General features: G+C 66.0%; 1 protein-coding gene across 1 annotated transcript; it reads right to left on the minus strand.

The window, feature by feature from the left end:
- Positions 1-13,685: 13,685 nt before the first annotated feature.
- On the minus strand, positions 13,686-60,502 carry LOC123023651 (kielin cysteine rich BMP regulator). The gene is made up of 51 exons (XM_044430558.1): positions 60,385-60,502; positions 59,727-60,036; positions 58,834-58,919; positions 55,769-56,325; positions 54,588-54,660; positions 46,924-47,192; positions 46,346-46,529; positions 45,361-45,428; positions 44,465-44,561; positions 43,780-43,862; positions 43,126-43,219; positions 42,823-42,902; positions 41,733-41,826; positions 40,410-40,492; positions 38,164-38,257; positions 37,751-37,830; positions 37,546-37,645; positions 36,972-37,057; positions 36,124-36,217; positions 35,276-35,428; positions 34,393-34,499; positions 33,544-33,637; positions 33,272-33,445; positions 32,443-32,525; positions 32,270-32,363; positions 31,883-32,065; positions 31,353-31,523; positions 31,089-31,265; positions 30,478-30,563; positions 29,741-29,831; positions 28,564-28,646; positions 27,945-28,118; positions 27,521-27,628; positions 27,238-27,417; positions 26,566-26,836; positions 26,208-26,290; positions 25,452-25,545; positions 24,981-25,151; positions 23,894-23,976; positions 22,628-22,748; positions 20,948-21,030; positions 20,453-20,552; positions 19,418-19,506; positions 18,853-18,955; positions 17,473-17,615; positions 16,720-16,892; positions 16,065-16,176; positions 15,785-15,886; positions 14,749-14,913; positions 14,037-14,358; positions 13,686-13,903 (listed from the first exon to the last, which is right to left on the minus strand). The coding sequence occupies exons 1-51, from the start codon at positions 60,500-60,502 to the stop codon at positions 13,686-13,688; spliced, it is 7,041 nt and encodes a 2,346-aa protein (XP_044286493.1).
- Between the last annotated feature and the right edge of the window lie 6,919 nt (positions 60,503-67,421).

Below are 67,421 nucleotides of genomic sequence, written 5' to 3' on the forward strand. Positions count from 1 at the left end.
GGAGTTGAGACCGTGTCCCAGGATTCTGGTGGCGCCACTGCTGGACTCCAGTGTCCGGGTTCAGGAGAGACTGAGCGAGATTAAAAGCAGTCCAGCTAGAAAGGCGGCCGGGTTGGGAGGGATACCAGAGAAGCGGGGACTGGGGGAGCTGGGCCTGTTCAGCCTGCAGAGCGGGAGCCTCCGGGGATCTTCCGGCGACTCCTAGGAACGGGAGGGGCAAGGGGTGTCGCGAGCAGGAAGGCCGTGAGCTGCTCCTCGCGGCCGGGCAGGGTGGGACGCGCTCCGGTGGGGCGAAGCTCCAGGCCGGGCTTCAGGCTGGATGCCGGGAAGTGCTTCCCGACGGTGAGGGCCCCGAGGGTCTGGAACGGGCTTCCACAGGAGGGGGTTGAGGCCCCGTCGCGAGGGCATTCGAGGAAAGCTTGGGCAACCTCAAGGGGGGGATTGCATGAGTAGAGCTGGATGGAGCCAGCGGTCAGACTAGATGGCCTGGAGACCCCCCCCCCGCACTCGCTTAGTCTCCATGAGTCGCTGTTCCTTCCTTCTCCTTGCGGAGAGCGCAACCCTTGGGCTTAGCATCGTTAAGTGTCAGCAGATCGATGTACAGCATTTCAAATATTACCCCTTTTTAAAAAAAACAAACCATTTTTTTAAAGAACTTAAGAGACAACACAGACCAGCACCCACATCCTCAGATTTAGGAAACTTTCAGTAAAACAAGTTTTAAGGCATGGCCCTCAGGCGTCCTGGACGGAAGACGAGGGAGGAGTCATCGCTGGAATGGGGGTGCCCTGCGAGGGGGCCCCTGGAAGCTGCGGGCGTGTGTGGCGATGCAGCCCGTTCCCCGGGGCTGGCGGCCTTCGCCTTCTGCCCCCGTCGTCCGAGGGTCCCTGCTTCCCAAAGCAGCTCTGAAGGCGGCCCCTCGAGGACGGGGGCTTCCGAGCGGCTTGATCTCCCTGGCCGCCCCCGTGATGCAGGCCGCTTGGGGGCAGAGGGGGAGACCGTGCCGCTCAGTAAGGTCCCTTGAGGCCGACCCTCTTGTGCTGGGGGGGCATCGCGGAGCGGGCCCCCTGATTCTGGAGAGAGGAAGCATCACCAGGGCCTTCCTCGGAAGCGGCGGCTCCTGCCGCCGCCCCAAAGCCAACGCGGACGTGCCCGAGGGCAAGGAGCAGGGCCAGAGGCAGGCGGCACCGACCCGGCGGGCGTAGGGCCCCTCCCGGCGAGGCACGGGCATCACGGGCGCTGCGGGCGCTCTGCGCGCGTGCCTGCGCCTGGCCCCGAGTGCCCGCGCGGGCGCGGGCGTGTGCATGGGCCGCCCGGAGTCCTTGGCACGAGGCCGCAGCGGCTGGGGACACGTGAGGGGCCCCCAGGCGGCCGCCCCCTTTCCAGGGAACCGGCGGTGCTTGCCGCTGCGCAACTGGTTTTCGTTGGAATTCTGGCTCATCAGGCCGGGCAGAGGTGGGCGAGAGGAGCCGGGGCAGGTTGGGCAACTCCGCACGGGGTTTGGCTCGGGAGAGACGGCGCTCATGCCCCACCGGGCGGGCGGGGGGCGAGGTGAACGTCCTTTCCACAGCACCCAATGAAACCCCGGGGAGGGGCGCCCCCCTGCACAGACCGATTCTCTGTAAATATGATTTGGCCTCGAAGCTGCCTCCTGGCGAGGCTCCGAAGGGCGTTTGGTGAGCCCGGCCCCAGCCGCGTGGGCAATGGAAAGGACAGCGGGGCAGAGCCAGCCAGAGGGGCCTCGTCCGCCTCATCCTTGCGGGGGGCCCCCCTCCAACGCCCCCCTCCCGGAGCACCCTTTGCCTCCAGCCCCAGGGCCCATTCCCCGCGGAGGATCCTCGGGCGCCTCACCCCTTGAACCACCCCCTTTCGCCCCCCTGGCGGCCCTCCCCACCCTGCGAGCGAGCGGTCCTGCCAAGGCCTCCCTTTTGAGTGCCCCCCCGCAGCCCCCTGGCCCTCCAGTCCCCACTCCCTGGAGGCCTCCCCCTGTCTGGCCTGCAGTGGACCCAAGGTGCCCCCCAAAGTCCCAGCTTCTAGTCCTTGTCCTGCCCCCCCCCGATCTCGAAGCACAGATGTGCTGACCACTCGCGTCCAGGCCCCCCCCGGTGTGCCCCCCCAGCGGCAAAGGCCCACCCTGGGCACAGCTCTGGCAGGCGGACCGCGCCCTGCCGCTTGGCACAGACGCTCCCCGTCCACCTGCTCGGCGGCTCGGGGGGTCGGCGCAGTGAAGCTGTGCCCTGGCCTGGAGAGACACACGTGGGTCGCGTTCACACAACACAGCAAGGCGCTTCTGCCCCGATCTGCCTGGCAGACAAAGCGCTTCCTGCTCCGCCTCGGTCCCCATCCTCCCCCTCCACTCGCTGCTGGCACGGAGGGCTTCCCCCAGGCCTGAAAAGAGCCGCGTCCCCCCCCCCCCCGGGCGCCTGCCTCCCCCTTGCTGGTCCGCGCGGAGGCCGGAGGGCCGGGGCAGCGACTGAGGTGGGCTCCCTGCACAGGTCCCTGCGCGGCGGCACACCGGGGCTGGGAGGCCGGGGCCCCGGGTCCAGCGCTCAGGGCGGCCAGGGGGCCGGGGTCCCTGCAGAAGGGACCGTCTCAGCCGGGCCTCTGAGCACACGCCTCCCCGGCCGGCCCGGCACCACTGGGCTCAGGCGGAACCCGGCATGGCGTGTGTTGTCGGAACCCAGCCATGGTGCGCCAGAAGTGCCTCTGCTCCTCTCCTCTGGAGACGGTGCGGGAAGGAGGTCACCATGTTCATGTGCCCCCGGCTGAGCGCATGCGCTGGGGAGGGTCCGTGGGAGGGACTGTCAGCGGAAGGAGGCAGGGGGACGCAGGGGGAGTGTGGAGGCAGCCACGATCCGTGCGGGTGGCGTGTGCATTCATCCCCGTGGAAAAGCTCAGCGAGAGGATGCTGGTCCGCCCAGGCTGGCCTTGGCCCCACAGCAGGCCTGGGGGAGGAGAGGCCCCGGCTCCCCGCTGACCCGGCTGCGCCTGGGATGGCCCGGGAGGTCAACGCTCCCGGGGCCGGGCTGCCTGGCTCCTCCCTGGAATGGGGCAAGGCGCCTGGTGCTCGCAGGGTCCCTCGCCAGTCCTCCCCCGCCGGGGGGCATAAATGCCACGGAGCACGCTCGGGTCGGATAGAGGGCATCTGGGCTCACGGTGAGTTCTCAGCCTTCCCCATCCCCCTCCGTGTGAGTGGGCATCTGACCTGTAGATCCTAGAATCATAGAATAGTAGGGGTTGGAAGTGGCCATGAAGGCCATCTAGTCCACCCCCTGCTGCTGCAGGACACCAGTTCACACCACTCCACTCAGAGGGCTGCCCACTTTCTAGCTGCCTCCAGTGGGGGAGAGCCCCCTCCTCTCCGGGCAGCCGGTTCCCCTGCCGCATGGCTCTGGCAGTGAGGAAGCTTTTCCTGACGTCCAGCCTGGATCCGGGTTGCCGCAACTTGAATTGATCAGTTCCTGCTGAGGGCCCCCCGCCGACCTTGGGGCAAGGCAGGGGGCTCTGTTGACTGCCAGGCACACACATCCGGCATGTGACAGACAGAGCAGAGTGTCTTCTTCCCTCGGGGGGTCACCAGCCACTTCTGGTGATTCATGTGGGGACGAACGAAACAGCCAGGCAGGGGCTGCGCAGGATCCAGGGGGGTCTGGCAGCTCTGGGCCAGAGCTTCAGGGACTGAGAGGCCCGGGTGCCCTTTCCCCTGTCTTGCTGGCCCAGGGATCTGAGCCAGCCAGAGACAGGCGAGGTGAACGACTGGCTCAGGGTGTGGTGCCAGAAGGAACGCTCCTCAACCACAGCACCCGGCTTCTTGCCAGTGGACCTCTGGCAAGGGACGGGTTACACCTCCCGAGGATGGGGAAAAGGTCCTTTGGAGATGCTCTAGCGAGCTTTGTCCAGAAGACTTTGAGCCAGGGGGGTGTCAGACCCCCCAGAAACTTGTCTGCACTGGACAAGTGTGGGGAGAGGATCAGGGCTCTGGGACCAAGGTGTTAGAGGTACTGCAGGGACTGACAGGACTCCTACGGAGAGGGGCCAGGTACCAGGGAGGATGGGAGGAAGGAGGAGGCTGGAAACTCCAAGGAAAGGAAGCGGTGGGAAGGAGTTGAGGTGCACGTACACCAGTGCTAGGAGCATGGGTAACAAGCAGGAAGAGCTTGAAGCTCTCCTGGGAAGAGGAGGGTCTGACCTGGTGTGGATCATGGAAACTTGGTGGGCTGAACGGCAAGCCTGGAATGTGAAAACAGAGGGGTATCACCTGTTTAGAGAGGACAGGAAGGGAAGTGGGCCGGGCATCGCTTTACGTCAGGGAAGGGATCGGACGGAATAAGACCAAAGGCGGCGCAGCCGGGGATGTGGTAGAGGCAGTCTGGGTGAAACCACGGGGTTTTGACAGGGGGAGGAACCTGGCGGTGGGGGTATGTTATTGTCCTCCAGGTCAACATGAGACCCTGGATGATGTCCTGACAGGCCAGATCCTAAGGATATCTTGGGGGAGAGACACAGAAATTATGGGAGATTTCAATCTCCAGGATATTAGTTGGGAGACTCACTCAGCGGTGATGGCCAGCTCATGTCACTTCCTAGAGGCTATAGGAGGGGTTTTTTTAGGGGACCAGTGGCTGGAGAGCAACTCTTGTGAAAGGGACCTTGGGGTGCCGGTCGACTGCAGGCTGAACATGAGCTGGCAGTGTGATGCGGAGGCCAAGAGGGCGAATGCCACCCTTGGTTGCATAGCCAGAAGCGTGGCTTCTAGATCGAGAGAGGTATTACTGCCACTCTACACGACTCTGGTGTGCCCACAGCTGGAGTATTGTGCTCAGTTTTGGGCCCCTCATTACAGGAAGGATATAGCCAGGTTGGAGTCAGTGCAGCGCAGGGCCACAAGGTTGGTGGCCGGTTTGCAGGGGAAGCCGTGTGAGGCGAGGCTGAGGGAGCCGGGCCTTTCAGCCTGGAGAGGAGACTCCGAGGGGACCTGTTAGGGACACAGATGCATGTGAGGGGGTGTCACAGAGATGTGGGTTGTGACCTTTATTTCCCTGCGATGGAGGACAAGATGTGTTCCAATGGAGCCAAGCTCAGGGAACCAAGGTTCAGGGTGGATGGCAGAAGTGCTTCCTGAGGGTTAGGACCCCGAGGGTGTGGAATGGGCTTCCGTGGGAGGTGGCTGAGGCCCCACCAGTGAGGGTGTTCAAGGATAGGCTGGACATGCACATGGTGGGCATGTCATGAGTGGAGCCGGCTGGAGCAGGGGTCAGACTGGATGGCCCTTGCTCCCTTGCTATGATTCCTTGTTTCTATTCCATGGTTTGGCATCAGCAAGAAGAAATCTAGCCCTTCCGCTCTGTGGCAGCTGTTGGGGTACTTGCAGAGGGACACCTGGCGGTCTCGTCCGGCCTCAGGTATCCGGGAATCTCTGTGTGCTGCAAGCAGGCACAGAACTCGGGGGTGGGTGGGTGCAGTGAGACCCCCTGCAGGGCGCCTGGGGTGGGCGGGAGGGCAGGAGAAGTGCTGTGCGTGGCCAGCAGCGTTGCGGCTGGGCGTCCTGCCTGCGCCTGGGCTTGTGCCGGGTTTGGACCTCGCGGCGAGCCACGCTGACCCCGGAAGGGCTCGCAGCCCCCGTGGCTGATCGGGTCTTGCCCACCCTGTCCGGCCTCACCCGCCAGGAGCTGCAGGGCTCCGTTCGGCTCTGGGGCCTGGGCTGCAGGACCTCTTGCAGGCAGAGCTCTTGGGGAGACTGTCCGGAGGCAGCATTCCTGAGCCCCCGGTTTCAGTCCCCCTCGCAGCGGAGCCAGAGGCTTGAGCTCCCCTTTCTCAGGCGACCTCGGTCTGGCTGCCTTCCCTGCCTCTTCCGGGGGCCCCGGGACCCTCCGACTGCGGCTCCTTCTCCCCTCCCCAGCGCAGTGAGTGGAGCTGGACCGACGGAAGTCAGTTCCAGTGCCATAGCTGGGGCTGCGGCCAACCGGCTGCCTGTGCCGGCACCGACGCGTGCGCCCAACTGTCCCATGAGATGGGTAAGATGTTCCGGGCCTCAAACGAGGAGGCTGAGCAGGAGAGCCAAGCCACCAGCTCCAGAGGAAGTCGGCGCCCCCTCCGTCCAGGGCGCCCCCCCTGCCCAGCCGCAGCTGCAAAGAGCAGCGCCGCCTTCCGGGGGCCTTGGCCGAGCCCCTCCAGAAAGGCCCCTGGGGGCCGAGAAGCCCCTCGAGGGGTGGGAGACCGCCTCCACTGCTCAGGGCTGCCAGGTGCAGCTGCCCAGTCGGGTGGGTCTGGGGAAGCCATGGGATGCGCGGAGGGGGCTCCGGGGCATGGCCGGCCCTGGCGGGGGGCTGCATCGGTGCTTGGCTCGCGCAGGAGCCGTGGGGTGCCGCGCTGGGTCGCTCTGCGCCCCAGAGAGAACCCCGGCTGGAAGGGGCTGGGCTCTGGAGCGACACCCCGGCAGCGTCTGGAGAAGTTGTTCCTCCGGCCCAAACGTCCACTGGAGCAGAGGGAGGCCAGCCATCTCTGGGCTAGCGCTGGCCCTTCCGTGCCTTCCTGCCTCTGATGGGTGGCCCCCGAAGGACTGAAGGGCCACGTCCAAAGGCCAGGCAGGCTCCAAGGCAGGCCTGCATCTCTGCTGCTCCTGCTGGTGGTCCCAGGGGCTCATCAGGGCAGCTCAAGCCACAGGCTCTCTCTCCCCCAGCTCCTTGGCGTGGCTGAATCGCATTTTCCTTCGTCCTGCAGGCTTCACGCTGTGGAAGGACGCAGACTGCTACACCAGCACTGGTTTTATTAGTCACGTCCAGCGCTGATGCGGAAGAATCCATGAGAAACTCGCAAGCACTTCCAGATTCTTGGGGAGACAAATGCTTGTCATCCACATGGCTAGAGGAGGATCGAAGGAGGATAATTTTGCAACCCATGGTGCCCGGTCTCGGTGTATTCCCCAGAACTGAAAGGTCAAGCTGATCCCCCAAATTATCAGCTTGATTTCGGGAGCAGTCGACTTTAATTTGGTGTACAAATGGCCTGATTAATACCAGATATAATCTAATTGCGTTATTCCAGAAGTTTGAATAAAGTTGTGTATGTGATTTAAGAGCATGAAAACCCTGCTGGATCAGAGCAAAGGCCCATCTGGTCTAGCAGCCAGTTCCCATGGCTGCCCCCAGGGTCCTGCGAGCAGGGCAGGTGCCAGACCTCCTCCCGCCCAGCTCCTCAGCAACTGGCGCGTGCCTCCTCCTCCTCTCCTCCAGCCCCCTTCCACTGCCACCCAGATTGGTGGCCTTTGCCACCTCCCATGGCAGCAAATTCAGTTTTTCAACTACCTGCCTTTCCTTTATGCCCTAAGCCTTCCAGCAGTCAGCTTTACAGGATGAGCCTGGGGTCCAGTGTCACGGGACAGCTAGAAAAATATCCCCCTTCTCCACTCCATGGCATTATTTACAACGCTTTGTGAAGTTCAGCTGCCCCGAGCGGCTGGCGGGCTTTCTGTTCCTCACCCGACTTCCTGAACCCCAGACTCCTGGGCCAGGCTCTGGATTCAGTGCATGGCAACCCAAGCCTGGGGAAAAACAGGTTTATTAAAGGAGAATGGCCAGTATAGGGATGGAGGGTCTTAAAACACAACAACACACACTGCACGAGGGGAGGAGACGGGGCACTGGAGAGCAAGAGTTTAGAAACAGAGCGAGCCAGAAGGGGCCTCCCGGGCCCTCTAGTCTGACCCCGGCTCCAGCCGGCTCCACTCACGACATGCCTGCCATGTGCATGTCCAGCCTATCCTTGAACACCCGCACCGATGGGGCCTCGACCACCTTCCGTGGAAGTTTCACTGGGCTCACACTGGCCAGCTTCCCCCAAGACCCCCGGCCAGTCGGCCTCCTCGGACTAAAAACGGCACAGCTGGCTGTTCGTCCCACTGACCCGTCTGCAGCACCCAACACGGCCTTCTTCCAGCTGGGCAGAGCGGTATTTCTCGGCAGAGCCCCTGGCAGCAACAGGGAACTTGTTTGCTCCCTGCTTTTATCCTGCTAGATTAACCGGAAGACTCCTGACTGCAGCCAGGGGAAAACCATTACCCTTCTGGCCTCCCCTCTTGGGGCTCGGAGGGCTGTGAACAGCTCCGGCCTTGGGGGCAATTTCGGGCATTCGGCATCCCATCGGGATCAAGCCTCGGTGCCTGGTTTTCCTGGACCGCCACAGTCAATTGCAGAGCTGCTGCGCCGAGGCACAGCAGCCCCCTGGCCTGACCCATTCATGCGCAGGCGGAGGGCCCAGGCCAGCAACCTCTCCTGCGCTCAGGCGCTTTGCCCGGAGGCCCCTCGGCTCATCTCTCACGTTCTTTTGACAGTGTCCCCCTGATTTTGCCCTCACCTGCCCAGCTGCTGGGCACATGTGATCCAGAACCTATAAAACTCTGGACGTGCTCGAAAAGCCTGTGCTTGGCCAGGCCTCTACCCTCGGCAGAGGCTGCCCGAGGGGTCTTTCAATGCACCGCTGAGGTTCGAGTTGAAGGGGGCTTCCCCGCCACATCCGTTCCACAGTGGAGGCGCCCCGATGCGTGTAAGAAGCCCCCCACGGGAAAGTGACGCGCGAAGCCCAACGCCGCCCCTGCGCGCGCACTCCCTGGGCACGAGAGGTCCTCGAAAGCGCCATGCATGGCTGGCCAAGAGTGATGGGTGTTGAGATTTAACGCCATGGGGGGAGGGGGCTTTCCTTAGGAGCCAGTACGGGCTGGCTGGGGAGGATGGGAGGCGCCTGTGGCAGCCTCTGCCGGACAGTCTCCAGGTTTCGCTTTCCAGTGGCCACGGGCGCTCGCCCCCCTCCTGCCCCGCCTCGAGCTTCGAGTTCCCTTTCCATTTCCGAAGCGCGCCCGCCGTTCGCCATCCAGCCGAGTCTTCACTGCCACGCGTGGCGGGCGGGCGGACCCCCCGGAGGTTCTCCGGAAACACGCGGCGTATTTGGCGCAGGCTCCTCGCGGGGGCCACGCGTGGGGACGGGCCGAGGGTCCTGGCCGACGGAGAGGCGCAAGGAAGCGGTTCCTCACCTCCCAGCCATCCGCGAATTGTCCGCTTCCGGGCGCTCGCCTTTCGCCCTCGCCCTCGCCGGGCTCGCTGCCGCCTCTCCGTGAGGGCCTCGTTTGGGCTCTCCGATCGATCGGTCCGCGCCGGCTTTATCGATTAGCTACGATCTGCAACGGCTGTTTCCGCGCAAGGGTCAGCGCGGGTCGGCGCCCCCTCCCCCGGGTACGAGGAACGCGTCTCCAGCGCCCCTTCTGCGGGGAGGGTGCCGCCGAGGGGGCCCTGGGGGCGGCTCTCGCCCGCCCCCTTCGCCCCGGGGTGACGTGCTCCCCGCGCGAAGCGGGCGCCGCCTCCGCTTGGCCCCTGGGCCGTTCGCCCCGGCTGCAACGCGATCGCGGCCGGCGGCCCCTTCCCCGGGCGCCTCCCGTTGGCCTCGCCCTCAGCTGAGGCGTGCGGCTCCGGTGCGCCCCTTTCCGTGCTTTCCCCTACTGCCCCCGGCAGCCCCCCCCCCCCCCGGGCGCTCCTGCCCCGCCGCTCGCTTCCCGCGCGCCTCCCGGAGCTCGCTGCCGCCTCGGGAGGAGCAGCCGCTCTTGAGTGGCTCCTTCGGGCAGCAGGTGGCAGCACACGCCATTGCTAAACTGGCCTTCCTCAGCTCGGCGGCCTCCAGGTGTGCTGGCTTGCTGGCTGGGGACGATGGGCCTTGCGGTTGAGCACTGGAAAGTGCTGCTGGCCAAAAGAGCCCGGCTTCTTTAGGATGGATAGAAGGAAGGCCCTCTTCACACCACGTGCAGCTAAACTGTGGAACTTGCTGCCACTGGGGGTGGTGAAGGCCGCCCGTCTGGGTGGCCGTAGCCGGGGCTGGAGGAGGAAGAGGCTCCCCGTGGCTACTGGCCCCGCTGGCCACGTGCTGCGCCCACTAGGAGAGGCCGCCTGCCTGCACACGCCAGTTGCTGAGGAGCTGGGCAGGGGGAGGTCTTGCGTCTGCCCTGCTTGCGGGATCTGGGGCAGCCTGTTTGCCGCCATGTGAACTGGCTGCTAGACTGGGTGGCCTTGCTCTGATCCCGCAGGGCTGCTCCCGAGGTCTCTCCCGGTGCCCCTGGAGCCGTTCCCGAGCGAATGATCCCGTCATTCCATTGCACTCCTAGCCTGCCTTTTCCTCTTTCCCTCGCACGTTGTATCCTCACGCAGCAGCCCTGTGCGATGGGTCAGGCCGCGTGGAAGCATCCGGCCCAAAGCCCCCCCCCGGGGGGGGGGCGAGCACTCAGGCCACCCTCTCCAGCCCGCACTGCCCCGGCCCGGCAACTGCCCCTCCCCCTTGTTCCCTCTCCCTTGCAAGAGTGTGTGTGTGTGTGTGGGGGGGCTCTTGGGAAGGAGAACCCTTGTGAGTGTGTGTGTGTGTGTGGGGGCTCTTGGGAAGGAGAACCCGTGTGTGTGTGTGTGTGTGTGTGTGTGTGTGTGTGTGTGCGTGCGTGCGTGCGTGCGTGCGCGGGCTCTTGGGAAGGACAAACCGGCGTGTGGGGGCTGCTTCTGCCCATCTCCATTCCAAGCCACGTGAAGCCTGCCCCTCCGTGGTTTCCGCAGGAGCGGTTGCCTGCTGAGCAGCCCCATGTCAGTGAAGGCACAGAATGGGGCCGCCCCACGGTGGACACCAAGTCGGGGCGACTGCGTGGGCTAAGCGGGGAGCGATGCCGAGGCGGCGTGGGGCCCATCCTGTTGGGGTGGGCAGGCGCCTTTGAACTTTTGTTCCCTTAAGGAGCAACTCCCATCATTCCCAGCCAGGAGGGCCACTGGCTGGAAGCCAAGGAATGTTGGCCTGGGACCCGGAGACGGGGGTTGCAGTCCCTGCTCAGCCTCGAGACGCCCTGGGGGGCTCTGGGCCAGTCGCTTCCCTTCAGCCTGACCCACCGGGACGCACGTTAGTCCAACCCCCGGGATCCTCACAAGGGCGAAGACGGCAGGCTACACATGCAGCGGGGGGGCCCCTTCATCCCGTGGAGTCCCCCTCCTGGCCTCCTCGGAAAGTCACCCTCGCCAGGGGCGCGGGCAGCGCAGCTGGGCGGGGCGGGCACCGAGAGGCGGGGGGAGGCGCGAGGATCCAATTCGGACACGGCTCGTGATGGCGCCTGCGCTCATCGGCCGCCCGACGGCGACCCCCCCCCCCGCGACGCTGCCGCCGCCCCGCGCCAAAGGGGACCGGCGGCACCCCCCGCCGGAGTGCCGGCACCCGAGGCCTGCCGCTGCTCACGAAGGGGCGCGGCCCGCATCCGCCCCGAGGTGCGCGGCGCCGGAGGGGACGTTGCCCAAAGCAGCGGCCGGGATTCCTGTTTGGAAGGGGGAGCTGACGCGCTCCCGGGACTGGCCTTCGGGCAGGGGTCGGGGGCGCCACTTGGCGGACTGCGCCCGCGGGACCCCCGCAGGAGCGGGCAGGCGGGAAGCAGGCGAGCCGTGCGGGAGGCCCCCGGGGGCGTCACGGGCGGGGAGCAGGCTGGGCGGCCGGCGGGAGAGGCGCCCCTCCCCCTCCCTCCCGCCGGAGGGGTAGGGAGCCCGCCTGGGGAGCGCCTGCCGAGCCGGTTGGAGCGGGCGGGGAACGCTCTGCGCGGGCGCCACGGGGTCCCGACCCAGGAACGGGAGTGCGCTGGGGGCTCGTGGGCGAGGGCGCCGCTAGGAAGGCAGCGCTGCGCTCCGGCGCCCGCATCTTCCGAGGCCAGGTGAGCGGCGGGGCCAGGGCATCGGCCGGACGTTCCCCGAGGGAGGGAGCCTCTGCCGACAACGGTGTGCCCCGGAGCCCTCCCGAGTGTTTTGGGTGTCAGGCCCCGCGGTCCGCCATGGCTGCTGGCGGCCCTTCAGCTCGGGGGAGGACGCGCTTTCGGCCACGGCTTGGCGGCGCCCAGAAGCGCGGGGGCCGAGCTCGCCCTGTCCAGCTGCTGGCGAGGCGCCCGGCTGGCTCCACGGGCAACCCGCACGCCCGGCGCCGGCTCGGGGCGATCTGGATTCGGCGCCCGGCGCTGATCTTGGAGCGCCCTCCGGGGCCCCACATGGTCCCACAGCCGGCCTGGCCGCGCCGCGCCGCCTCTGTAGCTGATCGCGCCTTGCGTTTGTGCGCGTGTGCTACATGGGACTTATTTCTTCCTAAAAGGTGGTAGGAGGTTTAAAATAAAACACCTTTTGTGGTGTGACTGAAGTTGTGTCCTTCAGTACTAGAGACAAACGCCTGGAAAAGGATCAGCTGGGAATAACAAGCAAGGCGCAGCGAGAGGCTCGGTCCTCAGCGCGGCTGGCAGCGCCGCCCCACCGCCACCTGCGCGGCCGGCCGGCCCCCCGCCCCGGCCCGCAGGAGGTTCGCTGACCCGCGTGGTGGGTCAGCCGAGCTCTCGTGAAAGCGCCCTCTGGCCGCCCCGAAGCTGCCTCCCCGACCCCCCCCTCCGCCTCCCCACCACCTCAGCAGGAGACGATGCTCTTCCACGCGCCCCCGAACGCAGCACAAGCCCATGGCTACCGCTGTGCTCACGGGCAGCCACTGCCCCCGAGCACGTGTGCAGAGCTCAAGCGTTACCAAAATGCATTCACACGGAAGTCTCGGAGGTCACAGCAAGTGCACAGAGTCCCCCCCCCCCATCTGTGGAGTGCGCTGCGGGGGCTGTGCAGCAAGGGCCCGTGGGATTGGTGCCAGGAGTGGCCGGGCGACATGCGGGGCACACGCCACCGGGAGCCGCAGAGCGCCTGACATCCTGTTGCGGGTGGCGAGGGTCAGTGGCTGAACAAGGAGGCCGAGCTGGGCGCTGATTTGCAGAAGGGCCACGGGGTGATGGAGGACTGCCTGCTGGGCTGCACAAGGGGACACGGGGGGGGGGCAAATGGGAACGGCCCCAGCTGAGGGCAGGGGGCTCCTCTTTCTCCACCCGGGTGCCCTGTTGCAAGGCAGGGCATTCCTGCCCGGGTCACCCCGGCAGTGGACAGGACCGAAGCCTTCCCCATCTTCCTGATTGTGGGAAAGCTTTTAAGCTTTTTACTCACGTGCAAGCGTGGGCACCAGGCCTTCCCATGGCCAGAGCCCGAAGCAGAACCAAAGCACCCCGCAGGGGAATCGCCCCTTTCTGGCCTGCCACTTCCCCAGCCAAGAGCTGGAATGCGGCGGCGAGAGCGAGGCTCCGGCAGTCTCCCCACCCAGGCAGCGCCGAGGCAGAGGAAGCCCCCCGGGGACGCGGCGGGCCTTGGCCGAGGCTCCTCCTTCCAGATTTGGCCTCCAGGGCCTGGCCAGGAGGCTGGTCCCCCAGGGCCCCCTCTGGGTAACAGGGGGGGCTGTAGCCGGGGGGGCTACTTGGCGCAGGAGGCCGGTTGTCTGCACGGAGGCGCTGGCCGTGCATGCGGCGCGGGGCGAGCGAGCCGGCGGGAGACTTGGGCATATTCCGGACCCAAAGCAACGAGAGGATCCCCGGTCTGCGACTGGGCCGCTCACACGACGCCGCTGCCACCGTTGCTGCCTTTTGCATAATTTATTCTGGCGCCATGGTTGCAGCCGCCATGCGGTCGCGGAGGTGTCTGGGCGGGGAGGGAAGCCGCTCCTGACTCCCTCCCTCTTTCCCGAGGGCTGCGGTGGTCTCTCGGCGAAGCGCGAAGCCCCCGAGGCGCTCCGCGCGGGGAGGGGCGGCGTCCGGGCGGCGTCCTCGGCGGGCGCCCGGTGCGCGCTCAGAGGGCGCCGTGGACGATGCGCGGACAGGCCTCGGGCGGCACGCAGCGCGCCTCGTGCTCCACCAGCCCCGCGGGGCACTGGCAGCCCGGCACGCAGGGCTTGAAGCAGCGCGACTCCAGCGCCCCCAGCGGCGCGGCGTGGTCCACGCAGGTCCTGGGGCAGGGCGGCCCGCACTCGTCGAACACGTAGCCCCGCTCCTGCGGGCAGCCCACGGCTGTGGGGAGACGGCGCTGTGACGGGGCGCCGGCCGCGGGCGGGCGCGCCTTTCACCCGCGGGAGCCTCCGCGGCTGCCGGGAGCGCCCCCCGCCCGCCCCCCCCCCCGCCCGCCAGGGGCCCGGCCCCTCACCGCAGAGCGCGGGCGAGCGCCAGCGCAGCACCAGCCCGGCGTGGCGGCACTGGGCGGCGTAGGCGGCCAGCGCCTCGCAGAGGCAGTCGTCGGCGGCGGCGGCCGCGCAGGCGCACAGGTCGAACACGCAGGCGGCGAAGAAGGGCTCGGGCGGCACGGCGGCGTGGCAGCGCTCGAAGGGCGGCGCCTGCAGCGCCTTGCACCGCGCGTTGGCCTCCTTGCGCGCGCGGTAGCCTGCCTCCTTGCAGGGGTCCGCGTCCGTCCCGTCGGCGCAGCCGCCCCCCGGCGCGGGCCCGGACGCGCTGCCGTTGGCCGCGGCCACCTGCCGAGAGAGGCGTGCGTGCTCAGCGGCGGCCTCCCCGCCCCCCCCCGGCGCGCCCCGCGGCGGCTGCGGAGGGGAGGCGGCGAGCAGGCCGAGGCCCGGGCGTCCCCCCGAGAGTGGGCAGCGAGGGCAGGCGCGCGCCTGTACGGACGACAGCGCGGGGTGGGCCGCCCCTCCCTCCTGCGCCGCCTCCATGAACGCCCCTTCCTCCGTCGGCTTCCTGCAAGCTCCCTGGGGCAGGGGCTTGGCCGCTTGTTCTCGCAAGCGCCATCGTCGGCGCTGGTGCCGTGCAGACAACCGCCGTCCCGCCCCGGCCTTCCTGCCGAGGCTCCCCTGGGATTCTGTGGCCCCCCGGGGGCTAGCCCGACCCCGCCTCTGCCCTGCCTTGACCTTCCAGCTGTTGCCAAACGCCGCCTCCGACAGGGCCAGGTGTCCGGACCGCAGCCGCAGGTCGTCCTGGGGGTAGCCGTTGAAGTTGCCGCAGAGCCCGCAGGTGCGCCCCTTGTACGTGCCGGGCACGCTGACCTCCAGGTGGGAGCGGCCGTTCCAGAGCACCTGGGAGGGGTGGCAGAGAGGTGCAGGGACGGCTCGCCCGTGCCCGGCCGTCCTGCAGCCACCCGGAGAGCCCGGCCCCACCTCGGATGCGCCCCGCTGACGCGAGGCCACACAGGCCCAGCAGCCACTGGGTGCGAGGCCCGGGCGGAGGAGCCTTCCCGGCCTGGTGTCCCCGAGGCGCCCGGGCGCCACACCCGCTGGCCGTGCGGGCAGCAGTCCCAGCCGCTCTTGGGGTGTCATCCGGCACGCCTGGAGAGCTCAGGCTGCTGCGTGGCCAGATGTGGGGGAGCCAGAGCTGCCCCCCCTGTGCTCTGACACGCCTGCAGAGGGTGTGGGTCTCATGCGCCCGTTTTGGCAACAGGGCCTGGGGAAGGGGGGCTCCCCGGCGGATGCCCAGTTGCTCCGGGGAAAACACGTGCTGGGCATCCAGGGCAGGGCTGTGACGACCCCTCCCCAAGTCCAGCTCTGGTGCCCGGCAGACTTTTTCGGGTGCTCATCGCTGGCAGGGGAAGCGGGCCGAGCCGAGGTCAAGCCGGTGCACGGCGCGCATCCAAAGCTGGCAAGAGTGTGCGCAGAAAGCGGACTCTGGCGGCGCCGCGGTGCGTGGGCAGCACAAAACGCCAGACGGCTCGCCTCGCCTCACCTCCTGGCGCGTGTCCACACAAACGCTCGGCCCCCCGGAGCCCAGCCAGATCCGGGCGGATCGAAAGCCGGCCGGAGCGCGGGAGCCGAGGCCAGGGACCCGCCGGATGCCCGCCCAGGCGGACCCCGCGCCCCCCCCATGCACTGGCCGCGCACCGAACTGGCTGGAGGAGCGGCCCCTCCCCCTGCCACTCCTACGGGATGCCCCCCCAGCCTTCCCGCCCGGCACCTTGACGCCAACATGGGTGGTCAGCAGCAGGGCGTTGGCCTGCCGCTCCAGGTACAGGTGCGGCTCCTTCAGGAAGGGGAGGGCCACCGCCTGGGCATCCACCTGGGGAGGGCGGGAAGGCCGGCTCAGGCTGCGGCCGGCGGGCGCTCATGCCAGCGTACCCGGCTGCCCGGGCCCCCTGGCAGGGGGCACACAGGCAAGAGCAGGTGCCAGGTGCAGCGGTGCACCCCCCAAGCTCCTGCTCATGGGGGGGCTGCGGACCAGAGCCCCCACTCCTCACCGTGACGGCGTGGTCCTGGAGCAGCCGCACGGTGGTGCCCCCGATGAGCACAGCCACCTCCTTGGTCCAGGACACGCCCCGACGCCCACGGTCCTCGTTGGTGACGTGAATGCTGCCACGGGGGGGGGCAGGGTCAGTATGGGGGTGCCGGAGCCAGCACAGCCCCCACAGGGCTGGTGCGATGGCGCCCAGGTCCCGGCTCTGCCCCCCGGCCGCAGGCTCCAAGCAGAAGGACGCAGGCACCCCACTCCCCGTTCCTTCCCAACGGCCGCAGGGATGTGGGGCCCACGGAGAGGCTGCCCTGCCCGCGAGGGGCCTCTGTGCAGGGCGGGGCATTCCAGGGGTGGGACGCCCCAGCTCCGTCCGGGGGGGCTGGCGAGTGCCAGGACCGATGGTGCCCTTCGTTGGAGTTGGCCCCTTCCTAGGACCAGGGGCTCCCGCTGCCACAAGGGCGACAGACGCTGCAGGATCTCTCCCCGGAACCCAGCCCTGAGCCCCCCTCCCCCCCGGCCCCGAGCAGGGCTGGCCCTCGGTGCCCCACGCTGCCCCACGGCCCCCCTCCTCTGGCGCAGGAAGCAGGCTCCCCTCCCTCCCCTCCCCGGGCTGCTGCGGGCTGGGCTCCAGCGGGCACTCGCGAGTGGCAAGGGGGGCTCACCTGAAGTCCCCCCCCTCGCAGTCCTGCGCCAGGACGTAGGTGCAGCTGCCCTGGAAGTGGAGCATCTTGCCGTCGAACGTGCGGTAGTGGGGGTCCCCGAAGGCCACGCAGGTTGCCGGGTGCGGCACGCAGCGTGGGCAGCACAGCCCGGGCACCAGGGTGGGCGTCTCATCCTGCCGGCAGTGGCAGGGGCCAAGGCTCAGGGCTGCCTTCCGGCTTCCGCTCCAGCCAGCCCGACACCCCCTGCCCCGTGTCCCCCCCCGGCGGCCAGTCCGCCCCCGAGAAGAGCTGCGCTCGCCGGCCTCCTGGGGCAGCCTAGTGGCGCCAGAGCCGCCCGGGGGCAGCCCCAGAGCGGTGCTCAGAGGGGCGCTGGGGCCGCCTGCCCCCTCCTCGGACTGCTTAGCTGCAGGCCTCGTGGCGGCTGGGGAGGGGGCCGGGCCTTTTCCCAGCGCCCCTCGACCCTCCCTGTGCAGCGCGAAGGCCTTTGGGCGTCTGCTCTGGAACGGGCCCCGCTGACCCCCGTCGCTAGGCAAAGTGGCTGCTCCGGCGGTGGCGCCGCAGCGTTTCTGGCAGGCTGTGGAATCTGCCTGGGAGAAGGGAGCGGAAAGGTGGCCCGGGGGCAGAGCGGAGCCCCTGCGAGCGGGGAGGCACTGGCATCTCTGCCCCCTCCGCCAGTGGCCCCAAGAGGCAAGCCCCAGGGCCTGGGGCCCTGCGCCTGGGCGGCTCCCCTCCCCACGGCGCCCCCCAACTCACGGCCGTGCAGGCGGTGGGGGGGCAGCGCTCGCTCTGGCAGCGCACTTCTCCGGAGACGCAGGCGCAGGCCGTGCAGGCGTCCACCTGCCAGCGCTTGCCGGACGGGAAGACGCGGCCTTGGTGGGAGCAGTTGCCGCTGGCATCTGGGGGGGACCGGAAGGGGGAGCGGTGTGCTTGCGGCCTGGGGGCGTGCGCTCTCCCGGAAGCGCACCTGGGCTGCTTCCCTGCCCGCAAAGCACCTTTGATGCACTGGAAGCCCTCGGCCTGCATCCTCCGGCCGTAACCCCACACACGACCTTGTGGGGCAGGCCAGTGTCACCGGGGTCTGAAGGCGCTCTTGCGCGCTTAAGCGTGTGCACTGTTTAACTGCCACTTGGGAGCACCTGATCTGCAAGCGGCGAGTGCAGAAACAGTAATCGGTACCTCAGAGACGCTGCCCGGAGGGAAAGCCCACGGCGGCAGGTGTGTCTGCAAGATGCACCCGAAAGCCATCGCATTCCCCCTCTCCGGGCACACCTGCCGCCGGGCCACGTGCCCCGTATCCTGCCCCCAAGGCAGCGTCCTTGGCCCACGGGGCTCTCGGCCGCCACACGTGGTCCGAGGCAGGAACGGGCAGGCTCTGGCCCTCGGGAGGCACTCCCGGGACCCTGTGCCACAGGCCAGACCGGCTACAGCGGAGGGCCGGGCAGAACATCTGGGCGGCTGCAGCTGGCCCAGCCTCACTTTGCAGCAGCGCTGGGGGCAAACACGAACGGGGGCAGTCGTCCGGGGGACCTGCCGGGAAGGGGTTTGTGTTCTGTGTTGTGATCTGGAAAGCACGGGCAGCGGGCGGCTGCAGGGCAAGCCCCCACCCCAGCTTGTTTTGATGCCTGCCACTCGACCCGCGTCTTCATGCACATGCCCCCAGCAAGCCGCACAACCACCCTGTGGGGCAGGACAGTGCTGCTATCCCTCTATTGTGGGATCAGGTGGGGTAGAGGGAAGGGGCCGCCTGGGGAACTCCTGGCAGGCAGGGGGAGCTGCATCCGCTCCCAGCACTGAGGTGCCCTTAAGCAGGCGGGCAGCTATTGGTTGGGGTGCGGGGAGTGTGCCAGGGCTGGTGCCATGCCAGCTTTTGCTGCCGGGGCAGGAGATGGGCAAGTCCCGGGCGCCTGGCATTGCCGGCCCAGGTGGCTTCAGCAGCCCAGAAGAGATGCTTGCGGGAAAGCGAAGCACAGGTCACACGCCCCAGGGTGTGGCGTGGCATGTTTGTCCTTTGCTAGCAGGAGCCGGGGTGGCATTTCTTCTATCCGGCAGAGTCCCTTCGTTCTACAAGGAGGTCCCACAGAACAGGCCCTGCCCCAGGCCAGGCAGACTGGCCAGCCCAGCCGCTGGTCCTACCTTGGCACTGGGCGCAGCACTGGCCGGGCAGCCGAACCGTCGCGAGGCCCTCCTGGCACGCCGCGGGCAGGCATTCCTGGATCTGGCACTCAATGTGCCCCAGCTGAACAGCAGGCAGAGAGGCCGGCGTCAGAAGTGGGGGAGAAGGGGCACAGAGCCCCCCCCTTTCTGACCCACGGCCCACCACCGCGACCCTGAGCTCTTCTGCCCAGCCCCCCTCACTTTCACCTGCACCGTTCGCTCCAGGTCGCCTCGAGAGCCGCAGGTGGGTCTCCGGAAACGCCTGCCTCAAAGGCAGTGCCAGAGCTCCCCTCTGCCCACAAGGCTCTGCATGTCCCAGCAGATCAGAGCACTGCAAGTGGCCATTTCTCGGCCTCAGTCTCCTCCTTCGTGAAATGGGAACAGTGAGAACGCGACCACCGGCTCTGGGGCTTCGGGTGCAGGCCAGAGATACCGCCAGACGCTGGTCAGTGGCGTGTCTCCTTCCGATTGCTCAGCAACCAGAAACGCTCTGCCCCCAGAGGGGATGGGGGGGGTCCTGGCAGAGAGCCCCTCCTGGCCTTACGTTGCACGAGCAGGAGACACAGCTGTCGGCACCGTCCTTCCAGGTCTCCCCGTCGGGCACACGCCGTCCCTCGGCCTCAATCACACACTCTGCAAAAGGGAGGACGGATGCCTTGGCTGGGGGGCAGGCACAGAATCTTTTGGCCAGGGGGACCTACCTGGAAACCTGGGGCAGGCCGGGGGCCTGGGAGGAAAGAGGCGCTCAAAGGTTGAGGTTCTGGGGCCACGAGGCGGATCCAGCCCTCTGGTCCGAGCAAAGGAAACGTGGAAACGTGGCGGCTGTTCTACCCGAAGTGACTCGCGAGAAATCAAGTCAGCAGGGAGTTCTGTGACGGCTGCGTGGCACTGGGAGCCGGAGTCCGGCCATCCAGAGGGCTGGGCCGAGCTGCCGGACTGGGCCAGAGCGGGGGCTGTTTCTGAGGAAGGCTCCGGCCGGGAGGGGGCGGTCTGTTCTCTCCCTTGAAGAAATCCCCCACGGACTGCAGGGCGGCCCGGTCGTTCCAGAGCCCCAGCCGGCCATCTCACGTGGCCACCCAGCAAGCAGGCGCGCGTCCCGGGGGGAGCGGGGGCCCCACCAGGGAGTGGGCTGCTGCTTCCCGTGGGTGGCCTCGTGCGCTGGCTCCTTTGCAGGATGGGAGTGGGGGCAGCTTGCCTTGCCTGGAGGCAGTAAACTGGGTCTGGGCCAGAGGCCCTGTTTATGCTCTCAAGTTCTGCCTGTGTGTGTCTGTGTATAAAGGCCTCGTCTCCCAAGGACCCAGCTCTCTGTAAGGGGGGGGGGAGATGCCTGATTTCAGGAGAAGTTCAGCCAGAAAGATTCAAGGGTGGGGCACTGGTGGGTAAGAAGCTGGCTGATTTGGGGGAGCCGATGCAGCAGGGACCCTTCGCCGTCTCCCCCGCCCCCCCCCAGCTCAGTCCATGCCTGTGGGCCTCCTGAAGATTCAGGCTCCACATGAATGACTCAGGGCTCTAGTCCTCATGGGTCACGCCCAACACATTCAAGGGCACGTGTGGGAGCACCGGGGGGGGGGGGGCTCACCGTCGCAGACCGGGCAGCAGGCGCCAGGCGGGGTGAAGCGCTCCGCGGAGGGACAGCTCAGCGGCGGGCATTCTCGGCGCACGCAAACCCAGGTCAGGTCCTGCAAGAGATGGGCAGCCGCTGGGCCGGGGAACCGAGGCGGCTGGGGCGGCGCGGGGGCGGCTGGGAGCAGACCGGCTGCCCGCCGATCCTCCCTTCTTCACGAGGGCAGCGCAGGGACAAGGAGCGGGACCCCCACCCGGGGACGGCCCCGCCGGCGCCCCCTAGCGGTCCACCCGCGGAAAGAGGCCATCCACAGGGCAGGCTCGGCCCCTGCCACCCCCAGCACCCCAGGGGCAGAAGTCCAGGGTCGGGGGGGGCTGGTCCTGAAGGTGCAGCACCATCCCGGCCTGCAGAGGCTTCTCCGAGGCAAGGCCAGGGCGCCCCGCTCTCTGCAGCAGCTCCGAGGCGCCCCGCACGCGCTCGCCCGCATGGGTGGGCCGCGGGGGGGCTCACCTGGCATTGGCAGGTGTAGCAGGGCACGTCCGCACTGTGCACCTCGTTGCCCACCAGGCCGGCGGTGCAGTTGCCCAGGGCTTCTGCAAGGCAGGATCCGCGCAGCGGGTGAGCCGTCGGCTGGAAGCCCCTCACCAAGCCTCGCCACAGCCCTGCAAGGCGGGCCGGTGTCCCGAGAACTTCAGGTGTGGGGGGCTGCGTGGGAGACCGGGAGGGGCTTGCAGGATGAAATACACCGCCTTTGGGCGCGGCGCACAGGCCCTCAGCTTCGTGCCACCACACCTGAGCCCGGCGGTTGAACGTCTTACGGCCCAAGAGGCGCACAGAGTTTTGGAGAAGCCCTTTCAGGGGGGAGGGGGGAGATGCATTCCAGTGACGGGTGAGAGCAAATGGGGAGGGGCAAACCCAGCAGCCTGTGTTGGCTTAAAGCCCTCATGGCTTCTCTGTGGGGGGGGGCTTACTCCACCCCCCTTCTGGGCTGCGCATGGGCCCACCCTGCCAGGTCTCCACAGAGTGCCATGTGCCGCCTGCACACGTGGCAGAAACCGCCCAGACGTGTCGCCGGGGAAGCGCAGCACAGCTGCACTGGCAGGAAATCCACAGTTCAGGGGAGTGATGCCCCCCCCAATAACCCAGTGGCCGTGGGAGGCTGCAGCTGTGGGGCAGTGGGCCTTCGGGAGCACGGCCGGCCGGCCAGCCCTCGGTCTGCAATGAGGGGCGCTGCGCAAGGGCTTGGTGCGCAGGTTCTGCCTGGAAGAAGCTGCCCAGATGCCCCGGGAAAGCTGTGCGGTTGCGCCTGCCGCTTCCCCGCCCCCTCCCATGCACGCCTGCATGCGCAGCGTTGGGGAAGAGCATGCGGCAAAGTTTCCATATGGTGCCGCTGCTCTGCGGCAAGGTCCTATTCGGATGCGCCTCTACAGAAGGGGGGGCTGCTGGGAAGGGAGCATCTGTGGCTGCTGATGGTCCCCCCATCCCACAGCAAGCGAGGGCAGCCGCTCCCTGCAGGCTCCCCCACAAGCAGGTCCGCCGCCAGCGTGATGCTCTGGGGCACGAGGCACATCAGGCGCAGGGCCGCGTCCAGCCAGCGACGGCCTGTGCAAAGGGGCCTCGGAAGGGCCTGGAAGAGCCCCACGCCGGGCATTTGCGAGTGGGGGGCCGTGCGGCAAGCAGGTGGGAAAGGGCTGGGAGGCTCCACGTGGAGCGGGCCCCCCGAACGCCCCTGCCCCTCCTCCCGCCCGCCTCCCTCCTGGCTCTTCGCACCCCAGTGCCCAGCGGATCAAGGATTTCCCTTTGCCCCAGGAGTCCCGTCTGGGCTGCAAGGGAAGCAGCCGTGCAGGGCGCAATGGGGCCCAGAGCCAGCACACAGGCCCCAGCTCCAGACGCAGGTCGGCCCGGGCGTGCCACAAGCCGGGGGCCCCGAGCCCCCCTCCCACCACGGGAGGGGCAGGGGGTGTCCCACTGGGGCGAAAGTACGCCAGAGTGCGGTGGCAGGGTGCGCCTCGCGGCTGGAAACAATGGGTGCTGCTCCCTCGTTTAGAGAAATAGGGCTGAAGGGTGAGGGGCAGTCCCCGAACAGGCCCCGCGAGCCCCCCCGCGCGGAGGGCCAGTCGTGCGCAAGAAGCGCCTCGAGGAGAGGAGCCCCGAGTGCCCTGCCAGCCTGCAGGGCGTGGGGAGACTCACGCGCACAGGTGGGGCAGCAGCGCCCGGGGCCGGGGGCTTGGACCTGCTCTGGGGGGCAGTCTAGGAGGCTGGGGCAGGGCCTGCGGAAGCAGCGGATGTGTTGCTCTCCATCCGACAGCAGCTGGGAAGGGGAGGAGAGGAGACGGGGAGCACAGGTCAGGGCTCTTCCGGGAGGCTTCCTCGTGCCCGCACGGGATGGGGCATGTGCTGGCCCATGTTTCTGGCAGAGCAACATGCGCAGCCCCTCCTGTCTGGCCTGGCTAAGGGGCTTTCCTCTCTGCTTCCGGGCTCTCCCTTGCCTCCCACTCCCCCTCCTGGGCCACGGTGTGTTTCCAGCAGTGGGGTCCCAGCGGTCAGCCGATCCCCCTTGGTGCACAGCCAAGAGAGTGGGATCTGCTGAGGGTTCTGGGAGAAACGCCGGCCAGCACGGAGCGGGGGCAGGTGGGTGAGGTGCGTGTGGATTCGCAGCCCCAGCTGCTCCGGGGGGCGACACCCCTTCCGGCCAGGAGATGCGCCCAGGCTGCTTCCAGGAAGTGCAGCTCAGCTGTCGGGGAGGATGACCCCAGCAGCGGGGGGGCGTGTGGCCTGGAAGGACGGGATTTGCCCGGAAAGGCGCCTGCAGGCGGAGCGGCGGCTGCAGAGGAGTTGACCCACCAGCCTGAGGAGGCCTGACGTGACACGCCGACGGTCCCCGAGGGCCAGGCAAGAGTCCGGATCCCCGAGCAGATGGTGCTTCGTCTTCTGTCTATTTTGGGCCGCTATGAACTGAGCTGGCTTTCCCTGGAGCAAATCCCAGGGGGGAAAGTGGCGGAAGCCTATGCCACCCCCAGGGGAATTCCATGCCCCTGGACTGAGCCAGCGTGGCTGTTCCACCCCCTGACGTGGCACGGGCTTCCTGGCTGTGGCTCCCCACCTCTGGCCACGGAGGGTCACACCTGGCAGTGGTCAAGCCACATGGATCCAGGTCTGCTGCAGGGAATGCGATTAAGTTGCTTCCAATTCGGCAAGAAACTTGACCGGATGAAAAGGACAATGCGGAAAAAGCCCAGAGGTGGGATGGGGGTTGCCTGCGGCAGCCTCTCCAAAGGCTTTGGACTGGGCCCCTCGGCCCTGGCCAGGAGGGTCACTGGTCAGGGATCCTGGGAGCTGCGCTACTCTCGCAGGCCTCTGGAGGGCGCCAGGCTGGGGAAGGCTACTTCTGAGGGCTGGGCTGGATGACCTCAAGGCACACCTGGCCCCTGAGGCTTTAAGAACCTTGGTCCTCACCTCACAGGTGCAGATCTCACAGGGGTCCTCTCCCGGCTGGAAACTCTCACCTGGTGCATAAGTCTGGCCCCCGTAACTGCAGTCTGCGAGGAGAGAAGCCAAGATGGTGGCTTGGGGGGCAAAGGAAATGACGCGCCCAGCAGCTCTAGGGGGATCTGGGCCACTTTTGGGGGGGCAGTGAGTGGGCAGCAAAGGCGCCTCCTGAACCACCGTGAGGAAGAAATAGGAGGGGTGAGGAGGGAGTGCAGCTCACCCCCCCCCCCCGGGATTCCCTTCCACTCTATGAATCAGAAATGCTGAAAATACAAGGTCTGTTGGTGGGAGACAAGCCCTCCGAGTGGGGTGGGGTGAGGTGGCGTCCTGCAACAGCAGTGGGCTGGACTAGATGGCCTTCAGGACCCCTCCCCACTCTGCGATTCTATGATCCTATAATATCTGGAAGTGGCTTGAGAGAAAAATTGTTTCCCAGAGCATAAATGCATCTTTTGTTTTTCTCTCTCTGGTCCAATAGGTCTTGCAGGTTCCCAAAACAATACACAAAACCTGCTGCACCTGTTGGTGAAAGCAAACGGTCAGCACAGCCGCCAATCCTTTTCAAGCCACTTTCACATGCAGCCAAAACCACATCCTTCTCCAGTCTTGCAGCCCGTTCCCCGGAGCACGAACACCAAGCCCGGCTCCACCTCGCAGGGAGAGTCAAGGCATGCAGTAAACTTCCCCTGACATGCTCATGCATGCACACAGTGGGGTGAACATGCAGAGGCGTGGGGAGGCCATCCTCAGGTCCTCCCAGCGAGCCCAACTTGCCCAGAGGGCTTCTGGCCAGGCCGTGCGTTACAGTGACCGGAAGCCGCTCACGCCCCGCTCAGTCCACCCTGGGCTCTGGGACCACTGCGGTGGGCGCACGCAACATGCGCGCCACTGAGCCCCACCCGCGGCCCGTGGGCACCGTGGCTGGCGAGGGGCTCAACGCCGACTCTCCCTGCCGGCCTGTGCCCACTGAAGCGGGCCTGGCCCCCTCCGCGGCGCGGCTGTGGGGCGTGTGCGGCACAAGCCCTCCGGGGGTTCTCCAGCTGCAGCACCGCACCTGGGCACAGGGGGCAGCACTCCCCAGGGACGTCCACCGGGTCCGCGCAGGCGCTCACGCAGGCGATCCGGGCGCAGGTGGCCACGCCGTCCAGGCACGCGCAGGCCACGCAAGGTGCGGAGGAGAGCCAGCCGCTGCCGTCGGCACGCTCCCGGCCCTCGTGCGTGCAGCCTGCGCGAGCGGCAGGGACAGCGGTCAGACTCACGGCACCCCCACCCCCCGCCCCTGCCCGGCCACATGGCACTCCCCCCCGCTCTGTCGCCTGCCGTCCCCCTCCAAAGGCCGGAGGGCAACTTTCCAGGCGCAGCACGTGCTGCTCTGCCGAACCAGCGGCCCTTCCCGCCTTTAGCCACCAGTCTAAGCATCTGGGTGTTGGGGTGCGGTTGCTGGGCCAGCCAGGCCGGGGCAGAGGGATTGGTCGGGGAAAAGGGGGGCACGCACGCTGCTGCAGAGGGCCGAGGGCGGGGGCACCTTTGCAGCGGGGACAGCAGACCCCTGGCTCAGTCGTGGGGTCGGCGCACGGGGCCGGGGGGCAGCGGATCACCTCGCAGCGGACGTTCCCGTCCTGCAGGGAGAGAAGAGCGGGGGCCGCTTCAGGCACGCAGCCCCCGGCGGCCCCCGCCCTCGACGGAGCGGCCGCGAGACCCCTCCCGGGACGGGCGCGACCCGCGGGGCCGTGGGCTCACCTGGCAGGTGCAGCTGAGGCAGGACTCCGGCCGGAAGGCCTCCCCGTGGGCGCGGCGCTCGCCCTCGAAGAGGCAGTCGCGGCACAGGGGGCAGCACTGCCCGGGGCCCGGGGCCGGGTGGGAGCAGAGCGCCTCCTCGCAGGGCACGGCCTCGCACACGCTCTCGCCGCCCTGCAAGGGAGGCCGTGTGGGCGGGTGGGCCGGCCGCCCGGGGTGCGACCCGCTGGGGGGGTGCCTGGGGGGCGCCTCGGCAGGCCCGCGCATCGGGGGCTCTGCAGGCGCGTGGACGGTCCCGGAGGCGGAATCGTGGCTGCAGCGGCCCCCGTGCCCCCCCGCCCGAGCTGTCCCGCCATGTGGCAAGGGGCGGGGGGGCGACCCACCCAGAAGGGCCTCTTGCCTCCCCCCCAGGTCAGGCTCCCCCCACCAGCGGGTCACCACGACCCGCTGCTGGCACCCGGCTGGCCGAGCCCAGACACGCTGGCCGCCTGCAGCGGGACTGGGGGGGGCAAGAAAGGGGGGGCAGCAAGGCAAGGGGTCTCACCACACAGGAGCACTGCTGGCAGGGGTCCAGGTGCGAGAGCCACTGGGAGCCCTCGGGGTGCTCCCGGCCCCCGTGCTGGCACACTGAGGAAGCGGGGGGAGAGGGTTAGAGCGCCCCCATGCCACCCCCCCGGCCTCGGCCCACAAGTCTGCCGCCCCGGAGCCCCTCCCCACACCTCGCTTCTGCGAAGCAGGGAAGTTGGCCCCTCGCCCAGTGCTAGCCCACAGACCCGGCGGAGGGGGCAGGCCGGAGCGTGGCCGCTGCAGCCCAGCAGGCAGAGCCGCGCCTGCTCCCCCGGAGGCAACCGGGCTGCGGGGAGGGGCCCCTGCCCACAAGGCCCCGCCGGCCAGCTCCTTACCCAGGCACTGGGGGCAGCACTGCCCAGGCGCACGCCGGGGGGCCGCGCACGGCGTTGGGGGACAGGCCGCCGGGGCACAGAGCACGCTGCCGCGCAGGCAGGTGCAGCGCTGGCAGGGGTCGGAGGGCGGGACAAAGGCCTGCCGGTCGGCAAGCTCCCGGCCCTCGTGGAGGCAGCCGTCGCAGGCGGGGCAGCAGGCCGGGGCGACGGGGGGCAGCGGGTGCGAGCACTGCGTCGGGCAAGGCTTGGGCTGGCACGTCACGACTTCCGCCTGTGGGGAGGGAGAGAGAGGCGTGGGCTGTGGCGGCCCCCACACGCCCCCGCAGCCGCGCTGGATCAGAGTGCACACCCGCCCCCGTCGCCACTGGGGCCTGGTCTCACTGGGTGGCCCCTGGGGGAGGGAGCTCCCTGGAGAGGTCCCACAGCAGCGCAGGCCCGGCCGGGCCCCCTTCCCCAGCCGGCCACTGGCTGAGCTGCCGCCGGGGACCCACGGCTGGGTCTCTGGCAGAGGGGCTCCGAGGCCGCGAGGGGCGCCCTTGGGTGGGTCAGGAGGGCGCCAAGGAAGAGCGAGCCAAGTGCCTGTGTCCGGTCTCGGCAGGAGTGCGGCATCTCCCGCCTGGGCTTCCCGGGAGGGGTGCGTGGCCCGGGGCCCCGATCCAGCCCCCCACTCACCAGGCAGGTGCAGGTGCGGCAGGCGTCCTCCAGCGGGCTGAAGGCCTCCCCGCTCTGGTAGAGCCGGCCCAGGTGGAGGCAGGGCCCGGGGCACCGCGGGCAGCACTGGCCGGGTGGCGTGACGGGGCTCCGGCAGGGTGCGGGCGGGCACGGGGGGGGCGAGCAGGTCACGCTGCCGCTCTGGGGGCGGGAGGAACGAGCCCCAGTTATGTGCATCCCGGGCGCTTCCGGGCACATTCTGGCGCTCAGAGGCCCCTCTGGAGGGTTGGCTCTCCCCGCCCACTGCACCGCACTGCCTCTCAGGCAGCTCAAGAGGCGGGAGAAGGCCCTGGAAGCCCCGCGGAGGTGCTTCCATGGTGCCGTTGCCGGGCGGGTTGTTGCGGGTCGGGGCCTGTGGGGCCACAGCACCCGGACCGTTTCATTGGCAGGGAGAATGGGGGGGCAGCGCACCATGCTGGGCCCCCCGGCCCCCCAGGTCTCACGGCCCCCTTCACAGCAGCTGGTGGGGAGACGAACCCTCCCAGACGCGTGACTTGCCTCGCAGAGCAAGAACCGGATGCACACCCCGAGGCTGCAGGATCGGAGGGGAGGGCTGCCGAAGACCCCCGAGGGCAGGGGGCCGCCGTGGGCAAGCACGAGGGCCACGTCCCGGCCCAGTGGCGGCTGGGACGCTGCAGTCCCCTGCCCCCCCCCCCGTCGCTCCTTACCAGGCACTGACACTGGCTGCAGGGGTCCCGGGGGTCGGGGAAGCGCTCGCCGTCCCCGCAGTCGCGCCCGTGGAAGTGGCAGGCGTGGCAGGAGGGGCAGCCGCACGGGTCCCGGGACGGGTGAGGGCAGAGGGGCGGGGGGCACAGGCGGGGCCCACAGGAGACGTCGCCTTTCTGGGAAAGAGGGAGGAATGCTGGGCGTGTGCGTGGCCGAGCCACCGGGGCAGCCCGTGGCCTGGCGACGCTGAGGGCCGTGGCCGTGGCCGAGCCCGGAGCTGCCACGGGGGGGGGTGTGGAGCGCTGTGCCCCCTGTGGCCTGCCCCACCCTCCCAGCTGCAGTGGCAGGACCCCCCCCGCCACTGGAGTGTGCCTCGCGTGCAGAAGGCTCGGGGCTCCATCCCAGGGGGGCGCACGAAGCCCCCACCTGCATGCTGGGAGTCACGGCCTTCATGCAGATGAGGACCGCAACTCCCGCAATCCTCCGCCCGCAAGGCCACTCCAAAACATGCCTGCTGCCCCACCCAGCTCGATGCATCCCGCCCAGCCCGCCTGCGCCCAGCCGGCCCTGCCCACGGCTCTGCCCCACGGCTCTGCCCCACGGCTCTGCCCCACGGCTCACCAGGCAGCGGCACTCCTCACAGGGCTTGCTGGGGGCGGCGAAGGCTTCTCCATCCCCGTATTGGCGCCCCTGGAAGCTGCAACCTGGGGGGGGGGGGGGGGGGGCGGCAGGCGTCTTCGAACCACGGAGAAGGGCAACGCCCCCCCCCCCCGGATGGCACCGGTGGGCCCCACACACCGCGCAGGCGGCCTGCCCGCCTGTCCCTTCGTGCCGCCTCGGCATTGAAAGATGGATGCAGAAATCCCATGTTGTACAGCCCTAACTGGACCGCACCACTTCCGTGCACGGGGGTCAGATCAAATCAATCAGTCCCCACCACGTCACACACTCCCAGCAAGTGGAAAGGCGGCGCTTCCGGACGGAGGGCCGTGGCATGGCTGGCTCCAGCCTGGTGGGGGTGGGGCTGAAGCAGCCTCCTCCTCTTGGCCCCCCCTGGGCTTACCTGCCGCTGAGCCCAGCCGCCCTCTCCATTGCCCACAATGCCCTGGGGTGATGCCGGGGGGCGCCGTGCAAGCGGGGCCGGGAGGCCAAGGCGACGTGGAGAAGATTCGAGTCCTCCCTTCATTCTGGAGCTGGCGGGCCACCACTCGCTCGGGCACCTTGCCCAGGCCCGGCCCACTTGCCAGCAGGCTAAGGCTAGCGAAACCGTCCAGGGCCAGAGAAAGCATCTCTGGAGCAGGCCCTGCACCGCCTCCTTCTGGCAGCCCGGGGCCGCCCCTCGTGCGCGGAGGGTGGAGGCCCTGGCCCAGCGGGCGGACCCCGAGGATGCCGCACGGAGGGGCCCGCAGCAACTGCACCCGCACAGCTGCGCCAGTACTCGCTCGTCCAAGAGAAGAGCCAGGCTGCGCTCCAGGTGCCTCGGCAATTCCCCTGCCCTCACCCGGAGACCAAGTCCCCGCAGGGGCCCCGCAGACGCCTCCGAGCCCCAGCACATCCGCCAAACGTCCGTCTCCCCAGCCCTGCACGGGCTCGACGGCTGCTCCTCGCGTGCCCACGGCAGTGTCCCCCCACCTGCGCCCAGGCCGCCTCCTGCCTTCTTCCCCACTCTTGGACTACACCCCCCATCCTCCCCAGCCAGCACGGCGCTTTGTGCCAGGGGTGATTGCATGGCAAGACACGCGGGAGATCCCAGGCTGGGGAGGCGGCCCCGGGGACCCCTTCCCTAGGCACCACCGACCTTCACACACGGGGCAGGAACACGGACCGGGGACTGGATCGGCACAGGGGGCCGGCGGGCAGAGCTTCCTCAGGCACTGGACCGAGCCGGCCTGCAAGGAGAGAGGTTGTGGGGTTCCCTTCCTCGGATGCCCCCCGCTGACCTGCAGATCGCAAGCCGGGGCGGCCGGGAGCAGTCCTTCGGCGCTGGGCCAGGGGCTGCGCCCCCCCCCCCGACGACGCAGCGCAAGCGCCCCGGCATTACCAGGAGGCAGTGGCGGCACCGGAGCTGTGGTGCCCCAGAGCCTCAGTGAGAGCTGGGCGGGAAATGCTCTGCCCGCTGCCCCTCCGCCCTCCAGCTGTTTCCTCGCGTCAAGGCAAACCGAGTGCTTTGGAACGGCCCCAAATGAACGTGCCGCTGCTTCTCCGCGTCGGTGCAGCCGCACTGGGTTCTTTTCCGACGACGACCGACCTGCGGCCCCTTGGATTTCCGGGGAGGCCCCAGGAAGAAGCGGGCAGTGCGAGCACAGGGCTCAGCAGGGGCACATCCGGACCCCTGAACCTCCCCTGGGGACGGGGCGCTCCAGGAGGGACAGTCCTCCCCAGCGCAGCCCCTTCTGGAAAACCCTCACGAGGGAAATGGCACTTTCCAGGCGCAAGTTCCCCCCAGCGGGAGCCCGCGCGTCCAAGCAGCGGCTGCTGGGCCCCCCGTTCCCAGCCCCCCGGCTGGACGCGTGCCCCTCGGGCCGCGGCACTCACCCGGCACGTGCACTGGGCGCAGAGCGGGTCTCCGGGGTCGGCGAAGCTCTGCCCGTCGCCGACGGTGACGCCGTTATAGGAGCAGCCTGTTTGGAGACGGGGTGGGGGGTGGGGAGGGGTTACCCGGCGCCTCTTGGGACCCCCGTTTGCGCCTCTCTGCCCCCCCCTTAGGGTGCCTGGGAGTCGGACGAGGGGCTGCCGCCGTGGGGGGGGTCCCGTGCAGCTGCAGGGCTTTTAGGCCTGGGAAGGGAAGCCGAACCAGCGTGCGGAAACACGGAGGTGCCAGAAAGGGCTTCCGGCTGCCCTGACGGGGTGCCCCTAAATGCCCCCTACGCTTGGAGGTTATTTGAGTCCGGGCTTCTTACCGGGAAGCGGCCTGCACGGCCTGCCCTCAAAGCCAGAACAGATTAAGAAGAGGGTGCTCTTGAGCACGCGCAGAGCACGCTTCCTGTTTTAGGGCAGTGGCGGGCGATTGGCCTCGGAATGCCCGTCCCGCCTTTTCCTTCTGTGCTCTCTGCTCCTGCCTCGGCTCCGGCCACGCGCCGCGCCCGGTCCCGTCTCGTCCCGTGCCCCCCGCCGCCCGGGCCGGCGCCCTGGCGCTCTGCCCTCACCGTGGCACGCGGGGCAGCACTGGCCGGGCAGCCGGGCGGGGTGGCTGCAGCCGGCCTGGAAGCAGGGCCTCTTCGCGCAGGTGACGAACCCGCCCAGGCAGGAGCAGAGGCCGCACGGCTCCTGGGGGTCCGGGAACTCCTGGCCGTCCAGGTAGTGCTCAGAGAGGTACTCGCAACCTGCGGTGGAGGAAGGGAGAAGGAAGCACCGGGGGAAGCGCCCCACCGCCCCCGCCCCCGCCCCCCCGCCCCGCACAAGCCCCTCACCTTCACAGGCCTTGCAGCATGGCCCTGGGGCCGGGAAGGGGCACTCGGCCGGGGGGCAGGCCCGGGGTGAGCAGGTGACGCTCCCCTCCCAGCAGAGGCAGGTCCGGCAGGGGCCCGCGGGGTCTTCGAACGGCTCCCCGTTGGGCAGCTCCTTCCCCTGGTAGAGGCAGCCTGTGGCAGGGCAGGCGCAGGGAGGCACCGTCAGCCAGGGGACCGGGACCCCTGGCCGGGGGGGGGGGTCGCGGTAGCAAAACAGGACGCAGGAGAGATGCAGAGACCCCGCCCCACTGGGTGAAGGACTCGAGTCGCCCAGCCCAGCCCCGGCCTTGGCTCCAGCTCCAAAAGGGGGCCCATCAGCGGCCCACCTCGCCGGGCTGTTGTGAGCACGGGTGAGGGCTCCCTGCCGGGCAGGACGGGGCTGCGCCCTGCTCGCTGCTTGATAGCCGGCAGGTTGGGCCAAGAGGGCCGGGCCCCCGGGCCGGGTGCCGGGTGCGGCTGGGGGCCCACGGAGGGCCGGGGGGCGCTGTTACCATCGCAGGAGCGGCAGCAGCCCTGCTGCAGGGGGTGGGTGCACGGGGGGGGCGCACAGGGCCGGCGCTGGCACGTGACGGTCCCGTTGCTGCAGAGGCACTCGCGGCACTGGTCCGAGGGGTCGTGGAACCGCCCCGCGTGCGGGTAGGACAGGCCCAGGTAGAGGCAGCCGGCTGGGGGGGCTGAAGGGGGAGGCTGTCAGGGGCTGCTGGGGGGAGCCCCCCGGCCGGGGAGCCTCGCCCGCCACGGGCAGGCGCCCCCTGCGCTGCCCACCCTCCTTCCTTCCCCTCCAGCGCAGCCCCATTCCAGGATCGGGGCCCGTGGGCGGAGGCACGCCAGCCTGCGCCCGCCCCCCCCCCCCGAAGCGGTGGCTGGGCCGCCCGTACCTGGGCATCGCGGGCAGCACTCGCCGGGCACCACGAGCGGCTCGGGGCAGGGCAGGGGCGGGCAGCGGCGGGACAGGCACTGCGCGTTGCCGTTCTGCGCGGAGAGGGGGGCGTGAGGGGCCGAGGGCGGGACCCCGAGGAGGGAAGCCCCCCCCCGCCCGCCCGGCACTCACGATGCAGTGGCACAGCCGGCACCGGTCCGTGGGGTGGGGGAACTCGGCCCCGTTGGGGTACTCCTTCCCCGCGTAACTGCAGCCTGTGGGAGAGTGAGCGTCACTGGCCGGGCGCAGCGCGGGGGCGGCGGGAGGGGGCGGGGGGCCCTTTCTGGGGGGCGGCGCGACTCCGGGCGCGTGGTCCGCTCCTCTCAGCGGCTCTTCTGGGGGTGGAGGAGGGGGCTGAGGGCGCACGGGGGGAGTGCCAGGCGGTTGGGCTGCGGGGGGGGGGGCTGGCCGCAAGTGCACCCCCACCTTTTCGGGGGCCCCCCGCAGCTAGCAATGCAGCGCCTCGGCCTGCTGCACTGCCTTTCCACTTGCGGGGGTTCCCTTAAAGCCAGGGCAGCATTCAGAGCTGGACTTCCCCTGCCCCACAGTCTGGAGGGGGGCAGTCTTTTCCACGGGGCCAGTTCTCGCAGGTGTCCACCGGCCACAGGTGGACGTGTGGGGTGTCCCCTGCGAAAGGCCCTGCGTGCCTGAGCTGATGGTGCGGGGGGGCTCCTCCCCTGGGATTTATGTCCAGCGTGCCATTTATACCACGCTGCGGCCGCCAACAAGGGCCCTCCGGAAGGAGCCTATTCCCCCCCAGAGCAAGCGCCCCACAAATGGCTGCGGCTGCCAAGGCAGGCAGTCACAGGATGATGGGAGGCGGCATCCAAGGGGTGGCTCCTGGAACAGAGAGGCCCTGGAGGTGGGGCGGGCAGGCCTCGCTGCGGCAAGGCGGAGGAAGGCCGGGGGACGGTTGGAGGCGGCTGGGGGGGGGGGGGGGGGGGGCCCGGATGTGTCCTACCATTGCAGTTGTTCCGGCAGCAGGAGCCCGGCAGCGGGTGGGCGCACAGGGCCCCCGGGCACCGCCGCTCCGCGCAGCGCAGCTCCCCCCCAGCGCACACGCAGGCCTGGCACGGGTCCAGCGGGTTGGGGAGCTCGCTCCCGTCGGGCACCACGCGGTTCTCGTGGGCGCAGTCTGAACCGGGGGACAAGAGGCAGGCCAGGTGAGCGGCGGCAAGACCGCGGCGGGAAGGGGCCAGGTGCCGCGCGGCACTGAGCCCGCTCCCAACTCACCCGGGCACTTTGGACAGCAGGATCCAGGCCTCTTCTCCGGGTGCGGGCACGTCACCGGGGGGCAGACGGTGGGCGAGCAGCGCACGGTGCCGTCCTGTGGGGCGAGGGGGCACGCTTAGGCCCACCCGCGGCCCCACTGCGGCCCCAGCCACGCAGGTCTGCCACGGCACTCGGGGGGGGGGGGGTGGCGGGAGGCCGCGCTCTGGGGCCGGCCATGGAGGCGGCTGGCGTCTTTCCCGGTAAGCGCAAGTGTGCGGAGCACAGGACCCCGCGGGCCGCTGCTCAGCCATGTTCCCAGCTCCCAAGACGGGCCGCAAGCGAGGCCGAGGGCAAACCCTGCGCCGGAGCATCTGCCTCTTACAACGATGGCAGCGAGTTAGAACCGCTTTGGCAGGGATCTCAGCCAGGTAGCCTTCACTGGCCCTGAGCCGCTCTCCAGCCCGGAGCCAGAACTCGCAAGCCGCCCACGGAGGGACGGCGCCTTGGCAGTGGCGGCCTCGCTTTGGCGCCCCGTCCCAGGGAGCCAGGCCAGGCCCCTTCGCTGCTGGCCACGGTCCTCTGCAGAGCGCTTTCTCCCAGCCTGCCTTCGGTTAGGGGAGACACGGTCCTGGGGGAAAGCTGGCAGGCCCTGCCGAAGGAGTGCCTTTCAGGGCACGGCGGGGCCGCGTTGTTCCCACCTGTGTCAAAGCTCAACCTTGCCTCAATCATGCGGAGAGGACCAGGTGCCCCGAAAGGCAGGGCGAACCTGTGGAGGCCTGGATGAGGAGCCGGCAGAACAAGCACCCGGCCAGCTTTTGGCTGGCTGTGGTCTGGCGACCGCGCAAGCCGGCTCAGCGCCCCGGGGCTCACCGTGCAGCGGCAGCTCTGGCAGGGGCTCTCGGGGTCGGTGAACTCCTGCCCGTTGCTGTAGAGGTGCTGGCGGAAGGAGCACTCCTGGCATCGCGGGCAGCAGGCGCCTGCGGGGAGAGATGTGCCGCGCACTCCAGACACCTGCCGCGCCCGCCCGCCTCCCCTCTTTCCGCCACTGCTCGCTCTCCGCTGGGCAGAGGTTGGCGGGGAGCAGTGGGGTGGAGTGGTCAGCGTGCCAGGCCGGGCCTGGAGGTTCGGGTTCTGGTGCCCTCAGCCATGAAGCTCACAGGGGGGCTTTGGGTCAGTCGCAGGCCCTCAGGCCAGCCAACCTCACAGGGTTGTTGTGAGAAGACTGGGAACCGGTGGGATTTGAGTATAATGGTGACGAGGGGGAGAGGGCCGGGTCGGCATCTTAGGCAGGGTCTGCATTTGCCAGAAATGTTTAGCAAGACACGTTTAAGGGGAAGACAGGTTTAATAATAAAAGCAGTATTACAGATGCCCATCTCTGACCCATTTTCAAGACTTTTTGCAGGGGGCAGCTCTAACCCAGCCTCCCTCAGCCTGGTGCTCTCCAGAGGTTTCGGAGCACCTCCCCGCGTCCCGGAGCAGTGGCCGTGCGGGCTGCGAGGGACAAGCGGGAGAGACGGCGGCACCCTGACGCTCCCCACGCCGCCGCGTCCCCGGCCGGCCGGGGCCAACAAGCAGGAAGTCTGCGCCCCCCGGCCTCTGCCCTCTGCCCTGGCCATCTGGGCGGATGAGCAAGACGAGGGGACGCCCCGGGACGCTCGGCCCCCCGCCACGTGCGGGCACCAAGAGGACCGGCAGCTGCCCACTGCCCGCCTTGCAGGGCAGCCCTGCCCACGGGCCGGGGGGGCACACACCTTGCAGCCGGGCCGGATGCTGGCAGGGAGCCGGTGGGCACGGGAGGGCACTGCAAACCGGCTCCCCCTGGAGGCAGGTGCAGGTGCTGCAGGGGTCCCCGTCCGGCTCCCACTCGGTGCCGTCTTCGAACTCCACGCTGTCCAGGACACACACTGGCGGGGGGCAGATACGTGGGTCAGGCCAGCCCTGCCTTGGGTCCGGGCGGCCGGTGGGCAAGCCTGGCGGCGGACAAGCCCGGGTGGCCGGGGGTCCCAGTCCGGCTGAGAGCATTCTGCGCCAGGCCACTGCCCTGCACTGAGCATCCCGTGGGGGCAGCGGTCCCCACAACCTCCCCGCAGGAGTTCCGTTTGGGTTTATCAAGGTATTGCTCCGCTGAGGACCTCGGGGAGGTTTCTCTGAATGAAAACAGCAGCGATACATCAAACGGTGCTAACACTTCACCACTGAAAGGGGTAAGAAGGCGCAGGCTGGCAGGAGAGGCATCCGAATCCTCCGAGCAAATGCATCCTGCACCACACCCCAGGGCTAATCTCAGCCCACAAGGCAGAACAGTATTAAGACGGTGGTTGACCCTCGAAGAATTAGACCCTCGCCACAAGCGAGACTAGCGGAGCTTCTAAAGAAGCCCCCCCACCCCCCCAGGGCCCTCACCACAGCCTCAGCGATGCTCACGAACTGCGAAAGAGCTTCTCCATGCGGCTCGGCCAAGTGAGCCAAGCCGCATCCTGGCGATGGGGCGCTGCCCCGCAGCTGCACCCGCCTCCTCACCAGGAAGCAGAGCAGGCGCCATGCTGGGCTGTGCCAAGGCTCGCCCCCCCCTTGGGGCAGTTCTGGGTTCAAGGATCACCTTTGCAGACCGGGCAGCAGAGCGCTGGGTCTCGGACTGGCTGGGAGCAGAGCGCGAGTGGACACAGCTCCTCGTGGCACCGGACCTGCCCGCCCTGGCGGAGGCACAAGCGGGGAAGGCTGAGCCCCAGAGGCCACGTGGGCACGGCTCGCGTTTTAGGGGTGGCGCTACGCCCCGTGAGCCGCCAGCTCGCAGCCCGCGGGGAAAGACAGGAAGGCTTGGGGGGGAGCCGGGCTCTAGCGCGGGCCACTCCGAGCGCCGCAGAAAGTGCCTTTCGGACCAAGCCGCTTGCTGGGCCCACCACCCCTCGGCTGCTGGGTCCCGAACGATCCCAAGCAAGTCCCGACAGACAGGGGCTTCCACCTCGCAGCACGGCCAAGCTAGCACGGACCGCTGGCATCCTGGGAGTCCTTCGCTAAAGGATGCTTGGCTAAGCGCGCCCCCGCGTTTGGACGCAGCCCATCCTTGGCCCCAAATGCAGGGACAGCGCAGGTGCTGAGCCCTGGGCCAGAGGGCTGACCTTGGGAGGCTTTGGGGGCCGCGTCCCCGGGGTAAGAGCCGGATGATGCCTGAATGCATCCTTCTCAGGGAGGCCCCCCCAAAGGCAGCAAGAAGGGTGGCTGCTAGGGCAGGGCCTCCTCCGCTGTGGCACCTGCTCTGTGGGATCAGCTCCCCAAAGAAGTGCCCCTGGCACCCGCTTTATGCTCCTTTTGCTTCCGGGTGAAGACCAGCTTCTTTTCCCGGTGCAGTCCCACCCCGAAAGGGATCCCTCCCACACCCCAAATCCCTGGGACTGTGGCCATCCTTCCCGGCCACGTCCTCTCACGCGCGACCCCCACCCGACTCACGGAGCACGTGCAATGCAGGCAGGGGCTGCCCCCGGGCGGCGTGAAGGTCTCCCCGTCCTGGTACAGGTGCGCTTCGAATTCACAGGCTGCCAGGCAGGATTTTGAGGCAGGAGGACAGACGTGGGTGCTCAGGCACGTGCCCAGCTCACCTGGGAACGAGTCCCTGCCCGCTCGGCCCTCCCAGCCCGCCCTCGCGGCCCCGGCAACCCACACCCCCACTCCTTCCCTCGTCCTCCTCTCCGTGGCTGGTGTTTCGTACAGCATGCAGGTCGTCTTGCCCCCGTCCTTCGGGGCGGGACCCCCGGGGCTCTAATGCCGGCCTTCTGGAGCCTGGCCCAGGCGAGAGGGTCCCTGGAAGTCCTCCCGTCTGGCCCCTCGGGCAGCCTGCCCCAGGCCTGGCAGATCAAGGAGAAGAGAGGACCCCCCACACAGACCGGGGCCTCCGCTCCCGCCTTGCCCGCTGCTCTCTCGCCCCCTCTGCCCCGCCTGGGGGCTGCCAGGGGCCCCGGCCCCTGCATGGGACCAGCGGGAAGCGGGGGCTGTGGCGGGAGGGGGGGGCGAGGCGAGGGCTCACCGCTGCAGGTCGGGCAGCACTGGCCCGGGAGCTTGCCTGGGTGGCTGCAGGGGGCTGGCGGGCAGCTGGCCACGGCCGGCTCACAGGTCACCTCGCCGGCCTGAGAGAGCAAGCGGGACGTCAGGACAGGCCTCCGCGCACCCCACCCTGCCCTCGGGGCCGCTCAGCCCATGGACGGGGGGGCGGGGGGCGGCCCCAGACTCACCGCGCAGCTGCAGCGCTGGCAGGCGTCCCTGCTCCGCACGCGGTCTCCACTGCGGTACTCCTGCCCTTCCCAGTGGCAGCCTGGGGGCCCCGGGACAGCGTTAGGGGCAGAGCCGGCTGGGGAGCGCTGTGCCACGGGGTGCGGCTGCCCATCCAAGGCACCCGGGGGGCCGGCCCTGCCCCCGCATGTGCACCCCGCCGAGTCCAGGGGTCCCCCAAATCTGTTTGCGCTGCCCTCCCCTCTCTCAGCCCGCATGGGGGATGGAGCACCCGGCCGCCCAGGAGCACCCGCCTGCCCTTCAGCTCCCTGGCTGCCGTGCTGCCTGTGCCAGGGAACCTCGGGGCAGCCCCTGGAGGCCCCACGCGCCCCGCCTGCTCCCACCCCAGCCCACGCGCCCCCTGTGCGGGCCTCACCGTCACAGACTGGGCAGCAGGTCCCCGGGCGCGGGCTTGCCGGGTGGCGGCACAGGCTGGCACAGCGCCTCCTCTGGCAGACCGCCTTGCCTTCCTGTGGCACAGGGAGGGGGGGCATGGTCATAGGCATCGTCCTCGTTCTCATCCTCCTCTCCATTAGAGGGAACAAAACGCTCCCACACTGTCCCGTAACCCTGAAATGCAGCCAGGCCACGAAGCCATTCGAAAGGCCACGGATCAGGCACAGGGAAACCAGGTAGCTGAGAAGCGCTCGCCAACTGCGCCAAATGCTGGAAAGCGGCAAGGCGGGGGCCAGCGGCCGAGGCTCCCCCCGGGCCGAGAGGAGATGTGCAAAACTGGTGAAGCGGGTGCTTTCAAAGAGGACGCCCTGCGTGTTCCGCGTCGCTCCCATGAAAGCCTCGGCTCCTTGCTAAAGGAGCTCCGGCAAGGAAGAGGGGTCCCTGCTCCGGCTCCCGCCCTGGCTTCTCCCCTTCCAGCAGGCCAGGCCGTGCAATCCAGCGGCGCAACATGGAATGCGCCAGAGACCAGCACCGTCGTGTGCACGCTGGAACCCCAGGCAGAGCCTTCAAGGTCCACCCTGGTTGCCGTTGGACAGAAAAAGGGACTGGGACCCCCAGGATGCCCCCAGCCAGCTCTGCTCTGCTCGGCACGGGGCTATGGGGCTGAGCCAAGGCACCGCGCCCCCTCCCTGCGCAAGGCAGGCGGGGGTCCTTGAAGAGCAGTGGAAGGCGCAATGCCCCATGGCGGGCTCACTCCACCCTCTGCCCCGAGCCCGCAGGGGTCTGCCGTGGCCCCCATCCAGCAGAGGCAGCCGTTGGGCCGAGGAAACTGGCCCGCCCCCCGCGAAGGTGGTCTCACTTCAACTTCCGTCCGCCCTCCGAAAGAAGAGAGAAGACGAAACCTTCTCTCCGCACCCACTTCTTTCTGGACCAGCCAACGGGCCCAATGCTGCAGCGGCTGGAATCGCCCCGACTTTGCCTTCAGGGCACCTCGGACATGGCTCAACCCAGAGTCCCCCCCGGAGGGGCTGTCCATGCCACGGCAGGGTGCTGCGGCAGCCGTGGGCCTCCCCGCCTCCCTTGCCTTCACCTGCCGTGGCTTCCAACTGTCGCACCCCAAGGCTGCGTGCCCCTCGCAGCGGGAGCGGTTATTCCAGACGCCAGCCCCACGGACGCATTTCGGTGGTGTGACCTGGTGCCTGCAACAGCCGGGGGTCGGACCTGATGGCTTTCATGGCCCCTCCCCACTCTTCTGTTCTACCATTCTATGAAATCCATTAGCATCAATTCATTTTAACCCAAACCAAATCCATTAACATCATTAATTCATTTTAAAAGCAAGCACAGGTCCCCTTGACATGGCCTGCCGAGTTCTGGGCATCTCGGTTTCACTGTCTGCGCACGATGGCGCCTGAGGAACCCTTTTATTCGTTTACATAGTTTATGCAAGTGGGTAGCTGGATGGAAATGACCCAGCGCAGGGCCGCTGCGAAAAAGACACACTCCATGATTGGCATAACGAGGAAAGGAACGGGGAGGGGGACGAAATATAAAACCGCCAGGGCTGTATCACCCGTGTACGGCTCTATGGTGCAGCCGCCCGTAGAATTTTGCATACTGTTCAGGTCCCTGGGCCAAAAAAGCTTATAGCAGGGTTGGGAAAAGTGCCGGAGGAAGCCTCTAGGGCTCGGAGCGGCTCCCTTAGAGGAAAGGCTGCAACAGCCCGGACTCCGCTTAGCGTAGGAGAAAGGCCTGCGAGGGGAGAGGCTGCACAGACCAAAACTCTGCCAGGGCATCCCGTGAAGCTGCTTCGTGGGAGATTCAGGGCAGATCCAAGGAAGCGCTTCTTCACACGGTGCAGAGTTAAACTACTGAACATGTGAATTCTCTTCTTGCGTGCTTATTTTCTTCTTCGAATAAATAAACAAACAGATGCCCCACCTTTCCCCCTGGAAATGGTGCCCAGAGCAGCTATGGAGGAAGGACAGCCTGTGTGGAAGCCCTGCCATCTGCCCCAGAATCACTTTCCCAGTGGCTTGGGAAAGGCACTCTGCACATGCTCGAAGGCACTGCTCCCACAGGTGGTTCTCCAGGCATCGGGCCTGACCTCCAGTCTAAGTCTGGTCAAATTAAGCTCTTCTATCGTGACGGAGAGAGAGAGAAAGAAAGTGCCAGGGGGGGTGGGGCGGGGGTGAAGCAGCTTCCAGCGCTGCCTTCTGGTCTTACCAAGCACTTGCACCGCAGGCACGGGTCTGCGGGGGGCGTCCACTCCTCGCCGTGTTCGCGCCGGGCAGTGCCATCCACGCATCCTGTGGGGCACAGCGAAGGCCGCTCACGGGGGCTGCTGGGGGCCCTCGCGAGCCCAGACCGGAAACCCGGGCCGCAGACGGCCAGAGAGGGTCTGGGACGCCATTTGAGGGGCTGCCCCTCCCCTCGCACAGAGGCGCCGAGGGGGCGCTGCCAACGGGGCCTGGGGCCGGCCGGCCTCGTTCTGCCTCCTTTCGGGGCCGCAGCTCCGGGCCCCTTCCGTGCAGAGCGGAAGCCCTGCGGCCGCTTCAGGTCCAGCCTGACGGCCAGCCTGGAACGCCGAAAAGCTACGGAAGACCAGAGTGCAGTGCTGGTCCTGGGCAGGCCAACTCGGCTGCAAGTCCCACTGCGTTAAATGGGGCTGGCGCCCGAGCAAGTCTGCATGGGACTGTTGCCTTCGGATACTAACCGTGCAGAACGAAAATGTTTTAACAGCCATTTAACATCAAGCAGAAAAGGGTCCGGCTGAACTCCCTTGGGGAGACGGCTGCGGGGTGAGGGGCGCCCCCACGGAGAAGGCCCCGTCGCACAGTCCTGCCACCTCCGCCAAGGGGCCAAGTGCAAGGGGGGGATTGCGTGCATGATTCAGTGGGAAGTCCTCCTGCACAAGCCCTTCCCAGCTCCTCGATGCCCTCCCCTGGCAGCATCCAGCAGGAATGCCCCGGGCGCCGCCTGGCAAGCCTTGAAGCCACGCCGAAAGAGCAGCGGGTGCTCCGCTGCCACAGGCCTTCCGCCTGTCCGTGCATTCCTCTCTGGAGGCAGGGCAGCCCGTCCGGGACGTGACCGCCCCCCCCCCCCCCGTGACAAAGCTATCGCCCCCCGGGGTTTTCCCCAGGCGGGTCGGATCAAAGGCCAGTATCCAGAATTGGTGCCCTTAACAACTTTGGATGCAAAGCCGAGGTGGGAAACCCAGGGGGCTTTCGACTCATGCTCGATTTGGAGGGCACCACAGAGAAATGCAATCTGTCGTCCCCTAATGAGCAGGACACCGGCCGGGTCTGCCAAACGCCAGCTCAGCCGCCCGCCCATCAGCTGCCTATCCACTGCTTCCGAACACCCAAAGCCCTTTCAAGGCCGTCAATGCAGAGGGTCCGTTTCTGCAAATGTGCGCCTGTCCTTTTGGCGGGGAGATCAAGTGTGGCTTTAATCCGGGCGGGTGGAATGTGCCGCCTGCATTCCTGGAAAGGGCTGGGGGGGAGGGGAGGGGGCTGGGGCCGGCCTGGCCTGGCCTCTTCCTCTCACCTGGGCAGCGGGGGCAGCAGTGCCCGGGGGCCTCCTCCGCCTCGGCACAGTCCAGCTTGGGGCAGGCGACGGGGGAGCAGAGCACGTTCCCATCCTGGAGGGGAGGCAGCAGCGGGGCCTGAGCACCTGGCTGGAGGCCTCACTCGCCTGGGCTTGCTCAGGTGCGGTGAAGGGAGGGTGGGCAGGACCAGGCGGCCCCAGGAAGGGCCAAGGGCACTGCCCACTCCCTGCCGGCAGAGGAGCCAAGACCGACTGCGGGAAGAGGGTGCTTGGGCCAGCAACAGCCCTGGCGGAGCTGCCGGGCCTGCGGGTCAGCACGGCCCTGATTCAGGGCATGCCCCCTGCTCACGAGGAGGCTCAGAAGCATCCGACAGGCCACCACACAGCCTCAGGGTCTCCTCGAGCGAGCCATCGCCCGGCACGGTGCTGAGATGGCTGCCAACAGCCCGGCCCGCCCAGACCACAGACATGGAGGCCTGAGACAGGGTGGTCCGCCGGCCCCGGGCCTCGTCCCGTTCCTTGGCGGTTCTGCCAGGAAGGTGCTGGGGCCAGATGGGTCCGTGGGAGCTCACAGCAGGGCCCAGCAAGGGCCTCCTCCCACTCGTGCTCGCCAGCAGCTGGGGCACGGGGGCCTGAGTGTCTGCCCCCAGATCGCTCAGGCCCCGCTGCCCCCGCCCTCGCCTCATCCCAGGGCCTGCGGCTCAGGCGCGCCCCTCGCGGGTGCCCACCTGGCAGGCGCCTGGGACCTCCCCGCTGCTGGGAACGAGCCGCCCGCGGAAGAGGCAGCCGGAGCACCCCGTGTGCGCAGGACGGGGGGCACGGCTGGGCAGGGACGCACGCCAGCCCCGCCGCCTGCAGGGAGAGAGCGGCCGTCGTCCCTTCCGGCGCTGCCGAAGTGGCGGGGGGGAGCAGGGGGGCAAGGTGCCGAAGTGGCGGGGTGGGGGACAGAGGGAAAGGGACACAGCGAGGGACGCGGCCGGCACGGAGGCCGGCTCGATGCCTGGGGGTGCCGACTGCAGCTTCCCATTATCCTCTGGAGCCCCGGCCTCCAAGGCCCCCACTAGGCTGGGAGTCACCCCCCATAGCTCACCGAGCAGGAGCAGCGCCGGCACCCGTCGTCCGAGGTGGCCTCCTGCCCCGGTTCCAGGGGCCGCCCATCCAGCTCACACACTGGGGAAAGAGACGGGATCAGGGAGAGGCAGCCAGCCGGGCCCGAGGGGGTGCCACGGGGCCCCCCGAGCATCGCTGCCTGTCGTGCCAGGCCTCGCCTCAGCCACAGAGTTCTGGGGGGTGGGAGATGTGGTGGTCCCCCTGTTGAAACCCCCCACGGTTCCCTGCTTCCTCTTCCTGAGACCTCTCCTCCGTGTTGCGGTCCTGGCAGCAAGCAGCTCACCTGGGCAGGTGGGGCAGCACTGGCCAGGTTGTGCGACGGGCCTGGAGCAGGGGCTTGGCGGGCACTGGACGGGGTGGCATTGGACCAGGCTCCTCTGGGGGCAAATGGACAGGGTTAGTGCAGTACCCCCCCCCACCGAAAATGCCAGTCACGTTCTTGGACTCCTGAATGGTACCCCGCAAACGGCATCTCCGACCAACACCAAGGGAGCACTTCAGTCCATGTGTGTGTTTGTGAAAGCTGCAGCGATCAAACAGCAAGGAGCAGAAAGACACTCTGCATATGCCTAGAGGAACTCTCATGGAGAGCAGAACTGACACATAGAGTTGCCCAGCCCAAAATTCAATTTCCAGACCTTCAGTGGCTACACAAAAGAACCAAGACCGCGCATGGCTTTTACACGGGGCACGCAGGGGGAACCCCAAGTCCAGGAGTGGCGCGCCGTTGGGGACCAGAGGCTGGGAGGGCCAGCAGGGACTGGCCCTCACTCCTCCTGCCTGGCCGAGGGGCTTCCCAGAGACACTACACCGGGACGGATCGTCAGGTGCGGGCTCGGGGGCTCCAGGATCCTAGCCCCCGGGCTCTCCCGGTCTTGCCCTGCGTGGATGCTGCCCCTGACCAGAGGTGGGGGTGCTGCCCCTCACACACACTCACCAGGCAGGAGCAGTTCAGGCAGGGGCTGGCCGCGGCCGCAAAGGCTTCCCCGTCTCGGTAGCGCTGCCCTTCGTACTCACAGCCTGCACAGAACGGGAGTGGGACGCATCCTGGGTGCTGTGCCGGCAGCCCACCCACCCAGGGCAGCCAAAAGCACCGCTTTCCTCCACTGCCTCTTGGCTGTTCAAGTCTTTTGTTTTATTCTTTGTTTAACTAAACTGTTCATATACCATCCTTCATTGAGCACAAAAGTCATTTTGAAATACATCAAAAATTATAAGGCACCCTAAAAAGAGGGGATCTCATGAAGGGTTCCCACACCAAATCAGTAAATGCAGCAGTAAGCAAATTCATGTTGAGCCGGTGTCGGAGCGCCTCACGGGACCTGCTCCAGAGCCCTCCGTGGCAGCAACAGCCCTCTGAGCCTGGCCGGGCCCCTTCAGCAGCGAGGGCAGCCCTGTGAGCAAGCTCTGGCAGGCCAGTCGCGCTACTCTGGAGCCCCTGGGGGGCGCAACGAGTCCCCTCCTTCCCACCCCCGCGTTGGCGCATTTTCCTGGGGTCAGAGACCCCGTGTGTGTGCACCATACACAGATGAGCACAACACCGATGCCCCTGCGGCAATGCTGGAAGTGGCTCGGAGGCTCTGCAGCCTTCCCTGTGTGCCCCCCCCCCCCCCAGCTCTCACCTGGACGGCAAATGGGACAGCATTCCCCGGGGGGCGTGTGGCGCTCTCGGCAGGAAAGCTCTGGGCATTCCACGGCCTGACACTGCACGGTGCCCGCCTAGCAGAGGGAGAGAGGGGGGCGCCTGACCGGTGGAAGCGGCCTCAAGGGTGAATGCGGCCCTCGGTGAAGCCTGCTGCCCCCCAGTCCCCCCGAGGAGGAAGCCTGATCTCTCAGCAGCCTCGGGGTGCGTCGCCCGCAGCACCAGGAGGCCTCCATCCCAGCCCATGGGTGCACGGAGGCTGCATCAGCACCATTCTGCTCCCAGAATGCTCAGGGGGCCTCTGGGGGGGCAGTGGGTGCCGACAGAACTGTGAATCAGGACAGCTCCGCTCACGGGGGGGCCCAGTCATGCCCCCGCCACCTGCACAATGGGAACAGGGGTAGCGCCCTGCCTTTCGTGGCGAGTGGGTGGGCTGACACAGAGCACCCCGAGGGCCCCCAGAAGCCCTGCCGGAGCCTTCCCCCCGCTTCCCCCCACACCTGCCTGCGGATGCCCCCCCCCCACTCATCCAGTCCCTGCCCTGCGGCGAGCTCACCTTGTAGACACAGCAGGTGCCGGGTTCCCCCAGGTAGCCCTGTCCGTCCGCCAGGTGGCGCCCCTGGTGAAGGCAGCCCCACAGTCCGGGCAGCACTTCCACCGGCAGGGCACTCTGCCACGCAGGTCAGAGAGCGGCCCGGCCTTTGATGGGGGCGCGTGGGGGGCGAGGGATAATCCCGCAGTCCTCTGGCCCTGGACGAAGCGATCCCCACCTCCCCGGCACTATGCACGTGCTCCGGCCCCCCAGGGCGGGCATGCCACCGGGGCAGCGGGACACAGCTGCAGGGGTGGTACGGCCCTGGCAGGCCCCCTCCTCACCTTGCAGTGGCAAGTCAGGCACGGTTCTGGCCGCCAGCTCTCCCCTTCCTGCCGCCCGTCCACGCAGCCTGCAAGGAGGGAGGGCCGAGGTTAGGGTGCAGTTGCAGGAGGATCTGCACCTCTTGAATTTCTGCCTGTGTTGAAGCTGCTGAAGGCACAGGAGCCCCCTTGGTTCTTTCGAAAGCAAGAGAAACGCTTGCAGGGAAAAGCGAGTTGTGTGTCCCGCACAATCAGGTATGGTGGGGGAGGGTTCTATGGGGTTGGAGGGCCTGCAAGGGGGGGGGAGCCTGGGGGAGGGGGGGCAAAAGGGGCGTGTTTCCTTCTCTTCCTCTCCTTACGTTAGGAATTACGGAACAAGACAAGTTCAAAAACAGGAAGATTTTCGGAGCGCTGCGTGGCAACTTGTGTTGTGCTCAGGACCCGTCCGAGTTTGACGCGTGGCGCAAACAGGAAAGCGGGAGAAATTAAGCTGCATTCGAACGTGGCAGTGATGCCGAGTCCCCAGACTGCTCCGAATCGGAGCACCTCTCCCCACCAAGGCAGGTGAGGCGGATTCACCTGCGCAAAGCGAGGCAGCTGTGCCGCAGGGAGGCAAGCGCCCGGTCGGCGGGTCAGGACCCTGTCCGGCAGACGCGGGCTTGCGATCGTGCGCAAGGGGCCGAGCGGGGCAGGGCCCCACGCGCTGCAGCAGAAGCCGCGTTCTCCCGGGCTGCTCCCTGCGCCACCAGGCAGACGAGGTGGTGGCCGGGCAGGGGGCCTCTCTCAGGAGCCCCCGTCCTGCCCCCGGGCTCGTTCCATGGAGATGCTCTCCCAGTGTGAACGATGTCCCCGTGCGCAGGAGCTTGGTCTTTACTTCGCTGTATTTATTGCAGTCCCGGGTCCCCCCAGCTTGCATCGGGACTGCCCCCGGCCTGCAAGACCCCACGGAGCCAACCCGGGGCCCAGGAGCACACCGTCCCGCCTCACGCCCCTCGCATCGTCTCACCGAGGCAGTGCGGCCGGTCGCGCCGCAAGGAACACTCCAGCTTGCCCCGGACGCACGTGCAGGTGGCACAGGGGTCTTTGTTCCAGGAGGCCCCATCCTCGTAGCGCTGCCCCTCCCAAAAGCACGCCGGGCGCTGGCACTCACAGTCCTCCAGGGCCTTCACGCGGCCCAGAAGGTCAGAATTCTACAGAGAGAAGGTGGTGGGCAGAGGTTACCCTGGGAGTGGACGAAGGGATAACATATTCCTGACACGTGCTTAGCACGGAGGCTGCATCGTGGCATGGCAGCTTTTGTTTTTGAAGCCAAGTTTCTAGTCCTTATGGCCAAAGAGTGGGAAAAACAGGAACTGTGCGGGCAGGACCAGGTAAAACTTCAGCATGCTTCTGGAAGTCAAGTGCTTGGCTTTCGAGAACCATGACTACTCCACCCAGGCGGGTCCCCACAGACCCGTCCTCCTCTCCCCATTCCGACACCCTTCCCACATGGCACAACACACATTAAGCCACAGGAGGAGCAGTGGGGGGCATCCCCCTCCCAGTGACAGTGCTGGGAGACGGGGGGGGGGCACTGGGACTCACCTGCTCTTTCACCATGTCCAGCATGGACCCCAGGCCATCCACTAGCTCCTCCAGCCTCCGGATCCACTCTTCCAGGCTGGCCCGGTGGGGCGGCTCCTCTCTCAGGGGCGGGAAGTCGGAAACGCTGGGCTCCCGCTGGTAGTGGCGGATGTCCGTCAAGGCCGGGGGCTCGAGCGGGGAGGGGGCGTCGAGGCCAAACAGCCGGGCCTCGGCCAGGGCCATGTTGTGCTCCTCCGGCATCGCGTAGGGCAGGGGCGGCAGCTCTGGCTCTGCGGGGGGTGGGGGCAGAGGCCCAGAAGCGTCTTGGGATGCCTCTGGACGGTGGGCCCCACGGGCACCCCTCCCCTGGGAGGCGTCGCCCTGTATTCCCACCCTCTGCCTTCTGTCCAGCCACCAGCCCCTGACCCGTAAGAGGTCCCCCCTCCGCACACACATCCCATGACTGCTGAGCTTGCCCGGAGTCTTCGGTGAGGGACTTTGTCAAATGCCCGTCAGAAGTTCAGGTAAATGCCATCACTGCATGACCCCCGTCCGCACCATCTGACCCTCTCAAGAAAGTTGAAAAGGTTGTGAGACAGGACTTACCTTGGCAAAAGCCATGTTGATTCTGTGGCAGCAGGCCAAGTCCTTCTCTGTGTTAACTAATAGTGCCTCTAGTCCTGCTTTCAACCGATTTAATCTTGCCCATTTTTGATATCTCAGATCTCTTTTTATTGTGTTGGATTGGCCATTCTCCAGTCCTCTAGTATGGAGAACTGGAGAATCCTGCATATTTTTCTTAGAATATGAGCAACTTCTTATTTGAGTTCTTTAAGGACTCTGCGATCAATACCACCTGAGCCCAATAACTTATGAATGATCAGTGTGTGAATATGGACGAAAAGTTCCGCTTTCATCATCAGTATTTGCCTCACTTCCGCAAACTCCCTTCCCGAAAAGTCCATTTGGGGACAGGTGAGTATCTTCTATACATTCTGCTGTGAAGGCAGCTGCAAAAAATCCGTTCAGCTGCTCCAGTCTCCTGATCCTCTTCTGACGCTACAATCATGCAAAGACGCACTGGCCACCCTATGAAGTTCCTGCTTCGGATACATTTACAGACCCTTTCCTCGTTTGCCTCTCTGACGGACTCCCTCATCCAGCTCCTTCGCGTTCTCCTCATCTGGGCCAGCAGCCCAGCGGGGATTCCAGACCAAGCGCTGGCCCGAGATGTGTTGCTCGGGCCAGAAAAAGACGAGCCCAGCCACACGCCCCGTGCACAACAGCGAGGTGGGATGGGCGTCCCTTGGACCGCCTTCCGCGCGAGTCCTGCTGAAACGAGGGGGCTGAGCAGGCGTTTCACTGCGCCGGCCTGTCCGGTCTGCCATCTCTGTTGTCGTTAGTTGCGAAGTCGTGTCCGACCCATCGCGATCCCATGGACAACGCTCCTCCAGGCCCCCCTGTCCTCCACCATCCCCCAGATCCACTTAAGCTCACGCCGACTGCCCCAGTGACCCCATCCGGCCACCTCATCCTCTGCCGCCCCCTTCTTCTTTTGCCGTCTATTGTTCCCAGCATTAGACTCTTCTCCAGGGAGTCCTTCCTTCTCATTAGGTGGCCAAAGTATTTGAGCTTCATCTTCAGTATGTGGCCTTCTAAAGAGCAGTCAGGGTTGATCTCCTCTAGGACTGACCGGTTTGATCGCCTTGCGGTCCAAGGGACTCGCAGGAGTCTCCTCCAGCACCACAATCCAAAGGCCTCAATCCTTCGGCACTCGGCCTTCCTTATGGTCCAGCTTTCACAGCCATACATTGCAACTGGGAAAACCGTAGCCTTGACTATACACACTTTTGTTGGCAGGGTGATGTCTCTGCTTTTTAGTATGTTGTCTAGATTTGCCATAGCTTTCCTCCCCAGGAGCAAGCGTCTTTTAATTTCTTGGCTGCAGTCCCCGTCTGCAGTGATCTTGGAGCCCAGGAAAATAAAATCTATCACTACCTCCATTTCTTCCCCATCTATTTGCCAGGAAGTGAGAGGGCCGGATGCCATGATCTTAGTTTTCTTAATGTTGAGTTTCAAGCCAACCTTTGCGCTCTCCTCCTTCACCCGCATCAAGAGGCTCTTTAGTTCCTCTTCACTTTCTGCCATGAGAGTGGTATCATCTGCAAAAACTCTTCCGCAGCTTGGTCAACTCTCTCTTGAACCCACCCGAAGCCAGAGCTGTGACTGATGGAAGAGCCCACCTCCCTGAGTCTCTTGCCCTGTACCCACGCACAGTTGGAGAAGAAACTGCTTTTTAAAGTGTGAGGCAATTTCCCACCTGCGGAATCAAGTCTGCGTCCACACACATACCCAGGTGCTGCAGCCGGAAAGTATTACGTTCCAGGCCAGGGCCTTGGGGGCTCACACCGAATGCTCTTGGAACATGGCAGGCCAGGATGAAATTTGGCACCGGGTGCAGGATCAGCCAAATGTTTGGTGCCAAAACATGGCCACCACCACCAAAGCTTAGATAGTGCAACTGAGCTGGTTTTTAATCTAACTGAGGGGTTTTTGCCACCCGTTTTCACAGTGGGGAGGAGGCAGACCAGCCCCGAGGAAAAGCGGAGCCTCGGCAGCCATCCACCCGTGCTTGGCCTCCCGCTATTCTGGATTTTAAAAGTATGCTTCTGGTCCTCATGCTTGCAAAGATGCCCTTGCAACTTTGGAACGGGGAGTGCAGGCGTCAGGCAGGGGAAGAGGGGCTCAGCCAGCGTGGCAGGCCACAGGACGCCCAGCGCGCACATGCTCTGCGCTCCAGGGAGGCCGAGAGCGGAAGCAGGGCATCACTATGCAAATACGATTAATGCGCATGGCTTAGTCACGCCGACTTGCTTTGTCTTCGGCTCTGCAGGGGAAGCGGCCGGCCTGGCTTGGCCCCGCGCGGTTGGGGGCAGCCCCCCGCCGGGCCGGATGGCGGGCGGGCGGGCGGGGGGCTGCGTCTGGCCCGGGGCCGCCTGCCGAGCCGGGCGCTCCCCCTTCCGCAGGAATTGCCCCCCGCGGCCGGAGCTCGCCCGGTGCCAGCGGCGCCTGACCCTCGGGCTGCCGCCAGGGCAGGGGGCGCCGGGGGCCCGCCTCGCCCGCTCCGCTCGGGGGGCAGGGGCGGCGCGCCCCCCGCGCGGCACTCAATTAGCGCCGGGCCGCGCCGGGGCCAGCCAGCTGCAGCTGCGCCGCCGCCGCGCTCATTAGCAGCGCCGAGGGCCGGCCTGGCCGGCGGGGGGCCGCGGGGGACACCTTGTTCTCCGGCGATGCCGGAGGCTGCTAAGGCGGGCGCCCCCCCGGCCACCCGCCCCAGCAGCGGCACGATGGCAGTGCGGGGGCCAGACGGCCCCCCCCCGCGCCGCCCCGCCGCCCCTCTGGACTGGGATCCCAGGGGGAAGGGAGTGGCTGCTGCGGTGGTCCCAGTCCGGGTTGCGCCCCGGGCGCCTCCCCAGGAAGGGGGGTGTGGGCCGCGCCTGTTCCCCAGAAAAGGAGCAGAGCACCCCACGGAAAACAAAGCGGCGGGGGGGGGGGGCAAAGAACCGCCTAACAGGCGCGTGGGCACGCGAGCACATTTACCGAAGTTAAGTAAGTACCGATCCGGCAATTTAAATGCAACTACAGCGCATCCCGCCCCGAGGCGGTGAGCAGGGCACAGAAGGGGAGCAGGTAATGCCCAGGTGCAAATTCCACCCTCCCCATTGACCTCCCAGCCATTAATTTGCGTTCATTTCTGCAGCTTTAAACCACATGATTTGGGAACAAGAAGCGCAGCAAGAAGTGCTCTGAAAAAGAGCCGGGAAGAGCAGCGATTCCTCTCCATTCTGAGGCAGCTGGAGAAGGCAAGGAAGAGAAGTTCCTTTTGGCTCCAGGCTGAAATCTTTTAATTTTCCCAGTATGTTAAGGTTGATTTTGATGTGGGATTTTATTGTATAGGAAGTGATTTGGATGCTGTGCTCCGCCCTGTTTATTGTAAGCCGGTCCCAAGACCTCAGTAGCCGATGGGATATAAAAGTTTTGAATAAATAATAAGTTCCCATGGTGGGCCGCCTGCTTGGCTTGCACGAAAGTTCACGCTCAGCCCCCAGCCTTGTGGAAGTCCCCCCCCCCCGTCAGGAAGGGTGGCATCGCCCGAGTGAGGCCTCCGGACAAGGTCGCCCTGTTGCTGCTGATGGGAGGGGGTTTTCCTTTACAGCCTTGGAGAACTCTGCGCCTGTCGAAAGCAATCCTTGGACAGCCAGTGTGGGGGCTTTTCTCTGGACTCACAGGAGCGCTGGAGGCTGATCTGGCGTTCCCCCCCCCCCCCAGCCCAATCCTGCCTCCTCCGACTGGCAGTGCCTCTTGAGGGTTCAGGCAGAAATGGGTCTTTTCCATCACCTGCTACCTGACCCTTTAAACTGGAGCACTTGAATAGGGGAAGGGGCCAGGCAGCCTGGTGGCAGAGCACCCGTCTTGCAGGCAGGAAGTCTCAGGCTGAGTCTGGGGTGTAAGGCTGCGAAAGGCTCCCCCCAAATCCTAGCCAGCTGCCAATCGGTGAGGGACCCCACTGGCCTACCTGGGCCGTGGGTCCCCCCGTGGGACTTGCTGCGCGAGGTGCTTGCGTCTGCTCACCTTCCCCCCACTGCAGGGGAATGCTCCGATTTCCTCCAGCAACACCTGGAATTTCCAAGCCCCCCCCCCATTGCCCAAGGGCAGGTATGCTGAGGGAATCAACTGCCAGGCACTTTCGGACCACAAACGCCCAAGACAAGCCCCCGCTCCCCAAAAGGGCCCGTTTGGAGCTGTCTTTGCAGCTATCGAGGGACATGCTCAGGCAAACAGGGCTGAGCTGGAGACCTGTTCCCTTGCTCGTTTGCGCCTTGTCCCACAAGGTCCCTCAACTTGGCAAACTGTCCCAAAAACGGTTTGGACGGAAATTAATCTTCTTGATTAACTGCACCATTTTCCATCTAATCCTATTAGAAGCTGTGTCTGCACTCTGGTTTTGCAATTTAAAGCACTCCTCTTTAATCCAGGCCCTCCAGGCCTGTTGGCCTGCGATTCCCATCCCGACTGGCAAGCGTGGGAGCTGTGGTTCCACAGTCCTGCGGGACACCAGGTTGCGGAAGGCTGATAAGAGCATCCCAGTGGCCCTGCTGGTCCCAAGGTGCACCCCTCTGCACACGCGGAGGCAAACCAGCGGCCCACAGGGTCCCCCAGCTGCACGAGGCCAGGACGTCCCCCCGGCCCCCTCCTCTGGTGAAGGGGGGGGCCGTGGCCAGCAAGGCTGGTGGCCTCGGAGAGCCTTCTCGCTTGCAAATTTTGCCCTCCCCTCGTTAAGTCACAGACGGCAGCCATCACCCCTCCCCGTGGCGTTTAGAGGCTGCGTGAAGAAGGCCTTCCTTTCATCTCCTCCACCCCCCACTAGAACCAGCTTCATGAGAGGACTCTGGGCTCAAGTCTTGTGGGGGAGAGAGAGAACCATCTCCATCACCACTGGCCTCACCGTGAATTATTTTAAACATCTTTTTGACCGGGCAAACCACCCAGAGAGCCATGTCGCTCTTGTGATGGTCTGTAAAACTGTAAATAAACAAAGGCCCATCGTCTCTCCCCTCCTCTTCTTCCTAAGCTGAACCGTCCCAGGTGTTGCAGCCGCTGCTCATGGGGAAGCCGCCCCAGCCCCTGCCCTTCTCTGCCCCTTTTCCCTGCTGAGCAAAGTCCTTTCTCAGGTACGGTGACCAGAACCGAACATGACATTGCAAGTGCGGTGGCACCAAAATGTGTATAAGGGTAGCAAGAGCTTGGCAGTTCTATAGGACTGGCAGAGGCATGAGCTCTAAGGTGCAATTGCAGAAACACAGAAACGGCGAGCCAGAAGGGGCCTCCCGGGCCATCTAGTCTGACCCCCGACTCCAGCTGGCTCCGCTCACGACATGCCCACCATGTGCACGTCCAGCCTGTCCTTGAACACCCTCACCGACGGGGCCTCAACGACCCCCCGTGGGAGCCCATTCCACACCCTCGGGGTCCTGACTGTGAGTAAGTGCTTCCTGGCATCCAGACTGAGCCTTGGTTCCCTGAGCTTGGTCTGTTGGAGCGCATCCTGCCTTCCTCTGCAGGGGAGAACAGGCCTCTCCCCACCTGCGTGTGACACCCCCTCACGTGTGTTGACAGAAAAGGGCCCCACGGTTCCCCGCTTCCCCCAGCCGTGGGAAGCCCGAGTTCCAGCGGCTCTCCTGTGCCTTTTGCCAGGCTCAAACGGCCACGTAACAAGACGGACCCCTGCGGGGACCGAGCGGTGGCTCGAGCAGCTGTCCGACACCAGGGCCGCCCTGTGGCATCTCATCGGGACCGCGCGATGTATGCTTCCTCGCAAAAGGACGGGGGGGAGGACCCTGCCGCTCTCCGCCTCATCCGACCCCTGCCTAGCTTTGGCTTTGGGCCACGCTGGCAGCGAGCAAAGCCACGTTCCGGCCACCAGCGGCCGAGAGCAAGACAAGGTCACGGGCCTTCCTACAAGAGACATTTAACCTGTTGGTTACATGAGGCCTCTGCTTCTGGATTCCTGGTGGGATTAAGGGCGGCTCGTCTACTCCCCTGCTCTTCCAGGGAGCTGCTCTGCCTCCCCTCCTGTCTCTCCCACGCCGTGACCGTTACGGGTGGTACGGCAGGACTGTGCAAACAAGCCAAACGCGGCCCTTTCTCCAGGGGCCAGACTTCCACCGCGGGGGGAGAGGCTACGATGGCGGCGAAGCACGAGAGACGGAGAGCCGCCCGAGCGTGAGGCACCAGCGGACCCCCGTGCGTGAGGATTCACAAGTGCACAGCAGAGGCTGCTTGGCTCTGTATGGACGCCCCCATGGGCCAAGGCAGGGAGAAAGGAAGCCAGCGCTGGCCCTGCGGTTTGCACCACGGTGACTTGCTCCGGGACACCCCCACTCCCCGCTGATCCTTTCCGAGTGACCTCCGAGTGGGCTCACTCGATGCAAAGCTTGGAAGGTCCCGGCTAGAAGGAGCAGGCGGGGCAGACCCCTGATGGTGAAGCGGGGGGGAGAGGGGGCCATCTCTGGGATGGCAGGTTTCTTGCCAGGATCCCGCGAGGCCACAAGTCTCTGGGGGCCCGTTCATGCAGAAAACGCCCCGTCACCAGCCCCCACGCACAATCAGTTCCCATCTGGCTGGGCTTGGGCATGCTGGGACTTGCAGTCCAAAGCATTTGGAGGGCGCCAGGTTGGAAAAGAGGTCTGTGCGGCGCTACTACGGAGAATGAAGCCGAGGCCACGCTGGGAAGTTCCGCCGCTTCCCGCAGCGCTGCCACTGAGTGTCTGGTAAAAGGATCGCCCGGAAGCCTCCGAGCTGCATTCGAGGGCTTCAGCGGCGCCCCATTCCTGCCCCGCCTGGTGCTCCCCGCTCTCTGGGGCCTGCGGCCCAGCCGGTCTCCCAGACGCCGCCCACCTGGCTGCCAGCCAAGCGCCTGCCCGCGGCAGGGACCATCTGGCCAGCTGGGCTTGCTCTCAGACACGCCAGCGCCTCGGCGGGGCAGCATTTTCCCAGGGCCGGGGCTGCTTTGATCCCCGAGCCCGCCCCAGCGGCCCCGTCCCATCGGGATGCAGCGTGCGGCCCTCCCCCGGGGCGAGGGCGGCCCGCGATGCGCCAGCGCGCGTCCTGCAGGTGGCGCCTCTTACCTGGCAGGTTCTCGCAGTGCCAGGGGCGGTGCGGGAAGCCGCTGGGGGAGATCTCCGCCGTCTGCCAGTAGCCCTGCAGAAGGAGGCACGGGTCACCGAGCAGCAGCAGCGGGGCGGCTGGGGAGCACCGAGGACCTCCGGTCCGGGGCCCCAGCTGCTGCTCTTCCCTGAAGTGGGGCAGGGCTGAGGCGATCTGATGCAGCCCCTGGGCAAACATGGGGCCCCCAAGGAGCCCGGGGGGGCAGTTTGCACTGGGGTGTGCCAGCTAGATGGAAGCCGCCTTTCTGGGCTCCTCCTGCCTCCGAGCCGCCATTGTCGGCCTCCTGCTGGGCGCTCGGCACCTGGCCAGCCCCCTCCCCATTCTGACCTCGCCTGACCTTTTACTCTGTCTCCACCAAGCCTCAGCCATGTGCCACGAAGGTGCAAGGGGCGAGGCGCTCCAGGGTCACGATGTGCCCTTAGGCCCCACAGGGCGGTTTCAACCCCCCCGCTGCACACACGGTGCTGAGCGGACCCCGCACCTTCGCCGCACACCCCCAAAGGCACAGGGGGGCTGCGATGGGGCCCGGGCCAGTGGGACTGTCGGCCAGATGCTCCAAGGACTGGGCGCACCTGGCAGCTGAGCAGGACTGTGGGGGTGCCCCTGCCCCAGGCCTGGCACCCTCCGCCGGGGTGGCCTGCAGGCACCGTCTCGGGCACCTCGCCACTCCACATTTCGCTGGCACAGGATGCCGCAACCGCTGTGGGAAGAGGATGGGCTTGCGGCCCAACCCAAAGGGCCGTCGTCCTCGGGGCTCACAGGCAAGGGCCGAACGGCCTTTCCCCAACACAGCGCTTTCCAGATGGATTCGACTGCAGTTCCCATCACTGCCAGGCAGCATGGTGGGCATGTTGCGAGCGGAGCCAGCCGGAGCCGGGGGTCAGACTAGATGGCCCGGGAGACCCCTTCCGGCTCGCTCCGTTTCTGTGTTCTGTGTGGAGGCTGCCAGTCTGGGGACGTCCAGGCCTTCTGTTCCTAGACGCTGCTGCTGGCATGGCCGACGGCTCGGAACGCGGGGACTCAAGCCCAGTCCCAAGCCTCCGGAGGTCTACTCTGTGCCCCGACCCAAGCCAGCGGGAGATCCAGCGGGTGCCTGGACGCTTGCCGAGCACCCTCTGCTTCGGGGCAGCTGCCGCCTTACCAGGAACTTGCTGGCTTTGTCTCCGGCCAGGCTGGCGAAGGTGATCTGCAGGTCCAGCGGCAGGATGAGGCTCAGCATCTCCTCCCCACCGTCCTTCTCGAAGACGATGGGCTCCTGGCACTCCACGAAGAGCGAGACGCGCTGGGGCTCCAGGTTGAGCGCCAGGCGGGTCCAGCGGCCGTGGGCGAAGGGGTTGCTCCCCGGGAAGGTCAGGGAGGCGGGCTCCATGTTGTGGACCGTGCGGTACTCCAGCCAGAGCCGGCCGGCCCGCACGCTGGAGACCAGGCGCAGCAGGGGCCGCCCGTCGCGCTGGGAGGCGGCCGGCGACACCAGGGAGACGAGGGTCCCCTCCGAGCCGCGGCTCTGGCGGGCCACGAAGTGGAATCCGAGCGCGCCCTGCACGGTGGACAGCAAGTAGACGGAGTAGTCCCAGGGGAGGGTGAGGTGCGGCACCCTCTGGCGGAACTTCCAGGCCGGCACGCCTGGATCGGGCCCCTTGGCCCGGGTGACTCCCGTGACGGAGCGGGTGACGTTCAGGGCCTCCAGGAGGTCAATGACTGCAAGGCAAGAGCGGGACTCAGCCGGCGCAGCGGCACGGGGCCCGGCCCCCCTGGGGCCCAGAGCAGCCAGCCAGGGGTCCCCAGAAGCCACCCCCCCACAGGCCCCCTCCTCCCCCAACCACTGATCGCGCGGCGGTCTCCTGGCTTCTCCGGTTTCCCCCACTCTTAAAGGCAGAAATGCCCCTCTGGTCGTCGCCCCGGCAGAAGAGCTTCCACAGGAAAGAAGCCAGCCCTACTTTCATGGGGCCCCCTTCGCCCTTCACCCCCCATCCAGAGGCTCCTCTGAAAGGGACCACAGCCCCAAATGGGGCTCGGCACTGCTTCTGCTGCACAGCCCGTCTCACGGGGTTGCTCTGACGACGGGAGTGGGAGGGAAGCATGTGCCGAGTTCCCGAAGCCGTGAGACAAGAAGAGAGGGATGGAACAGTGGGAGGGGAGCTGGGGGGCGCTGGGGTGGGTCCGGATCCTCCAGGCCCGTCTAGACACTCATATCTTGGACTCTCAACACTTAACCTTTTCCTTAGCTGAAAGGACAACAGCAGAAATATTTAGACAATGAAACTGCAGCGTGTTTTCTATTTTCCTTTAATTGAAGGGTGACGCTGCGGTGCCAGCAGACCAGAGCAGCGGTTCTGGCCAGCCGCTTGCCGGCTCAACTCTCGGTCTCTGCAGCCCCTTAGAAAGGGGAGGTTTGGGCAGGGCTGGGAAACCAGGAAGTGACCGGCACTCGGGAAAAGGAGTCCAGGCTGGGAAGCAGGCTGGGGCGACCCGGCTGGATTTGGCCCAGCCTGAGATGCTGCCCTCGCCTTCAGTCTGCGGGTGCCTCTGATGCAGTAGGGGCCACTGGGGGCCGCCCCGCACCCCAGGAGGGCAGGGGGACCCCCTCTTCTTGGGCAGGACTGGGGGCTTTCGGCAGGCAAGCAGGTGCTGAGGGGCCGGCCGGGGCCACCCTGCAGCGGCTGGAGCCGGTGCTTGGTCCGGGATCAAGGGGGAGTGGAAAGGAGGGCAGGTCCATGGGACTGCAGCCACGCTGGCCTCCCGCGGCTTCCGGGAGGGCCACTAGCCGGCTGTTCGGCCACGGGAACGCTCTCCAGGCTGCCCACGGAACCACGTGCCGTCAGACCCAACGCCTGCTTTGGAGACCCGGCAGGGCCCCCTGGCCTCCCCCGCAGGCTGACAGGCCGAAGTCAAACAGGGACAGGGTTGACTTTGGCCAGGCAAATCTTCACTGGCTGAATTTCTGCATTTGCCCAAAGCACAGGAAACTTCCCAGGGAAAGGGCGGCTCCTGCTGGGGGGGAGGGGGGTCTTTACTCCATGGCCTGGCCTGGCCTGGCCCAGCCGGGGCGCTGGGACCGCTGCTAAGGGACACGTGCTCTTTCCTTTCCAGACTCAAAGCAAGGACTGCCTCCTCCACAGGCCACCCCTGCCTGAGCGGCCAGCTGGCCCGCTCCACACGCACATTCCTCCTCTCCCCCCCAGCCTCCCCCCCCCCCCCCCCCGCCCCCCCCCCCCGCAGCTGCGCTGGAGCAGCACCAGCCGCTCCTAATTAAGCCGGCTCTCGGAGGGACTTTCTGGGAAAGGGTCCCAGGCAGCGGTTTGCGCTTGGTCCCGGCCAAGCCTTCCCGAGCCGATCGAGAGAGCACCGCCAGCGCATGGAGCTGCACAAACTGACGGAGCCGCCTGCCTGCAAGGGCGTCACGCCGACAGCCCGGCCTTCGGCCTGGACATGTCAATTCAGGCGTCAACCCGAGGGATCGGCAAATGTTCCCACACGTCTCGAACTGTTCCTGTTGCTTGCAGGCCCGTGCCATGCCATGCACACGGCAAGCGCATATGCACCATGCACCGCTGCAGAGCATGCATCGAGCAGCGGTGGGGCGTGAATTCTGCAGGCCCCACCCGACGTAACGAGGGAAGATGGAGACAGTAGTCCCAGGCAGCCGGAGGTCACCAGGCGGCCCGCTGTGGCCTGTGCATTTGCACCCGGGAAATGCCATGGGGCGAGAGGCCTCGCAGTCCCGGAGCATCGAAAAGAGCCTCCTTGCAAGCGCAGCCTTTGCGAGACACTCGCTTTTTAACGTTCACTCATAAAGCCCCTCCCTGCAGCCAAAATGCACAAACTGGAATGCGGGCCGGAAGGGATGAGCGTAGCGCCCCCAGACTGCACCCCACTCTCCGGACTGCTCCGTTTCCCAGCTCACGGAGCCCCGTCTGGCTTGGACGAGCTCTCCGGCTGCCGCTCAACCAAGGGCAGAGCTCTCGGTCTCTGCTCCAAGCCGCTCTGGGCTCCGAAGGCGCCCCCAGTTCTTCGAACCGTGCTCAGAAACAGACTGGAAGCCGGCCTGGCCTGAGGCCGGCACAAGGACTGGCAGAGGGCCACACGTGGGGCGGGCTTCTCCAGCCGGGCGCCACCCAGATGTGCTGCACCCAAGCTCCACCCTCATGCCAGTTAGGAAAAGATGGGGGTCTCGGCCAAATTGGCGGAGGCGCTCATGGATGCCACCGTTCACGGGGCCGGCGGGGATGCTCGGTCCGCCCTTGGCGAAGTCGCTCTCGGCACGCCGGTCCTCTCTGGGGCTCCGGTTTGCTCTGGAGCGAAGGGCCCGCTTGTGCAAGGCAGCCCAGGCATTCGAGGGCAGGAATGAGGACTCCCCCGGACCCCCAGCACCTTCCGCACGCAGGCAGGCCTCTCAGGTGTAAGAGCACACAGGGCACCTGCTGCTCTCCCTCCCGAGACGCCACATAATCCAGTGAACTTTATCAGCCATGGATTCCAGAGAGACAAAAGAAGGGACGTCTCTGCAAAATGGATGGAACTCACTGCAGCAGGATGTGTGCGGGGGGGGGGGCTGGGGAGCCCCAGCTTCTGCACAGAACTAGACGTCACACACTTCCGGCCATGTGCGTGCTGAGAAAAGAGGGTACCTGCAGGCGGGGGCCCTGGGGGGGGGAGGGTGCCCCTCCCTGCACAAGAGAAGCACAAGGCTGGGGGCCTTGCTTTTCCCCGCAGCTCCTCGCCTGCTCCTTTGATGGTTTTAAGAACCGCCATAGATTAAGCATGTTAGGAAATGAAACCTCCACAAGCAGGGGTACTATATCTCAGAGCACTGAAGGCTGGTGTCCGTCACCTTGAGGTGTGCCAGGGCACCTGCGTGCCTGGAGGCAGAACGTCTCGCTGAAGGGGCTTTGCTTTGATCTGGCGGGGCAAGTCCAGTCATCCGAATCGCCGGGCAGTCAGAGGTGCCACTTCCCACTGTCAGAGGCAGTGGAGCGTGCAAAGAGTGCATCTGAGCATATGCGGAAGGCCCTTCCCTTGAGAATAAGCAAGAGTGGTGCATCTGCCCTAGTTCATGGCTCATCTTGGGGGCACAAGCGTCCCGGCGAGGGTCGCCCCACCTGAGAAGCACCCCGTGGCCAGGCGCTAAATCTACTCGCTGGGGGCACGACCCAGCCGCCCTGAAGCCGTTCCGTGCCTCGTCCGCTTCGGCGGGAATGTTCTGCCGGTGCTTCATTCCCTCCCTTGCATCGCTGGGCCTCAAACTGCCACGCTTCGGCTGCAACGCGCCCTTCCTTCGGGGAGGGGGGCAGAGGCAACGGAGGAGGTTCTGGTGCGGCTGTTCTAGGGCAACGGGCTTATTACGGCAGCACGGCGAGCCAGAAGGGAGCTCCCGGGCCATCGAGGAGGAGCTCTGCGTAACTGCGAAGCCTGCACACAGTGGCGCCAGCGAAAAGCCGCTCTCGGCGAGTTCTGGATGTCCTTTTGCTGGTCCAGGGAAGGGGGAGTTTTGCCCAGCGGCCGCCGCCGTTCTTTTCAGGGGTTCTTCTGGCGGGGGGGGGCGTGAAGGGGAGCGCGCCAGTCCGCGGCCGCGGGCATGACTCCCCCCAGGCTCTCCCTCCGGCGCACCGGCCCGGCCCGGCCCCCTCCAGCCAGACGCGCGCGCGCGCCCCGCCAGCGCCCCGTCCCGCAGCGCCTCCGCCCGCAGCGTTCCTTGCGCGGGCCCCGCGGCTGGCTCCGCAACAGCCCCCGGGGCGGCCCGCCCGGCCGGCCACTCACCGTTGTCGCCGTAATAGGGCGCCGGGCTCTCCGCGGCGGCGCCGAGGCCGCTGCGCCAGGCGCACTGGAGGGCCAGCGCCGCGCACTGCAGCGCGTAGAGTCGCCAGCGCCCGGGCATGGCTGCGGAGCCGCGCGGCCGCCCAGCGCATCGGAGCCGCGGAAGCCGACGGGGCGGCGGGCCCGCCCCGTCCCGGCCCGGCCAGCGGCGCGGGAAGCCCCCGGCCGTGCCCGAGCGCGCGTCCGTGCGCCGCCTGCTCGCTCGCGCGCCGCCAAAGCGTCGCCCCACCGGAGGCGCGGGCGCGGCGGAAGGAAGGAAGGCAGGCAGGCAGGCAGGCAGGAAGGCGCGCCCGTCCCCTCCTTCCTGGGCTCTCTCTCCGCGCCCCCCACGCCGTCCGGGCCGCCCCCCCGGCCCCCCCCCCCAAAGCCGGGGCGGCGAGGGAGACGCGGCGGCTGGAGCCGCTCCTCGGGGCCCGAGCGAAAACCCGAGACGGAGCGGGCGAGATGGAGCAGGAGGGCCGTCGGGGACGGGGCGAAGCCGCGGCGGTGCTGCCGCTGCGCTGCTCCCCAGTTCCGGGCGGAGGGGCCGGGGGAGCCCGGCTGCGGGAGAGCGGGAGGCACCTCTGCGCCCGCCCTCCCCGACCTGGCGCCCTCCAGGTGTGCTGGACTGCAATCCCCAGCAGGCCCCGCCCGTGCTGCGGTGCGCGAAGGGCGCCAGGGCGAGGGGCTGTTCTAAGCTGTGTGGTTTGGGTATAAAAGAGACATAACAGGATCCCTCCCGCAACTCAGATCTTATCATTCCCCCCTCCCCCCCCCCCCCACTTACACACAGATGCACACACACCGAGGCTCCGCAATTGCTGTGGTGCCAGGTCCAAATGTTTTGTCAGTTTCGTGCCAATGTCCCTCCATGAAATATAATTTTTAAAATCCATGCACAGAAGAAGAAGTGACTCGCTTAATCTTTTTTGAGTCACACATAAGTTTGACAGATATTTGGATATTCCTAGTTCATAAAATGCTGTTTTGAAGGTTTCTTAGTAAGGGCCATCTCTGTTGCCTGCCCTTTTCATGCTGGTCACTCGCAGAGGTAAAGCCCTGGATGAGGAAGTGTGTTCTTTTTGGAGAAACTCACAAAACTGCTTGGACCTACTTAATGGGAAACCTGGCGGATTTCTTGCCTGGTTTACCCACCTGGTACCTGAAAGGAACCCATGTGGGGCAGGAGGGGGGGATCCCAGGAAGGAGGGGATGCGGTGCCTCCTGCCCATCTTCCTTCCACCGAGCAACCTTCTGTTCCTTTCCATGTTGTCCTCACAACAACCCTGTGGAGTAGGATAGGCTGAGAGTCTGGCCCAGAGTCCAGCAGGGTGAGCTTCGTGGCCAAGCGCCTCCCACGTCCCAATCCAACACTCTTGCCCACTGCACACGTGAGTTTGGTTCCACCAGACGGAAAAACTATCTCTGTAAATTTCATCCACATTGTGCTAAGCAGTAAAACGGGTATTTAAGCTTCCGGTAATTATCTGTCTATCCGAACATACAGGCAAAGGCCCCGCACCCACCGGCCAGGTACTTGGCGGGCAAATTCTGTTCATATGGGACTGCCTTGCCTGCGATGGTTCAGGGATTCTGACAAACATTTCTGAAAAGCTTCAAGCGCACAGCTGTTTGTTGATTGCCGATCGATCGTAGCCGAACACAGCCATGAAGTTTTGGATTTCTGAATCGAGATTCAGAGCCAAGCCGGAGAGGGGATGGCCCCCGAATCCGTTTGGACTTGAGTCTGAGCCCGTTTCCATGTCGCCTGACGGGGGTTCAACCAAACTCTGTGGCGCAGCACACCCTCCCAGGCCCCTGGCGCCCTGTCTCTGAGCATGCACATGCTTGCCGGAGGAATGCATGCTCAGAGGAAGCGCCGGCCCTGGCTTTCTCCGCTGTGGACTGAGGCTTGATTTATGCTGCCGTGGCCCGGAATGTGGGACGAGTGCAGACTTGACTGCCCAGAAGACCCTCATCTGCATGAGCAAGAGGCAGAGTGCCCGGGGTCCTAGTCCGGCCCGTGGGTTTACCATCTGCACTCTGCGCATGTCCCAAGATGTCGAAGGGTGTCTCCTACGGCTTAGGCAGCAGGATGCAAACATTTTCATCCAAAGCACGCCGGTGTTTTATTCGAGTTCTTTGCAAGAGGAAGAATGGTAGGTTATAAATGTGATAGAACATGAATTCGGCCCGGGTCCCGTTGCCTGCAGCCCCATCTGCCCTTGAAAGAGGTTCCCAGGGGTTCCCGCGCCCTGGCCTCCAACCCGCGCCCCACCCTCCACAGCGGCCCCAGCCCCACAGCCCTCTTGGCTCGCCACAGTTAGTTGGAACGCTGCTGCCCCCTCGTGGCTCATGCCATCGTGGAATGGCAGAGTGGGAGTGGGCCAAGAAGGCCTTTGGGTCCAGCCCCCTGCCCTTGCAGGACACCAAGCCACCCCACCCCACCCCACCCCACCCAGGGGGCTGCCCAGGTTCTTCCTGAATGCCTCCAGTGGGGGAGAGCCCCCTCCTCTCCGGGCAGCTGGTTCCACTGCTGCATTGCTCTGACGGTGAGGAAGCTCTTCCTGATGTCCGACCTGAATCTGGGTTGTCGCAACTTGAGCTGATTCTTCCGTGTCCTGCACTCTGGGATCAGCAAGGAGAGATCTTGACCTTCCTCTTTGTGGCAGCCCTTGAGGTGCTTATAGAGGGATATCCTGTCCCCCCTCAGTCGTCTCTTCCCAAAGCTGAACATGCCCAGTTCTCCCAGTCCCTCCTCACAGGGCAGCGTTTCCAAACCCTGGATCATTTTTGTTGCCCTCCTCTGGACCCTTCCTAATTTTTCTACCTCTTTCTTAAATCTTGGTGCTCAGAACTGGACACAGTATTCCAGATGGGGTCTGACTAGTGAGGAATGTAGGGGAACTACTACTTCTCCTGATTTGGAAGCAATTGATCCATCCCAAAATGTGTTTGCCCTTTTGGCAGCTGCATCGCATTGTTGGCTCATATTTAGCCTGTTGTCCACAATTACTCCGATATTTTTTTTCCAGTTCGGTTGAGCCACATGTTCCCCATCTTGTATCAATGCAATCGGTTTCTTTTTCCTAGGTGGAGGACTAGGCACTTGCCCTTATTAAAGACATGGGTGCAAGTTGTCCCCACCCTTCCAGGGCAAACCTCAAGGTTGCTGGTTCCCAGTTCCTCAGTATTTACATATTCAGTCATTTCCTTTCCATCCCACCCAAAAGCCTACCCCCACCCCCAGCCTGGAAGGTCAGAGTAAATCATAAGACAGGTACAATGATAGTAAGAATACCAATAAATTAATTAATAAAATATAATATCTAAAACAAATACAATAAACTATGGCATAAATTCCCAATGTGCAATATTTAAAGTAATTTAAACAGCAATTTCAATAAAACATATTGCAATTAGCACAGTAGTGTGGTCCTCTCTTATGCCATTATGCCAAGGAGCAGAGAGGACTCTTAACCCAGTGGTAGAAGGCGGCCTTCAATGGGGAGATCGTTTCAGAACCGGGGCCACCACAGAGAAGGCCTTCTTTGTTGCCACCCTCCAAGGCTCCCTTGGATGTGGCACTTGGAGGACAGCCTCAGTTGCTGAACAGAGGAGATTTGGGCCAGGAAAGGGGTTCCATCGGAGAGTGTAGTTGCAAGATATGTACGGCTTCATGGGTTAATGCCAGCACCTTGAATTGGGCTTGGGAGCATCCAGTGCAGGTGGGCCAGATGGGTCTCATGTCTGGACCTTCTGGATGCAATGATTAATCCGGCTGCCGCATTTTGCAGAAGCTGCAGCTTCTGAACAGTCTTCAAGGGCAGCCCCACACAGAGTGCATTGCAGTAGTAAGTGGGAGGTTACCAGAGCAATGTGTGCTGAAGTTCAGAATGGCTCAAGGCCTGACCTTATGACCTCATGTCCCCCTGCTCCCCAAAACAGACTTCGGTAGCCCGAAGTCAACTATTGTTGGACGGGAGGGAAGGAGTGTTTCTTCTGCAGGGGATGTCCCCCCACTCCCAATCGCGCTGATACATGGTATGCGGCAGTCGGACACTTTGGGGGTGGGGAGAATGGAGGCATTTTAGCAGCTGATTCAGTTTGTGGGCTGAGCTCCTGTAAGAATGAGGAACGGGGAGCTCATACCCACCCACAGCGCCATCCACCTTTGGCATCAAGGGTTCCGTGTCTCCTGGGGAGGGATAACACGCAGGTTCCCCGCATGCATGAAGCCCAGACAGAGATGGGCCTTGGCTTGTAAGCCGCCCCGAGGCTTCGGCGAATGGGGCGGCATACAAATGTTTTAATAAATAAATAAATAAATAAATAAATAATAATAATACTGGACCTGACCATCTTTTGCCAGCTCATCTGTCTCTGCTCTTTCAACCCGTCTCTCAGGTGCTGTTTAGGCCAGGTTAATTAACCTAGTCTGAAATGCCCGGTTCCCAGAATGCTTTGGCTTGCTTGCCCCATTTCCCTTCCCTTCTCGTGCTCTTCTCCACTCCACCTGATCCACTGATGCACTAACACAGAAACAGAGCGAGTCAGAAGGGGATCCTGGGCCATCTAGTCTGACCCCCGGCTCCAGCCGGCATCGTGCCTGTTCCAGGGACTGAGCCTCTGGGGGACTTCCGGCCATGTGTACGCGCTTGGCAGAGGGGCTGCTTTCGCCTGCTGTGCTGACCGAGCACGAGGGGAGCCATGGTCCTGCACATCTGGCGGGCACCACGTTGGGGAAGGTCCGTGCAGCTGAAATCCAACTTGCACGGATTCGCCCGCTAGTATTTAAATCAGTCAAATTTGACTAGGAAGCCACTGAGCTTAGTTCCCCCCCTCAAGACCCCCTGGAGCACGTGGGATTCATGCGGAAAAGAGCAGTTCGCGGCGAGGCTTGGGATGCAGAGTGGCGGCTGCGATTCCGGGGCTCCGAGGGCGCGCGGGAGCGCTGCCCAGCTGCAGACAAATCCCCGGGGGATGAAGCGCCGCGTCTCACCCCCTCACTCGCACGGCGTGGCAGCGAGCAAAGCAGGCCAGCCTCTTGGGGTGCGCTGGAGCCATGGCGCGGCATTGGCTCGCGTGGCACTGCCACTGCAGTGAGGCAGACCTGTCCACGGGGGCTGACGCCCCAAGACACGGCGGTCTTTCAGGTGCCCGAATGCTTTTCGCTATTCCCGCTTCCAGATCTGGGGGACTGTTGCTCCTTGCAGCCCAGCCGGTCCCAGCAGACCCCGCACCTCCCCGCCTGGCGCCCTGCAGCGGCACCCCGCGGCGCGGACGGGGCAGGTGCGTGGAAGTGCATGGCTGGCACACGTGCGCGCTCCAGAGCGAGGGAGCTGCTTGTTCCACGCTGGGCCACGCAGCCCCGCTGCCCGTCCACCTGGGGTGTTGCACCCCCGGGCCCCCGGCCAGCATTTTGGAGAAGAGACTGAAAAGGCGGGGGGGGGCTCTCCAGGGGGAGGGGGGCTGCTGCGTTTCCGCCTCTCGGCAGGGGATGCTGCAAGGAAACGCGCCCCTCCCCCTCCCCACAAACACGCTGACCTGCGTCGGACCCTCCGGAGCAGGGGCGCTTCCACCCTCGCCGAGCCTCCAGCGGCAGGGAGGCCTCAATCCGCTTTGCCGCAAAGCCTCTTAGCCGCGCTCGGCGTCAGTCTGAGGGGCGAGGCCACTGGCCCTGCCGGCTGCCGGGTGCGCCTCCGCATCAGGGGCACCGCCACCCCCCCCCGCCTTCCAGTGGCCAGCCCAGAGCTGACCCTTGCCTCTGGCAGCGGCAGCAGAAGGGACGGCCCAGGGCAGGGCCCGGGCCCGGGCCCCCTGCTCCCAAATTCCAGCATCACTAAGGGCATGCTTCGGGTCCTGCACCCGACCTGGAAGAGGAGGCGGGTTGGCGGGGGCGCCAAGGCTGAGGGCTGCAAGAGAAGACCACTTCTGCAGCTCAGGGGGAGTCCTGGTGGAAGCGGGGTGGGGGGGCTGCAGCCCGACATCCAGAGAAGCCGGCAGAGCAATGAAGTGATGCCCGGTGGTCCTCCACCTGGCTCACGAGCAGCGCAAGCACCCCGAGGGGGGCGCCACCTCTGTGGGTGCAGGAGGAGGACAGGGAACCCCTGGGAACCAGCTCCCACTGGGCTAAAACGAGTGCCGCCGTCACAGGTTCCTCACTGGATGGATTCTCCTGCTCACAACCTGTCGCACACTAAAGCTTGCTGTCAGAAGCGTCCTGAGGCTGGGTTGTTGTTGCCGTTCTTAGTCGCGAAGTCGTGTCTGACCCATCAGGACCCCGAGGACCACATTCCTCCAGGCCTTCCTGTCCTCCACCATCCCCCAGAGTCCACTTAAACTCAGGTTGACTGCTTCCCTGACTCCATCCAGCCCCCTCATCCTCTGCTGCCCCCTCCTTCTTTTGCCATCTATTGTTCCCAGCTTTAGGCTCTTCTCCGGGGAGTCCTTCCTTCTCATGAGGTGGCCAAAGAGGCTGGGTTACCAATCTGCAAACCTGGACTATGGGAGCTCTTGAAAGCTTCCAGCCAGGAGGAAGAGAACTGGTCCAGCTGCCATCCATGGCCGGCTTTCTGTTCATTTCCCTGTTCATTTAAAGCATCTTATCTTGCTCTTCAGCTGAAAAAATCCACAGAGTGGCTTTCATGCTGGCAGCAAAGCACAATGGCCTCACTTACCTTAGTCATTCACTGCACGGAGATCCCTCCTTCCTTCCTTCCTTCAAGGAGCCCAAGGTGGCTTGCGTGAACCTGCTCCTCTCCATTCCATCCTCACAACAACCCTCTGAGGTAGGCTAGGCTGAGCGTCCATGCCTGGCCCAAAGTGACCCAGTAAGTGGGAGCACGATCCTAGCTCTCCCAAGCCCCAGTCCAGTGCTCCAACCACTAGGCCACACTGGCTTACTGTTAACTGGCTGACCCACTTGTCAGAAAGCTGGCAGAAGGTGCGCCTTAGATCAGAGCACCTACGGCCAGGACAGAGTTTGACCCACCCTGGAA

Source organism: Varanus komodoensis, unplaced genomic scaffold (assembly GCF_004798865.1).
Source record: "Varanus komodoensis strain SLA01 unplaced genomic scaffold, ASM479886v1 scaffold1, whole genome shotgun sequence".
NCBI lineage: Eukaryota > Metazoa > Chordata > Lepidosauria > Squamata > Varanidae > Varanus > Varanus komodoensis.

Bases quoted from the DNA above. Each gene is read 5' to 3' on its own strand.
- LOC123023651 (XM_044430558.1), bottom strand. From the start codon at position 60,502: ATGCCCGGGCGCTGGCGACTCTACGCGCTGCAGTGCGCGGCGCTGGCC. The intron at 45,429-46,345 runs GTGAGACGATGC...CCCTCCTTGCAG, and splicing joins CGACCGGCCGCACTGCCTCG to GCTGCGTGGACGGGCGGCAG. The intron at 18,956-19,417 runs GTAAGGCCAGGA...CCTGCTGTTCAG, and splicing joins GTGTCTCCTGCTCGTGCAAC to CTGGGGCACATTGAGTGCCA.